At 46.5% G+C, this 71,351-nt stretch overlaps 2 protein-coding genes and 1 long non-coding RNA gene across 27 annotated transcripts; 1 reads left to right on the top strand and 2 right to left on the bottom strand.

The window, feature by feature from the left end:
* The first annotated feature begins 26,864 nt into the window (after positions 1 to 26,864).
* LOC103630339 (uncharacterized) lies at positions 26,865 to 28,284 on the top strand. The gene is made up of 2 exons (XR_002262898.3): positions 26,865 to 27,325; positions 27,431 to 28,284. It is a non-coding gene; the product is annotated as an uncharacterized lncRNA (long non-coding RNA).
* Positions 28,285 to 30,873: 2,589 nt separating this feature from the next.
* Positions 30,874 to 33,648, bottom strand: LOC100273453 (uncharacterized). Its single transcript, NM_001147890.1, has 5 exons — positions 33,467 to 33,648; positions 32,432 to 32,632; positions 32,114 to 32,280; positions 31,621 to 31,891; positions 30,874 to 31,252 (listed from the first exon to the last, which is right to left on the bottom strand). Coding segments are annotated over exons 1-5 (909 nt in total). The 5' UTR covers positions 33,468 to 33,648; the 3' UTR covers positions 30,874 to 30,983.
* A 9,862-nt stretch (positions 33,649 to 43,510) lies between these two features.
* LOC100284229 (uncharacterized) lies at positions 43,511 to 51,924 on the bottom strand. Of its 25 annotated transcripts, none has more exons than XR_004849974.1 (11): positions 51,727 to 51,894; positions 50,160 to 50,211; positions 49,932 to 50,045; positions 49,799 to 49,857; positions 47,879 to 48,086; positions 46,681 to 46,766; positions 45,785 to 45,886; positions 45,236 to 45,394; positions 44,595 to 44,643; positions 43,933 to 44,123; positions 43,511 to 43,849 (listed from the first exon to the last, which is right to left on the bottom strand). XR_004849974.1 is itself a non-coding variant. In XM_008649704.4 (11 exons), the coding sequence occupies exons 1-10, from the start codon at positions 51,874 to 51,876 to the stop codon at positions 43,944 to 43,946; spliced, it is 1,134 nt and encodes a 377-aa protein (XP_008647926.1). In that variant the 5' UTR covers positions 51,877 to 51,892; the 3' UTR covers positions 43,511 to 43,831; positions 43,933 to 43,943. The 25 variants fall into 25 exon arrangements, 20 of the variants coding, with proteins under 20 accessions (XP_008647926.1, XP_035815518.1, XP_035815519.1 ...); XR_004849973.1 differs by having other exon boundaries at positions 43,511 to 43,831; XR_002262624.3 differs by having other exon boundaries at positions 43,511 to 43,708.
* Between the last annotated feature and the right edge of the window lie 19,427 nt (positions 51,925 to 71,351).

Raw genomic sequence — 71,351 nt, 5'->3', positions numbered from 1 at the left:
GACCAGTGTAGTCTACACACATCCGCCATTTCCCCCCTTTCTTCCTCACAAGCACAGGGTTGGCAAGCCATTCGGGATGGAATACCTCTTTGATGAACCCTGCTGCCATTAGCTTGTGGATCTCTTCGCCAATCACTCTGCGCTTTTCCTCGTCGAATCGGCGCAGAGGCTGCCTGACGGGTCGGGCTCCGGCCCGAATATCCAGCGAGTGCTCGGCGACATCCCTCGGTATGCCGGGCATGTCCGAGGGACTCCACGCAAAGACGTCGGCGTTTGCGCGGAGAAAGTCGACGAGCACTGCTTCCTATTTGGGGTCGAGCCCGGAACCGATCCGGACCTGCTTGGTGGTGTCACCACTGGGGTCGAGAGGGACGGCCTTAACCGTCTCCGCTGGCTCGAAGTTGCCGGCATGGCGCTTCACGTCTGGCACCTCCTTGGAGAGGTTCTCCAAGTCGGCGATGAGGGCCTCGGACTCGGCGAGGGTCTCGGCGTACTCCACGCACTCCACGTCGCATTCGAACGCGTGTTTGTACGTGGGGCCGACGGTGATGACCCCGTTGGGGCCCGGCATCTTGAGCTTCAGGTAGGTGTAGTTGGGGATGGCCATGAACTTCGCGTAGCATGGCCTCCCTAGTACGGCGTGGTAGGTTCCTCGGAACCCGACCACCTCGAACGTCAGGGTCTCCCTTCGGAAGTTGGAGGGCGTCCCGAAGCAGACGGGGAGGTCGAGTCGCCCGAGGGGCTGGACGCGCTTCCCAGGGATGATCCCGTGGAAGGGCGCAGCGCCTGCTCGGACGGAGGACAGATCGACGCGCAGGAGCTTGAGGGTCTCGGCGTAGATGATGTTGAGGCAGCTGCCCCCATCCATCAGGACCTTGGTGAGTCTGACATTGCCGACAACGGGGTCGACGACGAGCGGGTATTTCCCCGGGCTCGGCACATGGTCGGGGTGGTCGGCCTGGTCGAAGGTGATGGGCTTGTCGGACCAGTCTAGGTAGACTAGCGCCGCCACCTTCACCGAGCAGACCTCCCGGCGCTCTTGCTTGCGGTGCCGAGCCGAGGCATTCGCCGCTTGCCCTCCATAGATCATGAAGCAGTCGCGGACCTCGGGGAACTCTCCTGCTGGGTGATCTTCATTCTTGTCGTCGTCGCGGGCCCTGCCACCCTCGGCGGGTGGCCCGGCCCTGTGGAAGTGACGTCGAAGCATAACACACTCCTCGAGGGTGTGCTTGACGGGCCCCTGATGATAGGGACACGGCTCCTTGAGCATCTTGTCGAAGAGGTTTGCACCTCCGGGGGGCTTCCGAGGGTTCTTGTACTCGGCGGCGGCGACAAGGTCCGCGTCTGCGGCGTCGCGTTTCGATTGCGACTTCTTCTTGCCTTTCTTCTTGGCGCCGCGCGGAGCAGACGCCTCGGGAGCCTCTTCCGATGGGCGGCCCTGGGGCTGCTTGTCCTTTCGGAAGATAGCCTCAACCGCCTCCTGGCCAGAGGCGAACTTGGTGGCGATGTCCATCAGCTCGCTCGCCCTGGTGGGGGTCTTGCGACCCAACTTGCTCACCAGGTCGCGGCATGTGGTGCCGGCGAGGAACGCGCCGATGACATCCGAGTCGGTGATGTTGGGCAGCTCGGTGCGCTGCTTCGAGAATCGCCGGATGTAGTCCTGGAGCGACTCCCCCGGCAGTTGCCGGCAGCTTCGAAGGTCCGAGGAATTCCCGGGGCGCACGTATGTGCCCTGGAAATTGCCAGCGAAGGCTTGGACCAAGTCGTCCCAGTTGGAGATCTGCCCCGGAGGCAGGTGCTCCAACCAGGCGCGAGCAGTGTCGGAGAGGAACAGGGGGAGGTTACGGATGATGAGGTTGTCGTCGTCCGTCCCACCCAGTTGGCAGGCAAGGCGGTAGTCCGCGAGCCACAGTTCCGGTCTCGTTTCCCCCGAGTACTTCGTGATAGTAGTCGGGGGTCGGAACCGGGTCGGGAATGGCGCCCATCGGATGGCCCGACTGAAGGCCTGCGGACCGGGTGGTTCGGGCGAGGGACTCCGATCCTCCCCGCTGTCGTAGCGCCCCCCACGCCTGGGGTGGTAGCCTCGGCGCACCCTTTCGTCGAGGCGGGCCCGACGGTCGCGCCGATGGTGCTCGTTGCCGAGGTGGCCCGGGGCCGCAGGCGCGGTGTTGCGCGTGCGTCCGGTGTAGACCGAGGCTTCCCGCATGAATCGGGAAGTCGCGGCATGAGGTTCCGAGGGATATCCTTGCCTTCGGGAGGCAGTGCTCTCGGCCCGTCGGGCCGCAGCGCCTTCCAGGAGATTCTTGAGCTCTCCCTGGATTCGCCGACCCTCGGTGGTTGATGGCTCCGGCATCGCGCGGAGGAGCATCGCTGCGGCTGCCAGGTTCTGACCAACCCCGCTGGATGCGGGCGGCGGCCTGACCCTGACATCGTTGGCGACGCGGTGCTGGAGACCTTGGGGCAGGTGACGTATTTCTCCGGCCAAGGGTTGGCCCGCCCATGCCTGCCCGACGTCCCGACGGATCGGCTCAAGCGCTCCTGTTCCCTCGTTGAGCCTGGCCTGCGCCTCGCGGACTTGCTCGAGTTGTGGGTCGTAACCCCCCGCCGGAGCGGGGACCACAGCTAGCTCCCGTGGGATGTCGGCGCGAGGCACCGGCCTAGGAAGATCATCGTCCTCCGGCATGCCGAGATGGTTGCCTTCGGAGGGATCCCCTAGCTCGATGTGGAAACATTTGCGGCTTGGGCCGCAGCTCTCGTCGCCAAGGCTGCGGCTTCCGTCGGAACAGTCGGATAGGCAGTAGTCACATGCGGTCATGAAGTCCCGCATGGCACTTGGGTTGCCAAGTCCGGAGAAATCCCAACAGATGCTGGGATCGTCATCTTCCTCGGACCCAGAGGGCCCGTAGGTCGAGACGTCCGTCAGCCGGTCCCAAGGCGACCGCATACGAAACCCCAGTGGGGTTGCACTCGCCTCAATGAGAGCGCCCGCCAAAACGAGGTCGTTTGGCGGGTTGAGGCCGAGTAGAAATGACGCAAGATGGGAGTTAGTCGGTACCTTTTGGTCGATGAGGAGCGACGTAGTCACATCGGGGACTGGTTGCACCGTCGTCTCAGGTATAAGGGCGACGTCCTGCAGGCTTTTCGCGAGCGCGCCGGCGTCGTCTTCTTGTTCGGGGTCAGCGTGTCGCGGGGGGACGGCGCTTGCCTCCGTCTTGAACGCGAGGTCGACGTCCGGCGTGCCTTCCGTCGGGGCGTCGGGGGCGTCGATTCGCTCGACGGCCAACGAAGCGCGGCCTCCCGCCTGGCCTTGATGGCCCCGCCTCCTCCTCCGTTGGCGGGGGAGAGGACGGAGCGAGCCCGAATGTTGCTCTTCCACCACGCGGGGAAGATGTCGTCGATTCCACCGCCGGCGGGCGGGTTGTCGGCCGCCATTGTCGTCGTCGCGCGGCGGTGGAAGAAGTATCATGTCGTAGCTGCCGTCGAAGGACATGAACTCAAGAGTCCCGAAACGAAGCATCGTCCCGGGCCGGAGAGGTTGCTGGAGACTGCCCATCTGGAGCTTGACGGGGAGCTGTTCGTCAGCACGCAGCAGGCCCCTACCTGGCGCGCCAACTGTCGGCGTTTCGAGACAGGGGGGTCCCTAAGCCGACGAGTGAGTGTGCTGCGTGCCCCAGCCCAGATGGGTCGAGCGCGTGGACGAGCGCGAAGGGGGGAGAGGCGAGGTGGCCGGAGTCGAGCGTGAGAGAGGTGGAAGTCCCGCGGCCTTCGTGTTCGTCCCGCGCCCAGGTCAGGTGCGCTTGCAGTAGGGGGGTTACAAGCGTCCACGCGGGTGAGGGAAGCGAGCGGCCCCAAGAGAGCGCCTGTCCCGTCCTCGGTCCCGCGCGGCCAACCTTCTCTAAGAAGGCCCTGGTCCTCCCTTTTATAGTCGTAAGGAGAGGATCCAGGTGTACAATGGGGGGTGTAGCAGAGTGCTACGTGTCTAGCGGAGAGAGAGCTAGCGCCCTAGGTACATGCCAATGTGGCAGCCGGAGAGATCTTGGCACCTTGCTGGCGTGATGTCGTGGCTGTCGGAGGTGCGACGGAGCCTGGCGGAGGGACAGCTGTTGGAGCGGTCGAGTCCCTGCTGACGTCGTCCTGCTTCCATAAGAGAGCTGGGGGCCGCCACCGTCACAGAGCTGGTGGAGCGCCATCATTGCCCATCCGGCGGAGCTGGCCGGATGGGATGCCGGTCTTGTTCTCCGTGACCCGAGTCGATCCGGGGTAGGATGATGATGGCGCTCCCTGTTGACGTGGCGAGTCTGTGCCCTGGGCAGGGTGACGTGGGGGCTCCTCCGAAGCCGAGGTTGAGTCTGTCTTCTGTTGCCGAGGCCGAGCCCGAACCATGGGGTCGGGCGAGGCGGAAGTCGTTCGGCCGAGGTCAGGGCAGAGTCCGAGCCCTGGGGTCGGGCGAGGCGGAGTTTCGTCGTCTTCCGGGTCTTAGCCAGAGTCTGAGCCCTGGGGTCGGGCGGAGCGGAGTTCGCCGTCTTCCGGGTCTTAGCCCGAGTCCGAGCCCTGGGGTCGGGCGGAGCGGAGTTCGCCGTCTTCCGGGTCTTAGCCCTAGTCCGAGCCCTGGGGTCGGGCGGAGCGGAGTTCGCCGTCTTCCGGGTCTTAGCCCGAGTCCGAGCCCTGGGGTCGGGCGGAGCGGAGTTCGCCGTCTTCCGGGTCTTAGCCCGAGTCCGGGCCCTGGGGTCGGGCGGAGCGGAGTTCGCCATCTTCCGGGTCTTAGCCCGAGTCCGAGCCCTGGGTCGGGCGGAGCGGAGTTCGCCGTGGCGCCTTTGGCAAGGCCTGACTGCCTGTCAGACTCACTCTGTCGAGTGGCACCGCAGTCGGAGTGGCGCAGGCGGCGCTGTCCTTCTGTCAGACTGGTCAGAGGAGCGGTGGAGTGACGGCGGTCACTTCGGCTCTGCCGGGGGGGCGCGTGTCAGGATAAAGGTGTCAGGCCACCTTTGCGTTAAATGCCCCTGCAATTTGGTCAGTCGGTGTGGTGATTTAGTCAAGGTTGCTTTTGAGCGAAGCCAAGGCCTCGGGCGAGCCGGTGATGTGTCCGCCGTAAAAAGGGGGGCCTCGGGCGAGACGGAAGTCTCTCGAGGTCGGCTGCCCTCGGCCGAGGCTAGGCTCGGGTGAAGCGTGATCGAGTCACTCGTGTGGACTGATCCCTGACTTAATCGTACCCATCAGGCCTTTGCAGCTTTATGCTGATGGGGGTTACCAGCTGAGAATTAGGCGTCTTGAGGGTACCCCTAATTATGGTCCCCGACAGTATTGCTGCAGTTTTGTGTGTGTTGCTTCCCTCCCTTACTCTAGTGCTTTCACTTTGATCCTTTTGTAAGGGCGAGAGACTCCAAGTTATGGAGATTCCTCGCAAACGGGAAAGAGTAAAGAAAAAAGAACACCGTGGTATTCAAGTTGATCATTGGATCACTTGAGAGGAGTTGAGTGCAACTCTCGTCCATTGGGACGCCACAACGTGGAGTAGGCAAGTGTTATACTTGGCCGAACTACGGGATAAATCATCGTGTCTCTTGTGCTTGTTCTCACTATGACTATTGTGTTTCACAAGAGCTTGGTCCTTAGCCACTTGATTTCATTGTGCTAACACTTAACCAAGTTTTGTGGCTATAAGTTTTAGGTTTTTACAGGATCACTTATTCACCCCCCTCTAGGTGCTCTCAATTGGTATCGGAGCCGTTCTCTTCACGAAAGGGACTAATCGCCCGAAGGGATGGATCCTAAGGGAAAGGGGATGGTGATCAACGACAAGGAGAAGGAGTCCTTCATCAATGAGCCAAAAGACGACAAGCCCATTGACTCGGGCTCAAGTCATAAGAAGAAGGATGGGAAGAAGAAGAGGCGCGTCAAGAAGATAGTCTACTACGACAGCGACAAGTCCTCTTCTTCCCAACAACGACGACGAGAAAAAGAAAATGGTCAACTCAAACTTTTATTTTGATTATTCTCGTATTCCACAAAATTCCAATGCTCATTTGCTTTCCATTCCTCTTGGTAAACCTCCACACTTTGATGGAGAGGACTACGGATTTTGGAGTCACAAAATGTGTGGCCACTTGTTCTCTCTTCATCCAAGTATATGGGAGATAGTAGAAAATGGAATGCAATTTGATAGTATAGATAATCCCATGTTTATCAATGAACAAATTCACAAAAATGCACAAGCTACCACTGTTCTTTTAGTATCCTTGTGCAGGGAAGAGTATCATAAGGTGGGCGGCTTGGATAATGCTAAGAAAATTTGGGACACCCTCAAGATCTCACATGAGGGGAACGACACCACCATGATCACCAAGATGGAGTTGGTGGAAGGCGAACTAGGAAGGTTCGCAATGATCAGGGGGGAGGAGCCAACTCAAACGTACAACATGCTCAAGACCCTGGTCAACAAAATCAGGAGCTATGGAAGCACGAGATGGACGGACCACGACGTCGTCCGGCTTATGCTAAGGTCCTTCACTGTCCTTGATCCTCATCTTGTAAACTCTATTCGTGAAAATCCTAGGTACACCAAGATGACGCCCGAGGAAATACTCGAAAAGTTTGTAAGCGGGCGAATGATGATCAAGGAGGCAAGATATGTTGATGAGGCGTTGAATGGCCCAATGCCGATCCACGAGCCTCAAATCGTTGCTCTGAAAGCAACAAGCAGCAGGGAGGGGCTACCTAGCAAGGTGGCGCAAGTTGAGGCGGCCGGGCTAAATGAGGATGAAATGGCCCTCATCATCAAGCGCTTCAAGACGGCGCTCAAAGGTCGCAAGGAGCATCCCAACAAGAGCAAGACGAAGGGCAAACGCTTCTGCTTCAAGTGTGGTAAGATTGGTCACTTTATTGCTAACTATCCCGATAATGATAGTGACCAGGAACAAGGAAAGAATGGGAAGAGAGAGAACAAGAAGGTTTACAAGAAGGCTAAGGGCGAGGCACACCTCGGAAAAGAATGGGACTCGAATTGTTCTTCGTCCGACTCCGACGACGAAGGACTCGCCGCCACGGCCTTCAACAAATCGTCTCTATTCCCCAACGAGCATCACACCTGCCTCATGGCAAAGGAGAAGAAGGTAAGCACTCGAAATACTATTGCATATGCTTCTTCAAGTGATGATGAATCTAGTGATGATGAAGTAGACTACGCAATTTTATTCAAAGGCTTAGATAGAACTAAAATTGATAAGATCAATGAATTAAATGATGCGTTGAATAAGAAGAATAGATTGCTAGAAAAGCAAGAGGATCTTTTATATGAAGAGCATGATAAATTTATAAGTGTGCAAAAGTCTCTTGCTTTAGAAGTTAAAAGAAATGAAATGCTTTCATGTGAATTATCTACTTGTCATGAGTCTATTTCTAGTCTAAAGAGTGTAAATGATGACTTAAATGCTAAGTTAGGAGTAGCAAATAAATCTAGCTTATGTATTGAACATGTAGTAATTTGTAATAGGTGTAAGGATTTTAATGTTGATGCATGTGTTGAGCACCTTACTTCTATTGCAAAATTAAATGGTGAAGTGGCTAGTCTTAATGCCCAACTTAAGACTAGCAAGAATGACTTTGATAAACTAAAATTTGCAAGGGATACCTACACTATTGGTAGACACCCCTCAATTAAGGATGGGCTTGGCTTTAAGAGGGAAGCCAAGAACTTAACAAGTCAAGGGGCTCCCATTTTCAACAAGGAAAAAGGAAAGGCTCCTATGACCAGTAATAGTCAAAATAACCATGCTTTCATGTACCATGATAGGAAATATTCTAGAAATGCTCATTATAATAGGAGTTATAATGCTTTTGACTCACATGCCATGATTGCATCAAGTTCCAAGTTTAATGGTAGGCCTAGGAGAACTTTTGTGTCTCATGCTCCTAGGAAAGTGTGTAATGGATCTACCACTGTCTTTCATGCTTGCAATGCTAAATTTGTTCTCTCATGCAAAAATGAAAAAGTGATTGCTAAAAAGGTGGGGGCCAAATGCAAGGGAGACAAGACTTGCATTTGGGTCCCTAAGGCTATTGTAACTAACCTTGTAGGACCCAACAAGAGTTGGGTACCTAAAACCCAAGCCTAATTTGCCTTGCAGGTTTATGCATCTGGGGGGTCAAGCTGGATTATCGACAGCGGATGCACAAACCACATGACGGGGGAGAAGAAGATGTTCACCTCCTACGTCAAGAACAAAGATTCCCAAGATTCAATCATATTCGATGACAGGAATCAAGGCAAGGTTAAAGGACTAGGAAAGATAGCTATTTCACCCGAGCATTCCATATCTAATGTGTTTTTAGTTGAATCGCTCGGGTATAACCTGTTGTCCGTTAGTCAATTATGTAATATGGGTTATAATTGCTTATTTACAAATGTAGATGTGTCTGTCTTTAGAAAGAGAGATGGTTCATTAGCTTTTAAGGGTCTACTAGACGGCAAACTCTATTTAGTTGATTTTGCAAAGGAAGATGCCGGTCTAGATGCATGCATAATTGCTAAGACTAGCATGGGCTGGTTGTGGCATCGCCGTCTAGCACATGTGAGGATGAAGAACCTTCACAAACTTCTAAAGGGATAACATGTGTTAGGTCTAACAAATGTAACTTTCGAAAAAGATAGACCTTGTGCAGCTTGTCAAGCAGGTAAACAGGTGGGAAGTACTCATCATAGCAAAAATGTGATGACCACATCAAGACCTTTGGAGCTACTTCATATGGACCTCTTCGGACCTGTCGCCTACCTAAGCATCGGGGAAAGTAAGTATGGTCTTGTTATTGTTGATGATTTTTCCCGCTTCACTTGAGTATTCTTTTTGCAGGATAAAACAGAAACCCAAGGGACCCTAAAGCGCTTCCTAAGAAGAGCTCAAAACGAATTTGAGCTCAAAGTGAAAAAGATAAGAAGCGACAATGGGTCCGAATTCAAGAACCTTCAAGTGGAGGAGTACCTTGAGGAGGAAGGAATCAAGCACGAGTTCTCCGCTCCCTACACACCACAGCAAAACGGTGTGGTAGAGATGAAGAACAGGACGCTCATAGACATGGCAAGGACGATGCTTGGAGAATTCAAGACACCCGAACGATTTTGGTCGGAAGCTGTGAACACGGCTTGCCATGCCATAAACCGGGTCTACCTTCATCGCCTCCTCAAGAAGACGTCGTACGAACTTCTAACCGGTAACAAACCCAACGTTTCATATTTTCGTGTATTTGGGAGTAAATGCTACATTCTAGTGAAGAAAGGTAGGAATTCCAAATTTGCTCCCAAAGCTGTAGAAGGGTTTTTGTTAGGTTATGACTCAAATACAAAGGCGTATAGAGTCTTCAACAAATCATCGGGTTTGGTTGAAGTCTCTAGTGACGTTGTATTTGATGAGACTAATGGCTCTCCAAGAGAGCAAGTTGATCTTGATGATGTAGATGAAGAAGATGTTCCAACGGCCGCAATACGCACCATGGCAATTGGAGATGTGCGACCACAGGAACACAAAGAGCAAGATCAACCTTCTTCCTCAACAATGGTGCACCCCTCAACTCAAGATGATGAACAGGTTCATCTAGAGGAGGCGTGTGATCAAGGGGGAGCACAAGATGATCATGTTATGGAGGAAGAAGCACCACAGGCCCCTCCAACTCAAGTCCGAGCGACGATTCAAAGGAATCATCCTATCGACCAGATATTGGGTGATATAAGCAAGAGAGTAACTACTCGCTCTAAATTAGCTAATTTTTGTGAGCATTACTCTTTTGTCTCTTCTATTGAGCCTTTCAGGGTAGAAGAGGCCTTGCTAGATCCGGACTGGGTGTTGGCCATGCAGGAAGAGCTTAATAACTTCAAGCAAAATGAAGTTTGGACACCGGTGCCACGTCCCAAGCAAAACATTGTGGGAACCAAGTGGGTGTTCCGCAACAAACAGGACGAGCACGGGGTGGTGACAAGGAACAAGGCTAGACTTGTGGCAAAAGGTTATGCCCAAGTCGCAGGTTTGGACTTTGAGGAGACTTTTGCTCCTGTGGCTAGGCTAGAGTCTATTCGTATTTTGTTAGCCTATGCCGCTCACCATTCTTTCAGGTTGTTCCAAATGGATGTGAAGAGCGCTTTCCTCAACGGGCCAATCAAGGAGGAGGTGTACATAGAGCAACCCCCTGGCTTTGAAGATGAACGGTACCCTGACCACGTGTGTAAGCTCTCTAAGGCGCTCTATGGACTTAAGCAAGCCCCAAGAGCATGGTATGAATGCCTTAGAGACTTTCTAATTGCTAATGCTTTCAAGGTTGGGAAAGCCGATCCAACTTTATTCACTAATACTTGTGATGGTGACTTATTTGTATGCCAAATTTATGTCGATGACATAATATTTGGTTCTACTAACCAAAAGTCTTGTGAAGAGTTTAGCAGGGTGATGGCTCAAAAATTTGAGATGTCGATGATGGGCGAGTTGAACTACTTCCTAGGGTTCCAAGTGAAGCAACTCAAGGACGGCACCTTCATCTCCCAAACGAAGTACACGCAAGATATGATCAAGCGGTTTGGGATGAAGGACGCCAAGCCCGCAAAGACTCCAATGGGAACCGACGGACATGTCGACCTCAACAAAGGAGGTAAGTCCGTTGATCAAAAGGCATACCGGTCTATGATAGGTTCTTTGCTTTATTTATGTGCGAGTAGACCGGATATTATGCTAAGCGTATGCATGTGTGCTAGATTTCAATCCGACCTAAGGGAGTGTCACCTTGTGGCCGTTAAGCGAATACTTAGATATTTAGTTGCTATGCCTTGCTTCGGGATCTGGTATCCAAAGGGGTCTACCTTTGACTTGATTGGATATTCAGACTCCGATTATGCTGGATGCAAGGTTGGTAGGAAGAGTACATCAGGGACGTGCCAATTCCTAGGAAGGTCCCTGGTGTCTTGGAGTTCAAAGAAACAAACTTCTGTTGCCCTATCCACCGCTGAGGCTGAGTATGTTGCCGCAGGACAGTGTTGCGTGCAACTACTTTGGATGAGGCAAACCCTCCGGGACTTTGGCTACAATCTGAGCAAAGTCCCACTCCTATGTGATAATGAGAGTGCAATCCGCATGGCGGATAATCCTATTGAACACAGCCGCACGAAGCACATAGACATCTGGCATCACTTTTTGAGAGACCACTAGCAAAAGGGAGATATCGAAGTGTTTTATGTTAGCACCGAGAACCAGCTAGCCGATATCTTTACCAAGCCTTTAGATGAGAAGACCTTTTGCAGGCTGCGTAGTGAGCTAAATGTCTTAGATTCGCGTAACTTGGATTGATCTATAGCATACATGTGTTTATGCCTTTGATCATGTTCCTTTATGCATATTGTTGCTTATTTATGGTGCTCAAGTTGTACACATGATTCCCGGACCTCACAAGTCCACTTGCAAGTGATGCACTTATTTAGGGGGAGGCATGCTACAACTTGACACTTTGAGACTAACCTTGTGTGTGAGTTTACTTGTTTTTAGTCTCAAAAGTGTATTGAAAGGGAAAGGTGGACTTGGACCATGAAAGACTTCCACTGCACTCCGATGAGAGGGTAAATTACTCCAAGTTCATCTCCATGCTCTTATTGCCTTTTTACTCCTAATTGACAATTTTAGTGAGGCAATGAGGTTAAAGGGCCAACAATGATTCTGTTTTGGTGCTTGATGCCAAAGGGGGAGAAATTAAGGCTAAACCAAATGGATCAGCTACCACTTGAGAATTTTGAAAATAGTAGAGTTAGAACTTTTGATTTGTCAAAATACTCTAAGTGTCTCTTTGTGTCAAAAGTTGGTCTCTCGTGGGGAGAATATTTGATTATGGGAAAAAGGGGGAGTTTTTGAATCTTTGATCAATTTCTCTTGGAATACCTCTCTTTATGCCTCAACAAGTGTGTTTTACTTAGAGATAGGAAATTGAAGTTGATTTGCAAAAACAAACCAAGTGGTGGCAAAGGATGATCCAAATATGCCAAATTTGAATCAAAAACAATTCTTGTTCAGAATTGCATTGATGTTGCACTTCTTTTTGTCGCTTTTTGTTGTGTTGGCATAAATCACCAAAAAGGGGGAGATTGAAAGGGAAATGTGCCCTTCGGCCATTTCTATGTATTTTGGTGATTAAGTGCCCAACACAAATGGTTTAAGTGTAAGTTGTGCAAAATTGTGGATGAAGTGCAAACCATCAAGAAGGTATGATTCTAGACTTAGTACATTGTTTTTTGTGTACTAACATATTTGTCTAAGTGCTAGAATCAGAGAAAACAGAAAAAGAAAAGGACTTGACTGAAGCAGCCAAGACACAGCGCAGTCTGGGTGTACCGGTCTGTCTGGCGGTGCACCGGACAGTGTCCGGTGCGCCAGGCTGGCTTCTGGCCAACTGACCGCTCTCGGGAATTCGTCGGCGATGTACGGCTAAAAATCACCGGACTGTCTGGTGGTGCACCGGACTGTCCGGTGAGCCAACGGTCGGCCGCGCCAACGGTCGGCCACGCAATCCGCGCGTGACGCGTGGCCGAGCCAACGGTCTAATGGGGGCACCGGACCGTCCGGTGTGCACCGGACAGTGTTCGATGCGCCAACGGCTCCAAATCTTCAACGGTCGGCTGCGCCAATTCTGGAAGGCGATCTGCACTGGACAGTGAACAGGGGATGTCTGGTGGTGCACCGGACTGTTCGGTGTGCCACCCGACTGAAGGCAAGAATTGCCTTCCAAGAATGCCTCCAACGGCTCCTAGCTGCCTTGGGGCTATAAAAAGGACCCCTAGGCGCATGGAGGAGTCACCCAAGCATACTTTGAGCATTCTTAATCATTCACACTCCGTCTTCGCGCACTCGATTGACTTTCTTAGTGATTTGAGCTCCGTTCTAGTGGTGAACTTTGTGCTATTCATTTGAGCTCAAGTCTTGGCTGTGTGTGTGCGTATTGCTGCGGTTTTGTGTGTGTTGCTTCCCTCCCTTACTCTAGTGTTTTCACTTTGATCCTTATTGTAAGGGCGAGAGACTCCAAGTTGTGGAGATTCCTCGCAAACGGGAAAGAGTAAAGAAAAAAGAACACCGTGGTATTCAAGTTGATCATTGGATCACTTGAGAGGAGTTGAGTGCAACTCTCGTCCATTGGGACGCCACAACGTGGAGTAGGCAAGTGTTATACTTGGCCGAACCACAGGATAAATCATCGTGTCTCTTGTGCTTGTTCTCACTGTGACTATTGTGTTTCACAAGAGCTTGGTCCTTAGCCACTTGATTTCATTGTGCTAACACTTAACCAAGTTTTGTGGCTATAAGTTTTAGGTTTTTACAGGATCACCTATTCACCCCCTCTAGGTGCTCTCAAATAGGCCTGCAGGCTTCTGGTGCTCGGCTTTAGTTCGTTGGCAAGTGTCACACCGGGCCACATACTGTGCTATCTCTTTCTTCATCCCTCTCCACTAATATCTGGTTTTGAGGTCTAGGTACATCTTGGTGGTTCCTAGGTGGATGGAGTAGGCTGAGTTGTGAGCTTCATCGAGCAGGACTTCTCGTGCCTCTCCTTTTGGTACACATAGACGGTTTTTGAACCAAAGGACTCCTTATTCATCCGTCCTGAGATCCGGAAGTTGTTCTTTACGAGCTTTCTCCATAAAACTTGTTGTCTCCGTGTCCGGGCGTTGAGCCTAGCATATGAGGTCTTCTAGCATTGGCTTGACTTCTAGGCTGTCGTTGTTTCCCAGACATGCATTCAGCTGAGCTGATTCCTTCTTCCAATCTTCTAAAAAGTTGGTCCCCTTTATCTCGAAAGGTTTTCGGCTGAGGGCGTCTGCTACCATGTTGGCCTTTCCGGGGTGGTAATGGATCTCAAGGTCATAATCTTTGATTAGTTCCAACCATCTTCTCTGACGGAGGTTGAGGTCTGGCTGAGTGAAGATATACTTCATACTCTTGTGATCGGTGAAGATGTGACATTTGTTCCCAATTAGGTAGTGCCTCCATATTTTCAGGGCATGCACTATGGCTGCCAATTCCAAATCGTGGGTGGGATAATTCTGCTCATGCGGCTTGAGTAAGCGTGATGCATAAGCAATGACTTTCTCATTTTGCATCAGAACACACCCTAAGCCTTGCCTTGAAGCGTCACAGAAGACGACGAAATCCTGATGTATATCTGGTAGTGTCAAAACGGGTGCGGTCGTGAGCTTCTTCTTTATGATCTGGAAACTTTCCTCACACTTTGGGGTCCACACAAACTTATTGTCTTTCTTGAGGAGCTCGGTCATAGGTCTTGCTATGCTAGAGAATCCCTTGATAAAGCGGCGGTAATATCCTGCCATTCCCAGAAAGCTTCGAACTTCACTGACATTGGATGGCTGCTTCCATTTTGATACTGCTTCTACCTTGGACGGGTCTACTTCTATTCCTTCTGCAGTCCAGATATGCCCAAAGAAGGCTATCTTTTCTAACTAGAATTCATATTTGCTGAGCTTAGCATAGAGTTGATGTGCTCTGAGTCTTCCGGGGATGATCCGGAGGTGACACTCATGATCTTCGCGATTCTTGGAGTAGATAAGGATGTCGTCAATGAAGACTACGACAAACTTATCCAGTTATTCTATAAATACCTTATTCATGAGGTTCATGAAAAAGGCGGGTGTGTTCGTTAGTCCGAAAGGCATTACTGTGAACTCATACTGTCCGTACCGGGTGACAAATGCAGTCTTCTGAATATCTGCTTCCTTGATTCTCAGTTGGTGATAACCAGACCTCAGGTCTATCTTGGAGAAATATTTGGCCCCTTGAAGCTGGTTGAAGAGGTCATCGATCCGAGGGAGTGGATACTTGTTTTTGATTGTAACTTCATTTAAAGATCGGTAATCAATACACATCCTCATACTTCCATCCTTTTTGGTGACGAAAAGGACTGGTGCTCCCCAAGGAGATGAGCTGGGACGAATGTACCCTTTTTGTTGAAGCTCTGCGATTTGGAGCTTTAATTCTGCTAACTCGGTAGGAGCCATGCGGTATGGTCTCTTTGCGATGGGCGCCGTGCCAGAGATCAGATCTATGTAGAACTCCACTTCTCTTTCTGGCGGCATTCCTGGCAACTCTTCTAGGAATACATCCATGAATTCTTCTACCACTAATATGCTTTCTGTTGCTAGATTAAACACCATTGGATCATTGGCGGGTGGCTGAGCTTGACAAGAAACTGACTTTCCTTGGTGGTCCGTGAGAAGGACGGTCTTGTTTGCGCAACTTATGATGCCTTTGTGCTTGGTTAACCAATCCATTCCTAAGATCACATCAATCCCTTGCGATGGCAAGACGGTTAAGTCTGCCAAGAACACTACCCCACTTAAAAGAATTCTGACTTGGGAGCATTTGAGCTGGCATAGAAGGTCTGACCCTGGGGTTCGGGTGACCAAGGGAATTTCTAGGTGGGTAGAGGGGATGCCATGCTTTTCCACAAAACTAGTGGCTATAAAAGAATGGGATGCTCCTGAATCAAAAAGTACAGTAGCAGGAGTAAATTCAACAAGGAACCACCGAGCACTACTCCCGGAGCTTGTTGAGCCTCCTGAGCATCGACGTGGTTTACTCGTGCCCTTCCCTGATACTGGGTCTTGTTCTGCTGGCTGATGGAGGAGGGTGCCTTGGGGGCGGGTGCTGAGATATTCTTGGGGCCATTCACCGAGTTGGAGTAAGCAGGTCCTGATGCCTTCAACTGGGGGCAGTTGTTCTTGAAGTGACTGGGGTCTCCGCAGTGCCAACAGGCATTTGCTGGCGGTTGGTTGCTTGCAACCGAGGGGGCCTGAAAGGAGCTCTGACTCTGCTGACTAAAACATGACGGAGTGGGTCCAGCTGGTCTATTGAAGCTTGGTCCCTTGGGTGGAAACCCAAAGGATCGAGTTCTCTGGTGCCGGTCTTGCTGCTGAGCTCGGAGGACTTGGAATTTCCTCTTGAGTGACCTTTTTCTTCTTCCCTTGCCCTTTCCACTTGTATGGCTTTGTTTGAGAGGTGCGAGAAGCTGATGAAATCTTGGCTGGCTAGAATGGTCTTGAGTTCTGGTCTGAGCCCTTTCAAAAAGCGGGTCATCTTCTTGGCTTCTGTGCTGACATCAACAGGCGCGTATCGAGCCAATTCTGTGAATTTGTGCACGTACTCACTGACAGATCTTCCACCTTGAGTTAGTTCCCGAAATTCATCTTCCTTGAGCTGAACGATCCCTTGGGGCACATGGTGCTCTCAGAAAGCAGTTTCAAACTCTGTCCAGGTAGCATCTCTGATGGCAGCGCTGAAGGTATCCCACCATGCTAGGGCCATCCCGGAAAGTTGATGAGCAGCCATTTGAACAAGCTGATTCTCTGGTCATCCGATGGCTTCTAACTTCCTTTTTATCGTGCACAGCCAGTCATCAGCATCGAGGGGATTGCTGGATCCAACGAATGTGGGAGGCTTGAGCCTCAGAAAATCTCCCATCCTGTCATGTGGTCTTCCACCATTCAGGCGCTGATTCTCCAGACTTCTAGTGAGGACCTCAATGAGTCGGGTTTGGTTGGCTAGAACTTGGGCTAAATCTAATAGCAGCTCCGTATGTGTGGGGAGGTGGGTCTCACTCCCTTCTCCACCGGCTTCTCCTTCAGCTCCTAGGGGAAACCCTGCTCCAATCCCGGAGGCGGTAGGCGTGGTTTTATCCGAAGCCATCTGCCAGGGGGAGAGAGTTACTACTATGCTTATGCCAAAAAAAATTTCAACCAAGTTATTTTATTCATTACACATGTTCATTACAAGCATACAGTTACCACAAGTCACACTACACGCGAGCGCTTTCTAAGGTACTTCCAAACTCCCTTTCTAAAGTGTCCCCAAATTCCTTGAGAAGGTCATCAAGGCTAGCTAGGGACATATCCTCGATGTCGGACAAATTCTCTATCCTGGAGGGAGGTAGTGCTGGAGGGGCTTTCTTGTTCTGCTCAGTCTGGCATCCTTGGCTCTTGGTCTTCTTTCGGATTTTCTTCATGGGGGCGAGCTTCTTTAGCTTCTTATCGTAATCCATCTTCAGGGTTCGGTAGGCTTCACGAGTGTTGGCATCTTCGCCTTCTGCTATTTCGAGACTCTCTTGGAGGGACGTCTTCTCCTTTTTAAGTTCCTTGACCTGCTGCTCTAATCTTTCCACCCGGGAGTTTAGGTGGTTGCAGTGGGAGGAAAAGTCATCGTAGTGGTTATCGAGAGTGTGGAGATATCCAGCCATGTAGACGATGGTGGGGTAATCCTCAGTAGGATCTCTTCCTGATAGGGCCTGAAGTCTTTTCCTCCAGGTAGGGGTATTTTTGTTGCTAGGTGGGAAGTAACGAAGGGGGGTTTCAAAAACCTCTCTGTTGTAGTTTTGGCATAGCTGTCGGAGGGCTTTTCGAGCAACATTTTGGCAAGTGTCTGGGAAGTGATGTCCGGTGAAGGTGACTTGGAAAGGAGGGTGGTTTGGGTAACTTTGGCTTTCTCCCAGGTAGACTGCCATAGAGCACTTCTCAATTCCGTTCTCGCGGTATTCTTTCCAGACATACTCCGGCTTCTTGCGGATCCCCATGCGAACCGCGCAACTCTGCAAGAGATGAGGGAATCCTTCCTCCTCTGAGCAGTAGTATGTCCTAATGACTAAAGAGCCTTCCATCTGGTAGAAGAAAAGAAGGGTCTGTTAATATCGGGGGAAGGGAGAGAAGATTTTTCTTAGGGGTAAGAGGTGTTTTCTTGTTAAGGCAAACTTTTAAGGTCGGGGCTACGATCTACGGCCAGTCCTATGGCTCTGATACCACCTGAAGCGTCTTGATCCTTTGGGACTCAAATGTGATACAATTACTAGTCCCAGGAGGCTAGTAACCACATTCCTTACTTCAAATAATACAGAGTTCGAATAAAAGTTATTACAATACCGGAGTACAAGCTCGAGAGAGAGCTAGAAATACAAAGCGCAGTAGAAGATAAACTAGCCCAAGCCACATGCAGAACTAGGTGCAGACACAACCCCCTCAATCAAGCATAGCAGAAAAGAAGTCTTCAGCTGCTGAAAAACATAAATAAATCTGGGTGAATACACTAGGTATTCTGCAAGCCCATCCCACTCCCGTAAAGAGAAGGGGACCTATATAATACATGCTTTATATGGTGGAGTTGAAGTCACTCTTCTTTTTCTCAGAGAAAGGCAGTACTTTGAGGGTTTTTCCCAAAGAAGGAAAAATAACACATTACTCAACCACCACTGAGCTTCCCGCTCCCGTGGCATCGTTTTCATTTCTAAAAACACACTCACACACACATTTCCCTGTCCACGAAGGTTGTAAAACACTAATTGTCATACCACACCAGACTCGTCCATTCCAGTGGACACGGACTATTCGAATAGGTTTGAACTCTGCGCAGAGGGGTACACTTTACCCACTAGTCCGGCTCTGCGATCTCATGGCCAATGAGACCCAAATCTGAATCTCTTTCTTTCCTCACACGTCCTTACCTTAACGGTTATACCGAAAGGAGTCAGGCCACCGCCATGTCCAAACCGGACAAAACATTCCCCCTCCTTATCCTCCCGGTGCTCCCCAGCCTTCATAACCCTGGGTTTGGATCGTACGAGTTCAGATTGAGTAACTGCCCATACAGTCTCGAGTGGTTGTACTTATCATGAGTACATGTAGTGAAGGATGCCAAACCGGTCCTTATATGAGGGGATGATCCTTCTGCCCACGTCTAAACCAGCTGAGCCATCACCTTAGGCCATCCCCTAAACCAGGGAGTCCCTGATCATCCCACTCACAAGGTGATGAGGGTGAATACCCTTCATCATACACTTTTTGAAAACATCGCTTAGTAAAAACATTGCCCCTTTTTCCCATCCCACATTTTATACTCAAAAGGTGTTTGTTAATGCGGGCTATCTCTCTGCTCACAATGCAATGATCCATCCCTTAATCCCGGCTTAGGTAGTGGTAGAAAGAATAGGTAAATTATGCATCAAGGGAAGAATGGAATTGCCTTCGTCGAAGCTTTCCTGGCACAAAAGATCTATTTCGGAGGGGTCGGGTTCCTGCCCTTTTTCCGGAGCTACAAATTCCGGAGGATCGGATCCCTCTTCCGCTAGCAAACATAGATAAGGAACAATACATCAATCATGGTGACTTGGTGGGGTGTGCCAATTGTTAGACATTATTATTTTTGTGCCCTATAATTTATTTAGACTATTTTTGGTGCATAAAATATCAACATATGCATATATATAAAAATAGGAAAAGAAAAAAAGAAAAAGAAAAAGAAAGGGATTTCTTAGCTAGCTTGGCCGGGGGGATTTCGGCCCAGCCAAGCGCGGGAGCGCGCGGGGGTAGGCGGCCCACTATGCCCGCCAGCGGGGAACGGCGCGGGACGACGTCGTGGGAGCGGGCCCATGTGTCAGAGGAAGGGGGGCTGACAGCGTGGAGCGGGTGACAGGGGGGCGAACCGGCCGAGGCTCGACCACTGGTGAGGCCCCGCGGCGGTTCTCCGCCGGGGTTCCGGTTCTGCGACGGGGGAGTGGTGGCGAGGCACGGGCGGGGGTAGGGGATCATCATGGAGGGGCCAATTTGGCCGGAGGGTGCTTGGGGTGGCCGGTCCACGGTGTGGTGGCAGGCGCTCGCGGCGGTGAGGTCGCCGGTGAGGCCAACTGTGCAATAGGCGAGGGAAAGAGGTGAGTTGTGCTCGCGGTGAAGTGGCGGAGGTCCACAGCTACACTAATTTGACTCGAACTCAACAGAGGGGGCAAAGTGGAGCTCACCGGATAGGGGAGGGACGACGGCGTCGAGCTGGATTGAGTCCGAGGGAGGAAGGTGGAGTGGCTAAGGCCTGGTGCGGTGAAGTCAGGAGCTTGGGGCGGCCCTTTTATAGGCGACCGGGAAGGGGGGTGAGGTGGCGCACACCGGCGACGCTTGCCGCGGCGGTGAAAATGGCGCACAGTTGCGACGGGATGGCTCGGGCAGAGGGGGTGACGGGATAGCTCGGGGCAGGCGCAAGGGACAGGGCCGCAAGGCACCAAGTCTTGCTGGGGAGGAGTAATGGCGAGGCGACAAGGCAGGGCGCCGGCCGGCGGTGATCGCGTCGATTGCAGATCACGGGCGAGGGGAGGGAGCTGACAGGCGGGGCCCGCCTGCCAGAGAGGGGGCGGTCGCGAGGGAGAGGGCAGGCATGGCTGACGGGTGGGTTCGGGATGTCAGTGGCTGGCGCGCGGCGATGGGCCGCTTGGGCCGCGGAAGGGAGGGGGAGTGCGGGCGCGCGCGAGAGAGAGAGGGGAGGTCTGGGCCGGAAGCGGCCCAGCCGAGGGGGGGAGTTTTTCCTTTTCTTTTTTTTCTTCTATTTCCTATTTCCTATTTCTATTTCTTTTATCTCTTTTTCTTTTGAACAAATTATTAGCTAGATAATCTTAGGTGCTAAAAAAATATTCTATGTGAGGTGCTTCTAACAATCATAGTGTATGAAAATGATGAGAAGACCTATGGGGTGGAGTCTAGGGAGAGATAAAAGGGGGGGGGGGGGTTTAGGAGATTAGGGTTCCAAACCTCGGGTTGAAATTTTGGGATGTTACAATGACACTGGTAGATGTGCACAGGCTCGGTGAAGCGGTGCGGCACCAACGTAGAAGGCAGCACGAGCGAAGGAGGTGTCTAAACCCATGGGCGTCGTTGGTTTACGCGTGCAAAGTGAGGAGGATCCTTGGCGGGGCAAGCGGGAACTCCAAGTCCGTGTGCGACACTATGGAGGGCCTTGCAGCCATAGGTGGCACAGTAAGGGAGGCCAAAGCCGCATGTGGCATGACAAACGACGTCAGACTCGTTTAGCAAGTTCCTCCTCTAAAACTCGTGTCCTTAGCCTGAGCTTTCTACTCAACATCTAGATACGCTATCAGATTTTCAACTAATATCTCTTATGTTTCAGAGAAATGGCGAAGTTACTCCATGAGGAAGGTAACTTTGCAATAATGCCACTAGCCACAAATTGGTCAGGAAGAACAATCTTAAGGAGATTGAGTTCCTTGATATTACATTGTATTTCATGAGCTTTCTTTACAATAGAGCAATTATCAGCCATCTTATAATCATGAAAGCTCTCCATGATATACAACTCACTGCTAGCATCCGATGCAGCATACTTAGTAGTAAGTGCAACCTACAATTCCTCATCGTCTATGTGACACATATTCATGTCAACCAATCGACCAACAAGGACACTAAGAATTGCTCTCGTGGTAATAGTATTAGCATCGTCGTATTTTTTCTCCTCTTCAGGAGTCAGTATGCCTTTAGGTTTGCCTTTACTGACATGAAACACATTCATAGCGGTAAGCCAGAGCATGACCTTGACTTGCCACCTTTGAAGTGCACACCAAAGAATTTCTCTAGCCTCAACGTTGTCGATACCCCTAATATGGGGTACCCACTCCTGATGGGTCAAGTCGGGACCCTAGTTCATCTAAAACTCTCAGTAATACAACTCACTGTGGAGTAGGGTATTATGCTCCGGTGGCCCAAACCACTCTAAACCCTTGTGTGTTCTTGTGCTCATCCATCTCATTAGGCAAACCCTAGGTTGCCCCCTGTTCTTAGGATTAGGCAGGTGCACTCCACCACCGACTGGAGTTTTCTCTCCGACAAGCGCCTCGACAAAATCAGTCATAATTAAACCTATAAATTTGCCTACATTAAGGTTTTTGGATTGTTGAGTAATTAGACATTTTTCAAATTAAAATCCGAATATAAATTATGAATAACAGTAAAGAAACTAGCATGTTGTTCCTAACAGGCTAATAAGTAGTATGCTGAACACATCCATAACAATAGATAAACTAAAGTACGAGATTAGATCAGATGACACGTACTATTTGGACATACTGAATAAAGATGTTGAAGCGACAATGACGATGTTGGTAGAAGTCGTCGAGAAGATCACAAAGACCACAATGGAGGCACAGAAGTGAGCAGAGGAAATGTTTTTTATATCTTTGGCGGTGGATGTTAGGCACTATCTAATTGGATTTTGGCGGACCTAACATGCACACCCTAACTAGGCAAGCGAGTGCGCACATGGTTCTCCATTCTCTCTTCGCTCATTGAAGCGCCCCAATCCTCTAGGACTCAAATGTGATACAATTACTAGTCCCAGGAGGCTAGTAAACACATTTATACATCAGATGATTCCAAATCTGCTTAAACGAGACAAACCTATAAAGGTGGCGATCAACTTTAAGAGTTGGTCCATAACTCGGGACATAACATCAGAGTGGGGCTGAAGCAGCCTAATATACGCAGCGAAGCAAATCAGCGGTCCAACAGCAACAGGCAAGGTTGGGAACAGACGTAACTCTTACCCGATCAGCGATCTTCTTTTCTGAAAAACAACAAATAAGCAAGGGTGAGTACTTACGTACTTAGCAGCCCACCTTCACCCGCGGAATGGGGAAATCAGATATAATGCATGGAATATGTGGAGCTCAGGATATTTTGTAGAAATAACAATATTTGATGCATGGTTATTTTGTAAAACATTTTGTATTTTTGAAAGCGCATCCTCTCCCAAAGGAGCAGGAAGTTTTTCAATATAGAACAAAATCCCCTGGACTAAACCATCCAGGTATCTCAACAGTTTCCCACTGGTTTTCATTTTCAAAAACAGCTACTGGACTTCCCGTCCACCATAGCTCACGGCTCAACCGCCGGACCTTTTAATATCACTTTTCAAAAGCATTTTTGGACTCGTCCATTCCAGTGGACACGGACTATTCGAATAGGTTTGAAATCTACGCAGAGGGGTACACTTTCCCACTAATCTGGCTCTACGGTCTCATGGCCAATGAGACCCGAATCCGAATCTATTTCTTTCCTCGCATGTCCTTACCTTAGCGGTTATACCGGAAGGAGTCAGGCCACTGCCATGTCCAAACCGGACAAAACATTCCCCCTCCTTATCCTCCTGGTGCTCCCCAGCCATCATAACCCTGGGGTTTGGACCGTACGAGTTCAGATTGAGTGACTGCTCATACAGTCTCGAGTGGTTGTACTCATCATGAGTACAGGTAGTGAAGGATGACAAACCGGTCCTTATATGAGGGGACATCCTTCTGCTCACACCTAACCCGGGTGAGCCAACACCTGAGGCCCTACCCTAAACCAGGGAGTCCCTGATCATCCCATTCAAATGGTGATAAGGGTGACAACCCTTCATTATACCCATTTTGGAAAACATTTTATTTTGAAAACTCACACCTTTTCTCAAATCATTTGTAACAAATATGTCAAGGAGTATAAAGATTGATTGCATCAAGCGGCTGGGCGGCCATAATAACTTGTCTCAAAATCATACCATGCATAAAATAACAGGCTGAGGGTTGTGGTTGAAAAATCATAGGTAATTTATGCATCAAAGGGATCCAGTGAGCTTGTCGTTGCTTATCCGGCGAAAGGGGGAGAGTTCGCGGAACTGGCTTCTGGCTCCACCGCCTGGTGTAGACATGCAGATCTGGCCTCCACGAGACGGCACGAACGCTCTGATAACTATGCAACATGAATAAGCAAACATACAAACCAGCAAGTATATCAACAAATATTTAGTATAGTGGTCAGAATAGCGATATAAGGATGGGTAGAGTCTTGAGCAGAATCTTGTGTCATGTGGTGTTGAGATACTACTGGTGGTGGAGCGGAGGTGCTTACCAGGAGGGTGGATTGGAGGCGAAGTGACACTATGCGCGTAGCCGGCAGAGCGGAGTAACTGAGTGGATGGGAGTTTGCCTTGGCTGAGAGTGTTGAGTGTGTGGAGAGGGAGAGGGTAGCTGGGTCTATTTATAGCTGGGTGTATGTGGTGTAGTACAGTAGAGTTCATTGTTGGTGAGAATAGTGACAAGTGAATCGTCTGACTTAGCCTGAATAGGGAAATTATAGGTAGAATATGGGACAATAGTATTTTGGGAGTTTTCTAGGATATGAACCATGCTAATGGTTGGATAGGTAATATTTTGATAAGAAATTAGAAACAAGAATTATTGGAATCTGAGTTTAGAAGCCTGGTTCGAAGGAGTCTCAAAGTTAAGCGTGCTCAACTTGGAGAAACCTGGGATGGGTGACCAGATAGGAAGTTTCTACTGGAAGGAAAATCACAGTCACCGGAGTTCGTATGACTGGAATATTGGTCTGGCAGGTCTTAGGTGGACTGGACAGCATGATGGATGATTAGTTGAAATTTAGGGTGATCGGATGATCGATGAATAGTAACGATGAATAGTGACGACGAAAAAGTAATTATAGATATCATCGAAGAATAGTAACGATGGTGAATAGTGTCGGAGAGTGATGTTGAATAGTCGTATGAACGAAGGATGAATAGTGACTATGAACGAACGATGAACGATGAATAGGAACTATGAACGATCGGTCTAACGAACGATCGGAATTTCGGCAGCATAACAGCTGGACAAAGATTATTTGGACGAACGATGAATATGAATGAACGATGAACGATGAATAGGAACTATGAACGAAGGATGAACGATCGAATGATCGAACGAACGAACGATCAGAATTTCGGCAGCATAACGGCTGAACAAAGATTATTTGGACAAACGAACGATCGGACAAACGGACGAACGAATCATGAACGATCGGACGAACGAACGAACAAACTAAGAATAGGTGGACGAACGATCGAAGAACGACCGAACGATCCTTGTGTTAGTGTGTGCTTGTGTGGGAAGTGGAGTGGGCGTGTGGGGGGGAGGGAGAGAGTTGCCATGAAATGGCTTGGGGTGGCTTGAGAGGAGGCCCTTGCCGCTCTATTTATAGGCTCGATGGGGGGTTAGGGGGAGGATGAGAGGATTAGTGGGAGGATGCGAGGATTAGTGGGAGATAAGCATGGATTTGTCTTGTATAAGTGTAATTAGCTTGTAGGGCTCACCGTATGACACCGGAGGCATACGTATACGTATGAGCATGAGGAAAGTTATGAAAAAAATATTTGTGGGGACTTTAAAAATGATTCTGAAGGTTTTTCTCAGGAGGAAAATATTTGGAGAATTATCGGTGGAATATCTGGGCAGTATTTCTGGAAAGAATCAGAGGGGATCACTGGGGATAATATCTGTAGGATATTTTGAGGAGGATTTTGGAGATAATATAGACCACTATATTTTATTTGTTGATATCAACTCGCAAACAAACATTTTGAAATGAAATTGGCCAAATTTAATTTGAATTTAGAGCGAGTTTGTGAAATTTTCAAGATTTGAATTTTTGGGATGCTACACTCATCCATTACTTAGTGAAAGAGGGAGACCTCCACATATAAAGTAGTCTAACTCCAGTTAAGCTAACAGACTAGGAGGCTCGTTTGCACGCTTGATTTTCTAGCTAAGCCCACAAATCCAACATCACCAGCTAGAAGGAGGGCGCCGTCACTGGGGTCCCACCTTCATCCAGGCCATCGATGACCAGATTCTCGATGCCACTGTGTCTGAGAACCTCCCGGATTGTATATATGTAGCTAAGCTAAGGCCACCCTCGATCGCCGTCGCGGGTCGAGCATGCTATATGTCGCTTGGGCCTTCGATCGAAGTACAACGAGGTGATCTTCAGTAGGGTGAAGCGGCTGGCGGCGGCGTGAAAGAGAAATAGGGTTTAACCTTTTCCTACAAATAATTTTGGTGGTTGAATGCCCAATACAAATAATTAGACTAACTAGTTTGCTCTAGATTATATATTCTATAGGTGCTAAAGATTCAACACAAACCAATAAAAAGATCAAGTTAGGGTTCAACGGTGCACCAGCGGAGCAACGGCTAGGCATCGCAACGGTCGGCTGGTCGCCTGCAGAAGCTACAGTGCGCGGACAGTTCGCGCAGAGTTAGAGCAGCCGCCAGAAGGCGCACCGGACAGTGCACATGAAGACAAAGCTCCAACGGTCGAAACCATCAGAACCCTAACGGTTGGGTGACGTGGCTGGCGCACCGGACACTGTCCGATGGCGCACCAGACTGTCCAGTGCGCCCATCGACAGTACCATGCCCCAACGGTTGAATTGGTGGTTGGGGCTATAAATACCGCACAACCACCTCCACTCCAACCATCCAAGCATTCACAACAGTGCATTCAATACAAGAGCAATACACTACACTCCAAGACACAAATCAAAGCCTCCAATCAAATCAAAGTCCATAATTCAACTCTAGTATTTTAGGACTTGTGAGGAGATCGTCTTGTGTTCTTTGTTGCTCTTGTTGCTTGGTTGGCTCTCTTCTTTCTCTCATTTTTACTCTCAAAGCCTTGTAAGCGAAGCAAGAGACACCGATTGTGTGGTGGTCTTTGCGGGGTCTAAGTGACCCAGAAAATCAAGGAAGAAAGCTCACTCGGTCTAAGTGACCATTTGAGAGAGGGAAAGGGTTGGAAGAGACCCGGTCTTTGTGACCACCTCAATGAGAACTAGGTTCTTTAGAACCGAACCTCGGTAAAACAAATCACTGTGTCATCCGCTTTATATTCTTGGTTGATTTGTTTTCCCTCTCTCTCGGACTCGGATTTTATTCTAACGCTAACCCCGGCTTATAGTGTGTTTAAAGTTGTAAATTTCAGTTTTTGCCTATCCACCCCCCTCTAGGCGTCTGCGTGAGTCCAACTTCAAAACCAAGGAGGGAACGGAGAAGTGCGTGCAGTTCACACTCGTCATGGGTGGCCTGCTAGTCACAAGGTCGGGCTCACAGTGAAACAAGGGTATTCAGTTGAATACTCATTATTTTTGGCAAAAAATATATATACATGTATATGCTATATATATAGTCTGAAGTATTGAAAAATACATGAATGTTGAGTATATGGACCCAAATTCGCTTTACGCTTTTCCTCCCATAACGTGCTCGACCCATCTCGCCCATTAGACCGAGCCGTACACGTTTGTTTTGCTGGGAGCCTAGGTCTGCCTGACTGCCCCCTACTAGTGCTGTGCGAATAGCCGCTTGTCGACTATCGTCGTCCCGACTGCCGTCGCCCTTCGGCCATCGCCTAGGGCCCAGGCACCCAGCTGCGAGCCACTGGCCGCCCGGCGCGGCGATGCCCCGTTCCGGGGCCCCGCCGATCGCCGTGGGCCCTTGGCGGCTTGGCGCCCTCTGCTGCTCCATCGTGTGGCTTGTGCAGCACTGTAGTAGAGCCACGCTGGCGGTTGCCGCCGTGCAGTTAGCGCCTGTCGCGGTGTCACCCCGTCCGCCATCAAGGTCGAGGCTCATCCCAGGAGGCAGCCGTCCGCCGATTTGTGAAGTTGAAGTTGAGGTCCTGGTTTGACTGTTTGAGTGGTTTCACTAATTTGTGATTTGAGTGTGTCTTAATTTGTTTTAGACTAGGCATTGAATTGAGTGTATTGTGATTTATTTGCAGATTTGAAAATGAAGAGGAAGATCAATGCTACCACTGATTTGAGAGCTTTTTTAGCAAGAGCTGCTGCAAAAAAGAAAGATAGTGCTGCTCCATCTTCTAATGAAAGAGAGATGCAATTGGTGATATTCCAAGGACAGACTGAAACTAATAATGCAACGCCCGCAGAACGAGAGAGTTGAGCCTGAACCTCCAATAATAGAAGATGTTGAAGACAATGATGATTTTGAATCAGTGCACTTGAATGGGACAACATCGAGTGAGGATAATGATAGTGATGATAATGATATTTATGGCATTGAGCATGATCCTGGATTCAGGACTCCATTCTCAAGCTATTTTATTAATAACCAAGATGCGGTTAGAAGGGCTTATATTGCATTGGGGCCATGTCAACCAAATATAAAGAAGGATGATTTTCCCCAACATGAATGTGGAGGCATAAGTCGCTTCCTACCAAAGTGGTTTTCCGAGTTTAATTGGCTTGAGTATAGTATGGATAAAGATGTTGTATTGTTTTGTTTGCTATCTGTTCAAAGATAACAACAAATTCTCTGGTGGAGATGCTTTCGTTAATGAAGGTTTAGAAATTGGAATGTTAAAGCTAGATTGCTTAAGCATGTTGGTGTTGTTGATAGTGCTCATTGTGAAGCTGAGGAGAAATATAATTTATTTTTGACACCTAAAGCATCAATTTGTGAGTCAGTTGCCTCAAATACTTCATTGTATAAGGATCAATACCTAGCTCGTTTGACAGGCAATTCTTCTTGCAAGTCAAGGATGAGGACATTATCACTCAATTTCAAAGCTTAAAGGATCGAAAGGTTGTCTTGCAATATGTAAGCTTCCTTATACTATTTAATGTTCTCGTGACCTATTATTTTTTACCTGAGTTATGATTTAGTTTACTACTTCTGTAATGTGTATGGTCTATTATATGCTATAACTACCTATACGTGAATCAATTATATATGTCTAAAGTAGGGCTGGAAACGAGCCGAGCTCGGCTCGGCTCGGTGCCTGAACGAGCTCGGTTCGGCTCGGCTCGGCTCGGCTCGTCCATTCAACGAGCTCGTGAAAGAGGCTCGGCTCGGCTCGATCTTGGCTCGCGAGCCGGCTCGGCTCGGCTGGCGAGCCATATTCTGGTACTTATCGTTGCATTATTTGGTGAATTAACATTATATAAATTTGTAATATAGAATCATCATTCTACATTATGAGTAAATTAAATTATAACTTGTAATATATTCATCATCAAAGACTAAAAAATGAGCTAGTATCCATAAAACTATCTAATATTCATTATTATTCCATAAATTGATCATTTTTGCAAGGCTCGCGAGCTGGAACGAGCCGGCTCGGCTCGCTGCAAAAACGAGCTCGAAGAAGGGGCTCGGCTCGGCTCGTTCGAGGCTCGCGAGCCGCTCCGAGCTGCTCCGAGCTCGAGCCGGCTCGCGAGCCTCGAGCTAATTTTCCAGCCCTAGTCTAAAGGCTATTAGGATAGGCTTTAGGCCATCCATTTTTTTCTCTAATACAATTTCGAATACCATTCTCTAAATCCTGGGCCCGCCCCTGGCTAGTCATTGCCTTCGTCATGCCCATGGCACATTGCTACGCCTACGTGTTCAAGAAGTGAGTAAACCATAGCGTGCTCAGTGTTGTACATTAAATGTAAACGGTTATAGTCAAGAGATTTTTAATCTCCCAGGTTGAGGTTCTTCCGTTGGAACTCTTAGAAGTTTTTTTCTAGAAGACGTATGTTGTGCATCTTTATATTAAGAAGAGAAGAAAAGGACAGAGAACCCAGTATAAAAGCATAATAAAAGCTCTCTTCCATGGTTCGGTTCAGTTTGAACCAGCAGAGCGGGTGTGGAAATTTTGTGCTCCTAGTAAGTGCAAGTTCTTTATTTGGCTTGTGGAGCATGATAGGTGTTGGATAGCTGACGGACTCAGAAAAAGAGGGCTAGACCAACCAGAGCTTTGTCCCTTGTGCGATCAGGAGGATGAATCCATGAACCACTTGTTGGTCAAGTGTGTGTTTGTCAAGAAGTTATGGTTCGGTTTCCTTAAGATAGGGGGGATACATAAGCTGTGTCCCACTCAAGAGGACTCCTTCGAGTCATGGTGGAGGACTAGTAGTTCTTGGTCAACTGATCAAATGAGAAAGTGCTTCAATTCCTTAGTTATTCTAGATGCTTGAACCATATGAAAACATAAGAATAGATGTATCTTTGATGGATGTAATCCTAGCTTGGTCACAACCCTTAGGGTGGCTAAAGAAGAGGTGATGCTTTGGTCCTTGAATTCTTAGAAGTGAACAGAAAAAACAATTAATACAAGTGCACAACCCGTGGCGGTCAATTTTTCTTATGGTAGAAAATTATTATGCTTTTTACTAGTTCATTATGCCAAAATCGACAACTTAACCATTCATTGGTCGCGGTTAAGGCCATGTTTGGTTTCTTTAGTCTAGGGACTAAAGTTTAGTTAGGGGACTAAAGTTTAGTCCCTAACATGTTTGGTTTTAGGGGCTAAAAATAGTAAGAATATACTAAATGACTTATAAAAACTAAAATGGCCTTTAACATTCTCCTACTATTAGTACAATTGAACTAAATGAGGGGTAAATGTGGAATTAATATGGTTTAGTCCCTTTTAGCACATATGTGAAGGACTAAAGACTAAATTATTTTAGTCCATATTTTAGTCCTAGTGTTTGGCAAAAAAGGGACTAAGTGGGACTAAAAACTAGAGACTAATCTTTAGTCACTCTAACCAAACACCCCCTAAGTTATTGGAGGTGTTTGTTTAAGCTTAATCAATGTTTTGGTCGGTAGAATCGGCTTCTGGCAGCCAAATGTTTTGTTTCTGAGTCCACTTCTATGGAAGTTGCTTTGATGAAAGTCGTCTAAATTAATATGAACATAAAATCCGTCGAGTCGTCGTGATGAGAGTAATATGTCATTTTCTAGATCCTAAACTATATGAACTCATTCATTTTCTTTCTCACTTAAACCCCACGATATTTAACATATACTCACAGCCAGATTCCGCTGGAATCTAGATTTTTATAAAAGCACATCAGAAAAAAGTGAACCAAACAAGGATAATGCGATATAATCATCAAATCGAGCACAAGAAGCTATAGGCTATGTTTGTTTCATCTTTTTTTTACTGATTTTAGCCACCATAAGCTACCACAGGCTGTCAAACGTCCAACTTTTCAGCCATTTTATATAAAAATCGATTTGGTGAAAATGTTTAAAATCAATGTGAACCCACAACCAATTGAGTTGCCGCAATAAGAGAAATCCACACTTTACTTTCAGATTCTAAATCCTATATACTCACTTACAACCAAATTCTCTACATAATCAGATTCTTAGAAAAGACCGTTAGAAAAAAAAAAGCTGAACCTTTTGGACAACTGAAACCAAGCCGTATATATGATTTTTTTACTCAAGCTATATATGGTTATTGGCAAGTAATAAGTATACATCGTATCTGCAACCGGTGCTGTAAAGTGGGTGAGTAAAGAGGGAAAATTGTATGCCAATCAGAATCTAGGTTTTATGACGAACGGCATCTTATCCACGAACGGAGGATCAGAATACTTCCCGGTCAGGATCTGCGAGGCGATATGGAAATTCGCAGCTTCCGTGTAATGTATCCCATCCCAGTTGACGAATTCAGTAGTGTCGCTGCACCCTTTTGCGGTGACCATCTTACCATCCAGAGACACCGTGTGTCCACATGGTACGTTACCATCGTAGTTCAGGGGTGGGCCTCCGTATCCACAGCACGCCTGAGTGGCGTGCTCGAACCCTGTTGAAAAACAGAAGTGGATGTCAGAGTTGCTTCTTCGGTTATTGGTCACACGACAGAAATAATTTCCTGATGTGCTAGCAACAGGCCTAAAACACTAGCATTCGAGTGAGATGTCACAATACATGTAAGCAGAGTGATACAGAATGCCCACAAAAGTAAAGCAGATTTATTTCTCCACCTGAATCTGCATTAGTGGGGGTTCATGTTTATTATTGCAAGCACTTGTTCTGGATTGATAGTGCTGCTTCATTATAATGCGCTTCAAAGCAAATCATATAACACTCGTGAGTCAAGATACAAATCTTGAACGATCCGGGTGCATGATAATAATCACGCACACGAAATGGAAATCGTATGCTACATACCGTATCGAGAGTAGTTGGCGATCAGGCTGTATTTGATCGTGTGGATGTCCACGTAAGTGATGCTGGCTCCATCGAATTCTGCCCTCAGCTTCGTGCAAAGTGCGTGCAGCTGTAAGTTGAAAAGCTTTGCGGCACGGTTGTGCTTCGCCACACAGTGGAGCTCGTCCAGTTGGGATGGGTCTTTGCCGAAGAGGGCAATGTTTTGAGGCAAGCAACCGAGGGGGCCCGTGTTGTGAATCCAGAACTTCCTAGCACCTTGGTCATACAGTTTCTGAAGTCAAGGAACAGAGAAAATGGGTCAGGTGTGAAGCACCTCCTTACACCAAGACAGCATATAGAAGGAAGAGTATGGAAAGAATGAAATTTCTGAACTTGGAGACCTAAGTGAATTACATTTACATCAGAGTAGGATCCCTGTACACCAATTAGTCAGCTTTGGGGAAAGAGGCATAGGAAGCTCTGCAAGGATAGAAGTGCTATATCTTTTACAAACCTTGAGACCATTCTCAAATTCCAGCAAAATAGTTGGAATGGATGCGATGACCTGGTCCTCTGTTCTTGAATAGAACTCACCAGCAAGGTCATTCTGCCCAATATCGAACGTGTAGAGTCCCTCTGAGAAGTAATCTTGCTGAGGAATGTATCGGCTGTGCATATCTCCTGCACGAGTAAAAAAACAAAGTTACTTCACCAGCATACCTCTCTAGTCTCAAGTTGTTCAATCTAGAAGGCTTTGGTTGGCTATCAGCTGGAGACGATATTCCTACATTGCTTGGTAACCCACACAACTTTACAAAGTGAGAGGCCGTACCTTCAGACAGGAGCTTAGTGACTTTGTTCTTGAAGGCGAAGAACTGCTTGATCTGGAGACCAAATGAGAATGGGCTGACTGATGTCGGCTTTGCTGGTGTGATCGAACATCCAGCTTGAGCAAAATTAACGCCGGTCCGAAAGCTTGGCGTGCCTAGAGAATCCAGGTACGCGTTGAGGAGTGGCATATCCATTGCCTCCACTGCACGAACGAATTTATGAGATAAGAATTCTATGTTACGAAGAGGAGAGGTATATCCTTTTGATTTTCTGTCTAAAGTTTTTTTAAAAAAAAACACTTTGTGTGTCATTTCTGTTATTCAGTGCAATAAATCTGCACAGTCAAGTTATTTGCTTCGTAATTACTCCTTCGGACCCCCTCACCTTTTCATTGATTGTCAAGTTGCTTAATGGCAAGCACATGGGACTGGGAGGGCTCAATCAGTAGACCCAGGAAAAGAAGGCGGCCTATGGCAAACCAAATCTCACTGATTGCTAAAGAACTCCATTGAAAAGCAGCACTCACTTTCTTGCAGATCTACCAAATCCCACGAAGATGCCGCGACGAACAACAACCACGCTAATTGCAGGAACTGGACCACACACACCAAGCGCAGTTCCTCAACGGATGTTGGAACAGAGCATACAACCACCAGGGAGACAAGGACCATTTGCGAGGTCGCAATGATGCGTCAATCTCCGCTGCCTAACCACCGCACGGGTGTATTTGTCCTGTCCGGCTGCGCACCAGCCTAACTAAACCGTCCATTTTTTTTTCCCAACAACCGCGCGGACGAACTGAACACGGTAGCCAATACCATTCGTATAGGGACCGGTTTCTTGTTGTCTTGTTGATGCACTCGGTGGGCGCCAAGAGCTATCAACAAGGCAGATTCAAGAATACAATCATCCGCCGGCGCACGGTGCACCGATTATCACAGGGCGCAGCGCGGGTGGTAGCGGTCGGTGTAGTAACGAGTGAAATTCAAGGAGATGGAGTCGAGGAGGTAGAGAGGGAGCGAGAGAGCGGGCGTACTGAGGAAGTCGATGACGAGGCGGCCGTCGCAGAAGCGGCCGGCGGGCCCGCCGAAGAAGCTGGAGCCGTAGGGCGGGAAGATGGACTCGAAGCCGGCGGCCACGCGCCCGCCGGTGTCGGAGTTGGAGTCCCCGAAGTTGAACACCGCCGGGAAGTTGAATTCGGTGGACGCCGTCACGCGGCCGCCACCGCCGCCGCCGAGGCAGAGCAGCGCCACGATGAGGAGCAGCGCAGAGAAACGCATGGCCGCGGCAGGACAGGCCGTTGGGGCTCTCCTGCCCAGCTCCCTGCTTCACCCCACTCTCTGCTCTGCTGTGATATGATGTGGTGCTGCTTGCTACAACTCCAGGTGAGGACCGAGGAGGAAGAGGTGGTGGAGGGGGTTGCTGATGCTTGAAGCTTTGGAGCAGAGTTGGGGCTGGGGCAGCAGAGACAAGGCAGATTTGATTTGAGTCTGGGGTGTCGGAGGGGGAGGCCATTAATGATTAAAATGGGTGCCTCCTTTTGTTGGTAACTTTTGAGCTTTGGACCTTATGGTGTTAAGATATTCTGAGTATGGGTTGGTAAATGGCTCGGAGGTAACTACAGAGATCGATCGGCAGGGGTACGTAGGGAAACTGTTATAGAAGTTGAAAGAAAAAACAATTTTTATAGTACAGGCGTATGAAACCAATCTCGATTTTAGACATTGTTGTTTCCTTACAACGGCAAGTACGGAGGTAAATGCTATGGAACTCGATCCGTATAGAAGGATTGAGATCCAATTCGTTTCAAAAGCCTGGTTACTCGATATTCGATTTAAAATATCAATATCTATTTAAATTTTATTCGACACTTGATAATATTTATATCCGATTCTAATCCGAAAGGAAAATATAAAAATAAATATAGAAGAAGCAATATCCGTCTGTATCTAATCCGATTACACCTAAATGGCAAGTGCTTCTTTGGATTTGAGGAGAGGCTACCTAGACATGTGTGTAACGCGTGGCTCAGGATTTATCCGCATTGTATACATGGTATGTACCTGGTGAACGCCGCCAAACCAATATTGTAGTGGCCTGTTGTCGAATGACTTTTCACCTCATATCACAGTGGTGCTACGTGTTGGTAAAAAAGCTACCCATGAAGCACATAGGACATTTAATTGGTGTCAGGTTTCAATAAAAGAGATTTATGGCTCTATTTATGTTAGTGTTGTATTAGTTCTCGTTCTATTTCGCACTGCAAACTGTAGTCTTAACCCATAGCAATATTAGTACCATATCAGCTATTTTCTAGATTTAATTGTTATTTGTTTCGTACTCTTTATTTTGGGTACATAATTTAGTTTGTATAGCTTTGCTGTCTAAGTAGTGCTAATGCGCTTAAGCTTTATGCGGGTTGCTCACTAGTATGTATAAGATCTCTGTTTAGTACTAATTGTTTAGAAGACCTTGCTTGCTAGAATTATTTAAGATAGTTCTATCTAGCTCGATATCTTAATTGTTTAACTAATATATTTATAAAGTGCTAGTAAAAATAGCGACGACATAATTTTAGCTAGACTAGTTAGTTTAATTCCATTTTATTTTGGTTAGTCGTTATGTTTAAGTTTTAGAAAAGACTGGGCACACACTGTGCTTCCACTTCTTTGTTCAGAAACTAAAAAGGATAGTTCGCTTACCCTTTAGGTCCTTTTTCCATTGTCTGATATCAGCTAAGGAGCAGAGAAGTAGCATAATTCTAAAGGAAACTGACAGATACAGCCACAAGCATAAGCTTTGTACCATGGACCACCTCATTTCTTAAAAGCCAAGTTCTCCACGGCAACATAGCAGTTAGAGATGTCTAAACGGGTCGGACCATCCGATAAGCCCGTAACCCGATACCGTTTTAGCCCGGCATAAATACAACCTGGCATGTTGGCTATCGAGCCCTGCCAGCCCTGAGCCTAAGGCCACGGCGGGCTCGATCTGGCACGACCCGATTTTTTTCCTTTTTCTCATACACTACCGGAATCCGAGGCTTTGCCGAGTGTTGCATTCTTTGCCGAGTGCCTTTTGTCGGGCACTCGGCAAAGAAGGCTTTGCCGAGTGCCGCACTCGGTAAAGTTAGGCTCTCGGCAAAGAGCCCCTTTACCGAGTGCTAAACACTCGGCACAGGTAGTCACTCGGCAAAGACAAGTTTGCCGAGTGTAACGCACTCGGCAAACGGGGCTCTCGGCAAAGGGCCGTCAGCGGCCGTCCCAGAGCTGACGGCCGTCAGTCTTTGCCGAGAGCCAACGGCTGGCACTCGGCAAAGAGGCTTCTTTGCCGAGTGCTACGTAATAGACACTCGGCAAAGCCCTCTTTGCCGAGTGTCATACCTAGACACTCGGCAAAGTGTATTTTCATTTTTTTTATTTTGTCTCCCAAACTTTTTGTGGTATGTTCCTACACTATGTAGACCTACATGTATCATTTGTGGACAATTATAACATAGTTTACATAGTTAGTAGATTTAGTTCGTTTATTTGAATTTCTTCGGAAAATTCAAATTTGAACTGCAGGTCACTCGAAACTTGGAAAACCGTGCATGAAAAAATGATATTCATGTTACTTAGCATAAGTTACGACCGATTGCAGAAGCGTATCGGAAACTTCGAGCAACATGCTCACTAAACATGGCCGTGAACTTGGCATCCACATGTTTAAAAATTGTATAAAACACAAACAAAGTCAGAACATCATGAAACTTGTCCACGTGTCATGATATCATATGTATAGGCTGTGATAAAAATTTTAGAATGTTTGGAGAAAGTTGTGAGACACTATGTGTAGAAACCTAAGAGATCCACATGAAATAACTAGATTTCGCACAACAATGGATACCGTTTTCGCACAACACACTACGACCAAAGTCGGCCCAATCGGAAAACAACGTGTTCTGGAGTCTTTACGCCGGGGCTTGACAATGTCGATTATTTTGGACGAATTGAAGAAATATATGAGCTCAATTTTTATGGTTCCAAACCTCTTACTCCAGTGATATTCAAATGTCATTGGTTTGACCCTCAAGTGACGAGACGGACACATTCTAATCTTGGGATAGTCGAAATTCGACAAGATTCCACCTTAGCAGGAGACGATGTCTATATCGTGGCCCAATAGGCCACACAAGTGTATTATCTCCCATATGCGTGTCAAACGAAAGAACATCTTAAGGGTTGGGATGTTGTGTATAAGGTATCGCCGCATGGGAGGTTACCTGTTCCTAACGATGAAGATTACAACTTAGACCCGGACACATATGATGGAGAGTTCTTCCAAGAAGATGGGCTAGAAGGGCGATTTGAGATAGACTTAACAGAAGCTATCGGAATGGACGTAGATATTGAAATGGTTGTTGATAAGGAGGATGATGAGGTGCAAAATGATAATGACTTAGTAATCCTTGAAGGCAATGATGAGGTTGCGTCTTCCGATGGTGTTGAGATTGAAATGCTTGATAGTGATGATGAGAGTTTTGATCCGGCTAACCCCGACACATATGAAGATTATTTTTAATCGATGTAATGCTATATGACTTTTTATTTCGCACCTGTTTTTAAATACATCTTTTTATATGTGCTTATTTGTTTACTCTTAATTGCAGGTTGTTGGACAAATATGGTGGGCGGTTTCCTGAGGAGGAGGAGGGGGAGGAGGAGTAGGACGGCGGACGATGCAGAGCAGGCAGCGCAGCAGCAGGAGGCAGAGCAGGCAGCGCAGCAGCAGCCGGCGCCTCAGGACGACGACGACCAGCAGGACGACGACGACCAGCAGCAGGACGCCTCAGGTTCAGGCGGCTCTAGTTCGAGGAGCATCTACCTGCGAGGCCCCGCGAGTCTCCCGCCGCGTCCCATACTTCGGGACAGACGGCCGTTGATTCGGCCGGAAGGGGAGAGGTATGTAACTTTATGTTCTTCATTCTTGTTCATATTATGTGTTCAAAATCATAATATAAACTAATACTTTTTATTTATCACTTGGACATGTCTTGGACGATTTTGGATTATGCTGGGGGTCATCGTCGCCCCCCCAACAACATCCTCGGCCTGCTGTGCAGGGAACACTTCCCTGGACTTGTGGAGTACGCCGGAGTGACGGGCCCAGCCTTCACCTTCGACCACTACGCCGTCGCCCCCGATGCAGTAGACCGGGACGGCAGGGAATTCAATAACAAGGCGGAGCGGGTGAAGCAAGAGCTGTGGGTAAGTCTTAGTATAATATAAAATATGTCGCATTCGTTGCAAATTCTTGAAATAATGTATGGATACATCGTTTTTGTATGCAGGATTTCTTCAGATGCGATGCTGGATACGAGGCTAGGGCGGATGTGGTGGCCACCACGTGCTGTAAGAAGCTCGTCGTGGACATGCACTATGAGGCCCGCATCCAGGCCATCATCACCTACCACGGCTCCGTCCTTGGGGAGAAGGTGACCAAACCTCAAGCCCGAACCATGTCGTTGACCAGGGAGCAGTACATGCAGGTAAAGTCATGCATGTTTGGTACCAGTACTCCATGCATGAATTTTATTTTATCTTCTGATATGCACTTTATGTGTTTACTTTGCAGGTGATTCCACATTGGTGCGCCGCACATCCTCTCTGCTGGGAGCAGATGGTGGATAGGTGGTGTTCGGCTGAGTGGGACGAGGTGCACACAGCTAGCCGGGAACGGCGTTTGCAGATGCAAGGGCCCTCGCACCACCAAGGCAGCCGGAGCCTGGGCCAATATGCCGAAGCATGGGTACGCCACATTTTTATTTCGATATATAGCACTAAGTTAGATATTATTTCTAACTATCTCGTTGGTTTTCGTTGCAGTCGGCGTCACATGGTGGCAGGCCTTGTTCCACCTTCTCGGCCTATGCTATGGCCCATAAGGGTAAGGCGACGTCCGACGTCACCTACAACCCGGATGACGGGCCCGAGGCCTACACCAACCCCGCCGTCTACAGCCGCCTCCATGACTACACCGCCATGGCGCAGGAGGTCCATGGCCCAGACTATGATCCGAGCACCGAGCCTATCGACCCCGATGTGCTCATGAGGGTCGGAGGAGGCAAGAGACATGGGCGGTACTGGATTGCCGACGGGGCAATCGACTCGTCCTCCACTCCCACTCTGTCTCAGGTGAGAGCAAGGAGCACTGGCTCGAGCCCAGCCATTCGACCTCGGCACGACAGCTCACAGCATCGCATTTCACAACTCGAGGTTAGTGCTTCTGTAACTCGTCCTTCCTTTAGTTATATACCTAGTCTTTGAGTTACTATAACGTTGGCTTGTAATATTACAGACCCAACTAGAAGAGATGGAGGCGAGGATAATGGCGGAGCGGGCGGCGGCTGATCAGAGGATGGCGGAGATGTTCCAGTACATGCAGAGCCTTGGCGCCGCACAGGGCATCGCTCCGCCACCTCCATTGTTCCCCCCAGTTGACCCTACTCTCTTCCACACTCCTGTGAGTACCAAAATTGTAGTTAGATGTTTGTAATGCATCTGGTATAACACATGCTATCTCTTCTTTGTGCAGGGCCAATCTGGGGCGGCATCCAACAACCCTCCGGAAGGGTTCAGCCCAACGCAACCCCGGCCAAACCGCCCACCTCCATGAGTCGTTGTTTTAGACTTCACAACTTATGTATAATACTTATGTTTCTGTTTGATACTTATGTGAGAGCTTGCGACGTTTGAGACTTATGTTTGTGTTGAACACTTATGTTTGTGATGGATATTTATGTTTGTGGTCACGGTTTTATGTTTGTGTTGGCTATTTATGTCTGTGATGATATCTGTGATGTATATATGTGATATATATGTGATATCTTCTGTTTGTGTGGATGGAAAACAAAAAACAAATAAAAAAGGTACATACTGGTCACTTTGCCGAGTGTAACACTCGGCAAAGAGGCTCTTTGCCGAGTATCTGGGTCAAAACACTCGGCAAAGAGCACAGACCTGGGCACCGGCTTAGGTTCTTTGCCGAGTGTTGTGTCGCTGGCACTCGGCAAAGAGGTCGGCTTTGCCGAGTGCCAGTTGGGACACTCGGCAAAGAGCCTGACATGGGGACCCTCCCTGGCGGGCTCTTTGCCGAGTGTCCCAAGTGGCACTCGGCAAAGAAGGCGGCTTTGCCGAGTGCTGCCAGGAGGACACTCGGCAAAGATATCTTCGTTGCCGAGTGTCACCGTTGACACTCGGCAAAACCGCCGTCTCCGTCAACCGGCGCCGTAACGGTCGCTTTTCTTTGCCGAGTGCACCCTGACACTCGGCAAAGATCTTTGCCGAGTGCCCGAAAAAAAGTACTCGGCAAAGAAGTCTTTGCCGATGTACTGTTTGCCGAGCCTTCTTTGCCGAGTGTTACACTCGGCAATGCCTTTGCCGAGTGTTTTTAAGGCTTCGCCGAGTGCTTCCGGCACTCGGCGAAGAGGTTGATTCCGGTAGTGATAGAAATATCTATATTACATATGATTATAACTTATATAAAATATAAAACATAAAAAATGTGTTTTGCTGGTGAAGTGGCTATAGATGGGTTTTTAAAGCCAACAAGCGTAGTTGAAATCTCTAATTTTTATATTTTAGCCTCTTTTACTATTTAAACGTAATGGATTATCATTGGTCTGTTAGGTCTGTCAGGCCACAGGTGGGTCTGACACGATAAAACAGCCTAACAGATTGTGGCTGGGTCTCGTCCGTGACCCATAGCCGACACGACACGGCCCGTAGACCAAACCAGGTCGAGCTATGCCTGTCCCAATTCGTGCTAGGCTTCACCGGGTTCAGCTCGGTCTAGGTCGGGTGACCCGTTTGGACATATATATATAATAGCATTCAACTAGGTCATTTGCTTGCTAATATGGCTAAGCAGCTGGCCTGATCCGGTACGTAGAACTTGCTCCTCATTTGGCAAGGCCCAATACTACCTCGTAGCAGAGCCAAGGTAATTTCATGCGTGATCACACGCAACCACTGAACCTCCAGCTCACACATATCATCCTTCTCTGACCTCCAGCTCACAGTCATCTGATGACTATAGCCTAACGAGACGAAAATAATTTAGCTGTCACGAGATGGAAATTTTAACGAACAAAGTTGAGTGGCCGGGCCACAAATTCTACGGTGGTTGGCGTTGTGACCCGCGGTGCGGACGGACGGACGGCGACATGCGTGTCAGGGGACAACGATAAAAAAAAATTGTTCCAGTGCCTTGAGATTTGCGTTGTGGTCATTACCTCACGCTTGTTTTGTTTATTCCCGCGTCGCCTTGCGCGCCAAACCACATGCGTGGCCGGGAGACATTCTTCCTTTGCTTTCTGCCATGCTCCACGGCACGCAGTCGCAGCGCGGGAGATCGGGACCGACCAGCTGTTGGTAGAGATAACTGTGTGGTGTGGAGCACTCCCAAAAGAAACAGCGGATTTATAATCCTTAGCTAGTCATGATTAGCAAGGAATTTATCCTATACTGGATCTTGCCGTCGCTCGCTGATTGCCTAATTCTCCGTCATTTCATTCTCGGTGACTCTTGAGACAGAACTTGAAGCGGTGTTACATGACTGAGTGAGAGATAGCCAGATAGGGTAGCGGATGCTTGCGATGAGGACATCAGTCTAGTGCCTGTCCATCAGAACTTGCTTGCACCCGTTTGGCAAGGACGTACGCATCATCGGGTAGTCGTGTCGCATTGGTGTTCAGTGTTCGTGCTATCACTGACCGCACCTTCCATCCACTCCTCCCTATCATAGCGCACCGGCCATTTGCTCGCTAGCCTATACTATCGCTATAGCAATCCTAGACGATAACAAGATAAGATACTGGCGATCTGATCCCTTCATCCGTGCAAGTGCAAGTTTACGTTCAGTCAGTCTCACTACCCAGAAAAGTGACTTGTTACAAAAAAAAATAATATATGACAACACTGCATTGCCTAGTTAGTCTGATAGGAAAAAGAATAGAGTGAAATAGAAGAAACACGGGTATTTTATAGACCAAACATTTTTTATGGTTATATATGGACACATGTTGTGCCTCCGTAAAATTTCATGATTTTTTAGTTATTTGTGTATTATTAATTTCTTATTTTACAAAATCATCAACATACAATTAAATTCATAAAATGTTGTAGCGTCGACCGAAAATTGCAAATAAGTTACCAATACTAATAAATAGTCTATAAAAAGATAACCTTAAGTTCCCACATGGAGATAACATTAAGTTCCCCACATGAAAATGATAGAGTTGGACATTGTTTCAATGATTTTGGTCTAAAGATTTGTTTAAACAAAAATACGATGTACTACAAAGTTATAAATCTCTTCGATCTCTATAATTTTTATATAAACTTTATCTTCATCTGATTTCATATGTAAATGGTATGATTTTCTAACTATATTATGCAGGAAAAAGAAAAAATGGTTACCCGAATTCCGGGTAACCATATCCGACCCAAAATCCGGGTATTTATCGGGTAGTCATTGCTCCGAATCAGAAGCTGCACTATGCCGGTATTACTCGTATCCGTCCCGAATATAAAAATACCTAAATCCGTATCAAAAAAACGAGTATTTGCACTATCCGTGTTGTTTCACCCCTATATGTTATTGTGTGTGTCGGATAAAAAATGTACAATTCGAATTCCGGTAACTATTGATATAGAGGATATGACGGAACTTAGAGAACGTTGCTGGAAATAGAAAAAAATATAGAGAATGTGATGTTTTAGAGAATGTCGTAAAGGACGAATAATATTTATTTATAACTAATTTGGCAACTTTATTTTTCTAAAGTATTCCCTTAAAATGATGTTACCAAACTAGTCCTTAAAAAATGAAATTTAGAATATGTTGGTAGAGACAACCTAATTCCGACATACCAAGCAACCACGTGCGATGTAAATTATAATGTTCTGTGTGTAACTCGTCTGTGCACGAGCTTGCAAAGAGAAGGATGTGGGACCCGGATCAGTCCTGTGTTCGGATTAGGGATGACAACGAGAATTTTCCGTTGGGGAATGGCTCTCCGTCCTCGTGGTGAGAAAAATTCCCGGATCCTTCACATGGAACTTTTTCTCCCATCTCCGTCAAAGAATTTATCCCGTGAAAAACCCCGAGGAATCTGTCCTGCTAGGGACTAGTTTGAGAACGAGAAAACCAGAGGGGCTAGATTCCACTCATTATTCAATTTTGAATAAGAAGGAGAATTTAACCCCTCTAATCTCCTACGTTTTTATAACTTCCAAACTAGCCCTAGAAGTACAATATTTATAGATAAATTTAAATTGATTGTATCAAATTAATACACATTTAACAAAGAAGATTAAAAATTATAAGAGACATCTACTTAGAGTTTAGTTTGCTATTTTATAATAGACTTTAGTTTGCTATTTTATAATATGCTATGTGTAATATCCTGGCCCCTGGGATGAGATATTCTGGCTCAAGGATTAATAGAATCAATAGAATATTTATACCAACAAGGTGCATCTTATTTTTCGGAAGCCTGTCTTGAAAGAACCTACAAGTTAAGTGTGCTTGACTTGGAGCAATTTGGGATCGGTGACCGACCGGGAAGTTTTCTCGGGTGCGCATGAGTGAGGACAAAATGCGCACAAAAGACTCGTGTTGGTCTGTGGGGACAATATATGATCCTAGCGAGTTGTCAGGAGTAAGTACCGCTGGTCCAGGGATTGGACAGGGTGTTACACTATGTAATGAGTTTTTACTATAATTTTATTAAATAAATTGACAATTTTTTTAAAAAAAAAAAAGTTTCGCGGGACAGGTACACGAGGAACCGGATGGTTTCCTATCCCGTCCCCGCGAACCCGGAGATTAAATTTTCTCCATTTAGATCCTCGCGGGGACTAAATTACTCTCATACTCAATTCCCCACGGAGAATAGGGATCGAGTCCTCGTTGTCATCTCTAGTCCGGACGGACCGACTACCAGAATTGTACGGTTTGGCTGCTCGCGATTAAGCTGAGTTTGAGTTTGAAAATATATAAGGCCCAAGAGTAGAGTTGAGTATCAAAAAAATAGTAGAGCCAAAATTTGCATCAATATTATTATTTTCTCAAACGAGGAACTTAAAAATCAGAATGTCAGTGTTGTAGCAGGCAAAATGTATCTATCAGCATCAATTCAGCCTATTCAGTTACAATAGACAAATCGAGGTCAGAAACTGTCAAGAACAGTACATTACTCACAAATTGACCACCTTTTGAGTTAGCGCCAACCCTGGTGTCCAAACCCAAACAAGTCATGCTCCTCAGATTTGAATTACATCACTGAAGACTGTCTCCAGTGTAGTGTAAAATAGGGGACGCAAAATAGTTTGAAATAGGAGATGAGATAGAGGATCTGTTGGAGATAGCCTAACTGAATTATTTGAACAAAAATGTTCAGAAAATATACTTTGTGCAGAAGCTTGAATCAAATGAACTGGTAATACTGATCAATACCTTGTGTTTCTTCACACTTGACCAACCATACTTTGCTTCCTGTGCCAAAGGACAACATCTTTGTAAGGCAAATCTCCTCCAAATATATCTAGAGCACTCCCAATTGTTACATCTACCCGACTTTTGCCTGCTTTCTTTATCCTCTCTAGGTCGTCCATTGTTGACACACCCCCAGCATAAGTGACTGGGATCTACAGAGTCAGAACCAACTGTGAGCTCAGAAACAGGAACAAGGACACTAAAACATAAACATATCTGCATAGGAATATATTAAAATTTCATTTGTTGGTAATCTTTTATGAGTTATCACGCATGATAGCTTTGAGCCCAATAGAAATAAGCATGGAAAGATGGCTATCAACTAGTCCTTGATTCAATGAAACATGTAGAAAGACCAAAGAGACTTTTGAACTATGACCACAGTCAAGTTAGTTTATTTATTTTGAAATAATAATCGCCAAAAAAAATATTTGCTATAAAAAATACTACAGGAGTATTCTTTGCTTCTTGTTTTGGTATAGTTTGATGACAGCATAGCAAAGCTGTAGAATTAGTGAAGATTACAGTATGCAGTAAACACTATACAGGAGAAAAAATATATAAAGAACGAAAAGGAGATCCAGAAAGAAAAATGGAAGTTCAAATTTAAAGTCTGTACGCACTGGTGAATAGTGCCCCAATAGTTCCACAAGTTCCTCATCAATTCCTAACCTGCAATTCACATACTAGCTAAATTAGAATCAGGGTAACTGGATGATAGCAAATTTCACACTACAAGAGCAGGATTACCAACAAGATTTCAGCAGATAAGAAATCAAGTTTTGGTGAGTTAGAAGTATTTAACATGGACAAATATGGAAACTAATTAGATAATGCAAAGCTATAATCAATCCAAATAGAGAAAATATCAAACTCTTGAACTACATTAAACTCCAAAGAGCTGGATTTTCAATCCCTTTGGACTATCATACAATTATTAATGTCTTTTATTTCTACTTCCCTTTGTTGCTAGTTTATGCACCCCCATCTTGCTTGGGATAAAAGGCTTTTTTGTTATTGTTTACACTTACAAAAGCCAGAGCACATCTAAAGTTCAAATCGATATATAAAGACTGGCCCATCATATATATGTCAGAATATTGGTTGTGACAACTTGCAAAGCAAATTTGTCCCATATGACATGTCAACATCGATACGAATTTCTAATGATAAAAGAAATAATCCCTCCATTCTTTTTTATTTGTCGCGGTTTAGTTTGAAAATGAACTAGCGGGCGGCAAATATTCGAGAACAGATGTAGTACTTGATAACAAGGAACATAGCTGCACCTTTTGCCCTCCACATCAACACCATGAACCAAAAACTCATCTGCAAAGGCAGCGAGATATTCTAATGTTGGTTCATCCACAAACACATCACTGAACTTTTGCCACCTGTCAGTTACAATGGTATATCGGCCATCCTAATCAGGAACGATATGGTTAGAAGAAAATCAAAGATTGAAATAGTGGAAAGATAAAAAAAAAAAGTGCCTGTAAAAGGAATATGCTTGCTTTTCTCAGGCTACAGCAAAGAAAATGCAATGAAGAGTAGCGTTTGCGACCACAAAAGAGTGCACACATAAGAATGCATCTACCACAGTCCAAATAAGATAATTGGAAATTTGAAATACTTACTTCATTCTATCTATTTCATTGCGCTTCCCATATATTATTAACATAATTCAGCAAATCAACAACCCAACAATGTTCACTTGATAATTGGTAATTTCAGTTCCACGGATGAAAAGAACCAAAACACAAATATAGCATCATAAATGAAAATTAACATAATTGTCCTATGTACTTGGTACCTTTTTTCGACAACTGAGGTCCAGCACGAGCCTCTGTTTCCCAACCAGCTCGACAAGTTTTCTTAACCTTTCAGTGTTCATCTTGCCATCACTAAACACATACTACATAAAAGACTTAAATACATGAGTTACAGATACTCAAATAAAAGACAATATGCAGTAAAAGTGATTTTCAGTTATGTTCGTGCAAAGAATAATATCCAAAAATGATAACTATCAGACAAAGCAACAGGTGCAATAAGGAGAAAAAAACTTTCGCCTCCACAATAGAACAAGCTAGCTCAGGACTGACATCAAAGGTTGCTTAAGCAGAAGATATAGGTCTTATTAGCAGAGAATCATCGATACTAGCAGCTGAAAAGCGATAACATCATCTACTTGCACCAATGTTCTAAGTGGCATCCAAAGATGACGCTTACAGCGAGGCTGGGCAACTAAGAGTATTGACCAAGCCATGGTGAGAATATTGACAAATGCCAAGACCAATCTGGAATAGGGGCACCAAAGTATTCCTTGATGGCAGCGATGTGACTACAAACTTGCATGTCCATCGAGATGAAATCAAGGCAGCCAAGATGCAAATCACATTGGCATGAAGAAAGAAACAAAAATGTGGTGGTAGAAACTTGAACAAGAGTGATAAGGAAGATGGAATGCATCAGCAATGGGATATAGGATTTCTATAAACCTTCTCCTGGCAAGAGATAGCAAGTTTTGAGGAAGCACTAGTATCTTTAGACCAATGAAAGCAAATAGAAATATGAATATAATGGAGATAAGCCCTAAATATATCTTCATACAGAAGTACAGAGTAGCAAAAAATGTTTATACAATACGCCACATATCGAAGAAAAAAAATAGTAAAGTTTACACAGATTTAGAGCATGAGCACGTACAGAGGTCACTATCACATGACTGGCCCCTTCATTAAGGTAAGACATTGCATTCTCCAAATTTATCCCACCTCCAACTTGCAAACCACCTAGTATGATAGCCCACGTTTATTGCAGTTTATCATTGATGACATCTTATGGCTTACAGCAGAAACAAACAGTACTAACAGAAGAATGACTAGAAGATGTAAAATTCTCCATCACATGAAGGCGGATGGGTGTGACCGTAGAGAATTAAACGAGCAAACGACAGCAATAATACCTTACCTTGTAATCTCACAGAAATTAGGGTTTCAATGAAGATTAAGTGTAGCTGAAGCACATTGAGTATCACCTAATACTACTAGATAGCCTTCAAACAACCTTTGAATAAAGCCTGCCATCTCAGGGTGAGAGGCTAATATGTTGATGTGTTAATCATCACCAGCCTAGCTTTATATCTACTTTTTATAGTGGAGGCCTATCTCTCTCTTAATGAAATGGCACGCAGTTCTCCAGCGCGGTTCGATAAAAAATAGTGGAGGCCTATCAGAATGGCACTTAAATCAATGAACTTTATTGTTGTACAAAAAATACCACCTTTCTGTTCTGTAAATTTCATAATGCTGTACAAAGGTCATATATTTGACAAAATAAGTTCAACTGTACATAATACAGTTTCTTGGATACAATAAACTGGTTTATGCATATGCAGAATCATCTTGTATCTAACTCTAACAAGACAAAAAATAGTCACCATAATTATTTACGATATACATGTGGTTAACAATTGAAAGGCTATGTACTCAACTTATTGTGTTGAATACAGACGATGAAAATGAAATAAATAATAATTTTTCATCCATCAGCAGCAGTATTTGATCATGTATTACCATGGCTACAAGAAATTATGATTAAAAGGGACGAGTAATGCAGCTTATAGTGCTTTGTTAAAAGCAAATTTACTTCTAGGTTTCATCAACAGGATAATTTCTGTAATTCTCAAAATTCTACCTGGTATTTCGAACTGTTATTTTTTTAAATAGATATTTTATGAATTTTAGCATTTGCAACATCTAGAACACACAATGAGAGACAAGGGGCAAATAATAAGAGATACTACAAATAAGACTTAAGAGCAAACAGCCAAACAAAAACAACGCAAGAGGCTAACACAATGAGAAATCATAGTTCTTGTCGCAACTAGATAATAAATTCTCACCAGGATATGCACGTAGTGCCTCCAGTGCAGCAGCCTGGCTTGAAGGATTTGCGCCAAGCATTATAACATGTCCTCCTAGAAGTTCATCTGCTTTATAAAATTTAGCAAATTCTGCAGGAGATTTGTCTGATTCAAAGTTTGTCACAAGTTCCATGCTATCATTTGCTAAATCCCGAAGAGTAGAGCCAACAATCTGTTTAACTTTTCCCTGAAAATTTAAACACATATCTCATAAGATAAATGGTACTTTTACTGCCACAGGTGTCTGAACTCAACTTAGATGACTACTGGTGGGCATGGCTGGGAGGAGACAGGCGACAAGGAACCACTGGAGCCGCTTGTGTCGGACAGGGCAGCAAGAGCGGCAGCCAGTGCGGCCTTTGCCATCGTGAGTTCCTCGAGCGCCAGGTCATTGCGAACCTGTAGGAAATTGGGGAGTGGGTGGGTGCGGTGAAGGAGAAGTCCGAGAGCCTGGAAGCGCTCGTTGAGAACTCTGACAATGTTGAGGACCAAATTCCGGTCAGAGACGGGTTCGCCGAGATCATGTAGATCTTCGGCGAGTTTCTTGTAGCGGTGACAATATTCGGCGATAGGGAGATCGCCTTGGGAGAAGGAGCGGAATTCTTGGTCGGCGTAAAGGGCACGCGTGGTGCGATTGCCAAGGAACTGGAAGTCTGGAACTCTATGGAGAGCCAGAGAGAGCGGGCAGAGGCGCCGCACTGGGACACAATGTCGGCGAGAGTGTCGGAAAGAGTTTCGAGAAACCAAGTGCGGACGACGGCATTCATGCGGACCCAATCGAGTGATTCATGGAAGATGGAGTCGTAGAGGACATGGCGCTCCAAGGAGAATTTGGTGAGGGTGAGAAGGAAGGATTCACACCATCGGGCTTAGAAGGTGGAGCTGGTGTCAAGGAGGAGTGGAACGAGAGCCCGGATGTTGGTCACGGCGACTGTCTGGGCGTGGAGGTTGAGCAGTGTTGCTGCCTCGTGATGGAGAAGGGCCGCAGGGAGGTTTGCAGGCGGGATGCCGTCAGCGGCGGCGGTGCCAGAGGAATGGGTATCCTCTTGTAGCTGGAGGGGGCAGCGGCCGCGCGCTACTGAGCGGCACGAACACGAGCTTCGGTCGCCTCGCGTTCTTGTTGCACGAGGGCGGGCTTGTGGTCGGCATTAGCCGCGCGGGTGAGGGCGGCCTAGCGAGCGGCCAGAGCCATACGCATGTGGTCGTCCTTGGTGGCGCGAAGAGGATCAGCGCGCTCGAGTGCCACAGCAACAGGGGCATCGGCGGTGTAGACCTGGGAGAGCCCAAGTTGAAGAACCTCGAAGCCAGAGGCAGCGTCAAGGGGTGGCGTAGGGAGGCCAGACAAGGCTGCACCGAAGAACGGGCACGCACATATGCAGAAACGGAAAAAAAGGAGGATCGGGAAACTTAGACTACTGATACCGTGTGTGTGTTGAGTGTGGAGGAATAATTGGTATATTGATTGAGAGGCAGAATGTGTGCATATATTGGAGAGGAGGATGAGAAGCAAAAGGAAAACCCTAAGTCCATGGAAACTAATAATTCATAGGATCCGAACTCCTCTCCCTGATTCCCTCTATCCAGCTATACCCTAGGTCGGTCGGCACAAGATTGCCAAGCTCAGGCCCTTCCATATACAGTAGATTGTCTAACATTTTTTAAACTGACCCACACCCGAACTACCAGATGATTGATCAAGTTTACCCACGCAAATGCAAGGCATATATGCCAAAACTATTGATATATATGTTAACAACAGAATAGCCTAGTAATATGTCTATACTCTATATAATTTTCACCCATAGCACACAACAAATTGTACATCACTGTTGCAAGACACGAACATTTTTGCTAGTAAGTATAATATCATAACAAAGCGAGGGAAGCATTTCTACGCACCTTGTGAATGTCAATGCATGGTCTGAAGCTAACAGCAGCGCACACAACGGCATGTCCTCCTGCCGGAATGCATGGCCAATTTATATCAAGCCACCTATGATGGCAAAGCGAAAAGGAATACAGAGTTACCTACCCGATGTCCTGCATTTCGCTGGGCGTACTGAAACCCACGAACCCACCCAGCCACGTTGTGGCGCCCACCGCAGAGACGGTACCCTTGCCGCACATGTTGATGTCATCCTCGTCACTGAGGAAGCAAATAGGCATGAGCAACGAAGCAAATTAGGAGCGTGAGCAAGTATGAGCCTCCAAGCCACCGATATGCGGACAAAAGGATATACGGATGAGAGACCATGCTTACCACCACAGGTGTCGTTGACGGCTAACAGGATAGGGCAAGAGCGACGGACTGGCTGTGGCGGCAATGGCATGGCGGTGGTGGCAACATTGCTTCAGTTTTTTTTAATAAGAGGGTTTCAATGACTTTCCGGCTCATGTGGTGTGATGTGTGATGTAGTTATGGCCAAAACCTAAGGGGACTCCGAAGTCCGAAGTATGGGGTAAGGTGTTAATATGAACAGTCAAGATGCACCAGAAGATGGATCGGACGACTAAAACATGTTTCACGAGTTTATTATTCATGTGTCGTGGGGAAGAGAAGCAGCACTGGCTCATTCAGAATGGGCCTGATTGGTTGAGTGTGGCTGGGGAGTAGAACCAGGCCAAGCGTGGCCAGCTTGTGTGAATGCAGGCAATCATGTTTGGTTTGCTAGTATTGCTGAGCCAGGCTGCATTGTGCTGGTGATTGGTTGTCTAGGTTGTGGCTTGGACCAGTGGCCGACTCACCGCCCGGCGACCCCGGGCGGCTGCCCAGGCTCCCGTGTTGTAAGTTATAGACATGTATACATAATTTAGGAGTAAAATACGTTTCAGGATACATAACAATTGGGCAAGCCTCAGCTTTTGTAATCTTTGCCCAGGCTTTTGAAACTTTCTGGGTCCGCCACTGGCTTGGACTGCATATGTCAGTGCTGAACTCTGTGTTTGGAAGGCTGCACTCACTTTGGTTTGATCACTATTTCTCATTTTGGTGAAGTTACCACTGCTTTGATCTTTTTATGAATGAAGTGACAACATGAGTTTGAACACAACTAAAACTTTCAGCAAATCACAGGAGTACACGGCAATAACAAATCACTTGAGTATAGCAACATTAGATCACAAGTAGACCTTTTATTTGAAGAGTTAAAGGGGCTAGTCCTAGTCCACAATATTGCATAAAGATGAAGTTAACATGGTTTACAGATCAAGAAGCACCACTGTTCGACAAAAAACAGCAGGAGTCAACTTGTTCAAGGGTACCAAAAATCCCGTACATTCAGCTTACATGCCCAAAGAGCCAAGCTAACAACTGAATAATAGATCACTGATAACGCCTTCCCTTTCCAAAGTCTGCATAATACCCTTTCCACTATCTCCATGCAGGATATTTAAATTTGTTAAACAAAACAGGTCCAGTTGCTGCAACAGATCAAATCCAAGCCTATAATGCATATTTGACAAAGAGAAAGATGACAAATTTACAGTTTGGTGCAAAATAATACACAGTGAAGGAAATGGATTTGGGGGGAATATTTGTTTTTTTTTCCAAACAACGGTTGCAATCCAGCAGCTACTGCAAAAAGACCAATGATTCACTTAAAATTTGCAGTATACCAAATCGAGAGAGATGGAAGGCGATTAGGGAGATCTATTGCCAGTTTCTTACGTTACATACCAAATCGAATACCGATTGCAACAACAAAGAGAGATTTGAAGCCCAGAAAGAGGACCGGATGGGACTGACCATAGAGAGGGAACTGTGTGTGTGATAGAGAGAGGGGAGGGGGGAGCGAGAGAAGAGAGGAGAGGAGAAGCGAAGAACTCACCGAATAAGAGACTCGTGCGACAAGGTTGTGAACGGAGGGACAAAGCGGCGGCGGCGGTCCTATTCTTTCTCGCCCATGGCTGCTTGCATGTGCCGGGCCGAAGAAACGATTGGTTTCACGCATGAAGCAGCCTGCCTCGCATTGTCGCATCCTGGCTGCGTTGGACCAGCCTCGTTCGGAGGAGTTATTTGAGTTTGTAACAATCTCGTCGCGCGGCTTCGCCACTATATTACTCCGCAGCTGTGCATCGCCAATTTGGTATTATGCAGCACATATCTACGCCATATTGGGACTGTTATTCTCCCGAGCTCTGTTACCGTCTATGAACTGTGGTAAAAGTCAAGTTTATCCCTGCTACAGCCCCTCCCCTGCTCCTCCTATCATCTTCCCCAAAGCGAGCTCCACCAGCTGGATCTCCAGGGAGCCCCTGCGACCTTGGCCATGGCCGACCTCCACTTCTCCCTTGGCAGGCGCTGCCCTCCTCTGGTCCGAGCTCGAGCAGGTGAGCTCGCCCCATGGCCTCAGCTCCTAGCTCGGCCCCTTGCTCCCTCAAGCCGGCAAACAGGCGCCCCTTCCCTGCTACAGCCGAGGCCCCTTCTCTTCCTCGTTCCTCCCCATCCGAGCAGCCTCCTCTTTGTGGGTGGAGCACAGCTCCTTCCCCTTCGCCCTTCCTCCCTCTCTCAGGCCTCCCTCGCCCACAAAGTCAGAGCGGAAGCCGCCGAGCTCGGAGCCCAGCACGCTGCACGCCGCCGCCGGCCATGTCGGTGGATACGGAGCGAAGCTCCACCGAGTCGTCCGCGGCCTCCAGGCTCGGCTACGAGGACACCACGCTCGCCCTCACCCTCCGCCTCCCGGGCTCCGACTCCGGCCGTTCCTCCTCGCTCGCCGCGCCCTCCGACGCTGCGACATCACCCAAGGCGCGGGTGGTGGGGTGGCCGCCGGTGAGGTCGTACCGCAAGAACGCGCTCGCCGACTCCAGCAAGGCCAGCCACGCAGCCAATTTCGTGAAGGTGGTCGTCTCCCGCCGCCCCTTGGCCTTCTCCGGCCAATCTCGGCCTTCTCCCGCGCGCCCTTGGCCGCCTGCCGCAGCACTGTTCTGCTCTGCTCGCCGCGCCCTGAACCTTGCTCCAGCTCGCCGGCTGGATCTCCCTGGTGCCGCGCCCCTGCTCATCTTCCTCGCGCGCGCCTCCTCCCCATGGCCGGCAGCAGGCAGGCAGGTCTCGCGCGTTGCCGATATTTCTTCCCAACGTAGCAGTAGCAATTCAAAGGATTCCAAGGCCCGATGACGTCGCGCGCAGAAACCAATCCAAATAAAAATCCCGGAGCCATCGGCCGCCGGCAGCCACAGCAGTTGCTTCCCTGATCTGCCAAGCAATGGAGACGCGTCTCTTCCTCCTCTGTGCTACTACTGTCGCCATCGCTCTCGTCTCCCTTTCGCTGGTCCTCGTCGCCCGCGGCCGCAAGAACCGCAAGCCCAGCGCCGGCGCCGGCCGCCTCCCGCCGGGTCCGCCGGCGCTGCTCTTCCTCGCCAAGTTCCTTGCGCTGCGGCGCTCCATCTTCGACCTGGCTCCGCTGCTCCGCGACCTGCACGCGCGCTACGACCCCGTCATCTCGGTCCGCCTCACCCGCACGCTCGTCTTCGTCGCCGACCGCCGCCTCGCGCACCGCCTCCTCGTCCAGGGCGGCGCCACTTTCGCGGATCGCCCGCCACCCGTTGACCCGAGCAGCCTCTTCACCGCCGGCGGCCGCGATGTCAGCTCCTCGCCCTACGGCGCATACTGGCGCCTTGTGCGCCGCAACCTCGCCTTGTGCGCTCTGTTTTCTTGTCTCACGCGCGGCAAGAGAGTACTCCGGTCAGGGGTAGATTAGTACAAAAGGGTACACAACCTGCATCAAAAGCAATAAAACAGACGTTAATGGAGCTCGGGAGATTAACTGTCCCAATCTGGCGTGACTTTGAACTCCATAATACCAAACTGGCGAAGTACAGCTGCGGAGTAATAAACTGGCGAAGCCTCGCGACGAGAATGTTACAAACTCAAATAACTCCGTTCGGAGTGCTCTGGAGAGAATGTATCTTGTATCTGGCGAGTTTCGGGCTTCTTTAAAATGGAGGAATTTCACGGAAATAGCATAGATTTTACAGGAATTAGTTAAAACACATCAAACACAGGATTTAGGAAATGTTCCAATGTTTCAAAGAGGAGAAATTTATCAAAACGGGTCACTCTATCTTACCGCTCTGCTAAATAGACCATTTCAAGCTTCAGTCGTCAAAAAGGGTCGCTTAAGCCTGCTCGCTCGTTAAAACAGACCAGTGATATTTTTGGCGGACCTGACAGGTGGACCCGCGAAGCGTTATGCCGTTTATGCCCTTACGGTCTCACGCACGCCGTCTCCTTCATTTCCCTTTCTTCTCTGTCCATTTACTTATCTGTCGACGCGGCGGCCGTCGGAGGCCAACTGGTCGGCGACGGTGACGACAACCTCCTCCCTTTTTCAGGTGAACTTCTCCATACCCTCTGTAACCTTTCCCCTACCTTCCCCCAACCCTCCCTCTGTGACCTTTTCCTACCCAGGTAGATGAGCTCGCAGATGCTGAAGTCTTGATTTCACTCAGTTCCAACTTCCAAAACGTTGGCTGTAATACCTTGTGGAAGGGTCGAGAGATACTGAATTTCAGAAGACAACATCATGGTAACAAACGAAATGTCCTATCGTCGACGTCGCACAGCCAAAGCAGTGGATAGGCAAGTGATGGTCTACTACTTCGGTCAGATACATCAAAAGAATCAGAAAGTACACATCTCACCAAGTATATTTGATATAGCAGACATGATTTACCGCCATGATGATCTCAGCAATTTAACATTACAATGGTCAGCTCACGATGAGTCTATGGCTCCAGCAGTCCTTTCTTAAGCGTTCACATAGCAGCTAATATGTTCCAGCAAGTTAACATTACAGTAGGGCTAATGAAATTGTAATTTACTTAGATACTGACTCGTCTCCAGTCTGCATTGCAGGGACAACCTCGTAGTTGATGCTGCTGTCACCTTGGAGAGATGGTGAATCAAGTGGCAGGTTCGGAAGAGATCGGCTTGATGCTAGCTGGTTTGACGCCTCTGCCTACAACCCCAAGGTCAGTCACAGTGCTTCCAGAGCTTCCAGTTGTCGCTGCCGTAGACATAATCGAGGAGTCGAATCCATTGCTTGAGGTTGCCATCCGGGAAGAAGTAAAAGATGCAACTTTTGGCATCACTTCAGTTACCCTGGACGCAATTGCCTTTACCATCTCATCCATGTCAGCGCTTGGGTAGGGGGGAGTTCACCTCAAAAGGGGAGGAGGTCGTCGTCACCGTCGCCGGCCAGTTCGCCCACGACGGCCGCAGCGTCGACAGATAAGTAAATGACGCTGCGAAGACAGAGAAGAAAGGGAAATGGAGGAGACGGTGTACGTGAGACCGTAAGGGTATAAACGGCACAACGCTTCGCGGGCCCACCTGCCAGGTCCGCCAAAAGTATCTCTGACCTGTTTTGACGAGCGAGTAGGCTTAAACGACCCTTTTTGACGACTGGAGCTTGAAACGGTCTATTTAGCAGAGCGGCAAGATAGAGTGACCCGTTTTGAAAAAATTCTCTTCAAAGAAAGTCTTCATGAGTACCTTTACGTCCTCTAAGAGTGTGTTTGGTTGCAATGACAGGACGAGATGGGACAGGACGATCCCTCGAATATAGTTGTTTGGTTCAGGGTCAGGGGTTGGGACAGGGCTATCCCAGTGTTGTCCCCAGTTATCCCTCAAAATTGGAGGGACGAGAGAGGACGACAGAGGACGTCCCTGTCCTAGCTGTCCCGCAACCAAACGCACCCTAAGACAGGCTGAGCTAGAGGTGCAGGCTTCTAATCAAGTACAGCCTGCACCACACGAGTCAGCCTGGCTGAACAACCAATCACGCGCCTGGCTGAACAGCCAATCACGCGACCATATAAAATGAAGATGTTGCATCTCTGGATCCTGGTTCAGCTATAAGTGTACATTCGGGCCGTCTGGCCCGGCCCGGTCCAAGCCCGAAAAGGCCCGTATTGTTTGAATTTCGGGCCGGCCCGGCCCGTTTGAATTTCGAGCCGGGTCGACCCATGGGCCTAGCCCTCGGCCCACGGCCCGGCCCGTAATTGCTTAAACGTGCCGGGCTCATTTCGGGCGGCCCGAAATTATAAAAGCCCGAAATTCACATTACGGCCCGAAATTCAATTTTTGGCCCAAAATTCACATTAGAGCCCTAAATTCAAAAAAATAATAAAACAAATAAAAGATAAGACAAATAAATTTGAACAAAATCAAACTTAATATTTGTATTAAAGTTATCACAGCTATGCAATGACTACCTCATTTATAAATCATTTTGTTAGAAGAAAAAAGAGTATAATCAGCTCTATACAAAGTTCGTAAGTTCAGTTTATTGTCCAATGTTCATAACAAAAGCAAAATTACATCACACACTCTAATTCAAAGCTACAAAAAACATCTAACTAGCATTATCTCTATCTTTGTGTTCTTTATCAAGTATATGAAAGTGTGGAATGAAGTGTGGTTTTAATAAATATATGGGCCTTTTCGTGCCTCTATATGGGCCATTTCGTGCCTGCCTTAAACGGGCAGTGCTCGTGCCCGCCCATGGGCCGTGACCTCGGCCCAAACCCGGCCCGATATAACGGGTCGTGCCGGCCCGACACTAAATTATTTCAGGTCGTGTCGTGCCTAGGCCGTGCTTTTTTTTGATTCAGGCCGGCCCACCAGGCCCGGCCCAAATGTACACCTATAGGTTCAGCCTTGTGTGGGTAACCAATCAGGCCCAGCAGCGATCAGGCCCAGGCCCGCGACCGCGAGAAACAAAGGGGAGCGTTTGGCTGGGCTAAGAACAACTCCAAAAGGACGTATAAATTAACCTCAAAACAGATATTAGTTAATAATAGTGGTTTTTTACTTCAACAGCTCTCTCATTCTTCCCAAAAAAAATAGTGTCCCGCATCCACAGCCTCCTCTCCCTCATATTTTAGTGTGTTCCATCCTTCCCGGTCCACTCAACGTATCAGTCATCCACGGCCTTCGACAACTGTACAGATTGCGCCACATGTCACATTTAAATGAATTGTAGGAGTATCCATCATAATTCAATCTTAAAATTTTTTAGCCTGGTATTAATAATCAATTTTTGGGGTAAAATTTTTAACATCCTTTTGGAGTTGCTCTAATACATTAGAGCAACCTCAGGAGGCTCTTTATATCCTTCTTAAACTATATAAATAGATTTTTTTTACAAAAATATCTTCCAACGGTTTGTCTAAATGGCTATCCAGATATAGAGATCTTCTACTCCGGATTTCTCACTAGCAAATTATAGAAAACATGAATGACTCTTTATGGTGCAAACAAGACATAGAAAGACTGATAGAGATTGAAAAAATATATAAAATGTTTTAATGCAAATGACTCTACAAATGATAATTTAGAGAGTAAAATTTAGAAAGACATTTGGAGATGCTCTTAGAGCTAATAGTTAGGGGTTCTTTTGGTTCCCGCCTTTTAAACTTAAGTGACTAAAGTTTAGTTATTTTTAGTCCCTAAAATATCAAACTAAAATATCAAACAGGGTCTTTCAAATAGAATTTCTAGGCGCTAAAGTTTAGTCCCTAAGTTTAGTAGGATGTTTCAATACACTAGAACTAACATTTCAACTATCAAACTAGCTAATTTCACTAGCATTTTGTAGCCAACTTACTATTAACTCTAGTGCATTCAAACACCACCTAAAACCAAACACCCCTTAACTGTTAAAAATAGTCAAAGACATCTAAAGAATCTACCTAATAGTTCAACTATCACATATTTTTAGCAAACTAGCTAATAGTTAAGGCAACTCTAAAAGACTCTTTATATTCTTCCTAGTTGATATGAGTAGAGTTTTGCAAAATGTCATCCAACAACTTATTTAAATGCATATCTAAGTATAGTCATATTCTATTACGGATTTCTCGTTATCCAAAGATATAAAACGTGAATGACTCTCTAGAGTGCAAACAAGATATAGAAAAACTGTTGGGATTGGAAAGATATAGAAAGTGGGTTTTATGCAAATGACTCCCCAATGATAATTTAGAGAATGAAATTTAGAAAGACTCTCGGATGCTCTTATCTAGCTATTTGTTAGTTAGCTAATTTCACCAACAACTTTTTAGCCAACTAACTATTTAGCTCTAGTGCATTCAAAGACTCCTTTAACTAGATTCATGCTCAAGTTGGCATGTCTTAGGTATGTTTGAACGCACTATAGCTAATAATTATCTACTAAAATTAGTTAAAAGACATCCAAACAGTCTAGCTAATAATTCAGTTATTAGTTATTTTTAGCCAATTAGCTAATAGTTAGATAGCTAGCTAATTCTATTAGCAATTTTTAGCTAACTAACTTTTAGTTCTAGTGCATTCAAACACCCTTACGACTCGAAATTGAGCAATAGTACTAAACTAGACATGTGATTGGTTGCGAGACATGCCAACTAGAAATAGGATGAACTCTTTAAGAGATGAAATGATCTTTAGTCATGTTTGATTGGTGGGATAGAACTATCACTGCTTTTTGTTTGGTTTGAAAGATATGTAGGAATGGATTGATCAGAGCATCTCCAACAATGCCTTAAACTGGTGCCTCAAATTGAAATATGAGGCTCTATGCAGGAAAAACTACTCCAACGATGCCTCATTTTATAAAATTTGGTCAAAACATTACAGGGCACCCTCTCAAGTGACTCAAATATACTACACCGTAGTGGGCTGCCCTATAATCTAGATTTGAGGCTTTACTGTTGGAGCGAAATATTTTGTTGGTGCCCTAAATTCTATAAAATATACTCATTTTTAAATTATAGGGTATTTTTATAGGTCACATTGTTGGAGATGCTCTCATATCCTTGGTTGGAGTGATGAAAGAGGGGTGTGAGGAATAAATGTGCACATGTGAGGAGCCTCTTCCCCAAATCATAAAAGATAGCTGGAGACGGCATCAAATGTAAATATTTTAACGGGGATGGTCCTAACCTAACTCTGACTCTAAACCAAACAATCTTACCTGATGTGTCGTCTTGTCTCATCTCATCCAGTCATTGTGACCGACCACACCATAAGGGTATCTGAAAGTCGCCTAGAGGGGGGTGAATAGGGCGAATCTGAAATTTATAAACTTAAGCACAACTACAAGCCGGGTTAGCGTTAGAAATATAAACGAGTCCGAGAGAGAGGGCGCAAAACAAATCGTGAGCGAATAAAGAGTGTGACACAAGGATTTGTTTTACCGAGGTTCAGTTCTTGCAAACCTACTCCCCGTTGAGGTGGTCACAAAGACTGGGTCTCTTTCAAGCCTTTCCCTCTCTCAAACGGTCCCTCGGACCGAGTGAGCTTCTCTTCTCAATCAAATGGGAACCAAACTTCCCGCAAGGACCACCACACAATTGGTGTCTCTTGCCTTGATTACAATTGAGATGATCGCAAGAAAGAATGAGAAAAAGAAGCAATCCAAGCGCAAGAGCTCAAATGAACACAACAAATCTATCTCACTAATCACTAAAGTTTTGTGTGGAATTGGGAGAGGATTTGATCTCTTTGGTGTGTCTTGTATTGAATGCTAGCTCTTGTAAGGTGTAGAAGTGGGAAAACTTGAATGCCATTGAATGTGGGGTGGTTGGGGTATTTATAGCCCCAACCACCAAAAATGGCCGTTGAAAGGCTGCAGTCGCATGGCGCACCGGACAGTCCGGTGCGCCAGCCACGTCAGCAGACCGTTGGGGTTCGACCGTTGGAGCTCTGTCTTGTGGGCCCGCCTAGTTGTCCGGTGGTGCACCGGACAAGTCCTGTAGACTGTTCGGTGTGCCACCCGCGCGTGCTCTGTCCTCTGCACGCGCAGGCGCGCATTTAATGCATTGCAGTCGACCGTTGCGCGCAAAGTAGTCGTTGCTCCGCTGGCTCACCGGACAGTCCGGTGTTACACCGGACAGTCCGGTGAATTTTAGCGGAGCGGATTCCCAAAGCTGGCGAGTTCAGAGTCGCTCTCCCTTGGGGCACCGGACACTGTCCGGTGGTGCACCGGACAGTCCGGTGAATTATAGCGGAGCGCCTCTGAGAATTCCCGAAGGTGAGGAGTTTAGCTTGGAGTCCCCTGGTGCACCGAACACTGTCCGGTGGCACACCGGACAGTCCGGTGCGCCAGACCAGGGAGCACTTCGGTTGTCCCTTGCTCTTTTTGTTTGAACCATTTTCTTGGTCTTTTTATTGGCTTATTGTGAACCTTTGGCACCTGTAGAACTTATGGACTAGAGCAAACTAGTTAGTCCAATTATTTGTGTTGGACAATTCAACCACCAAAATCAATTAGGAAATAGGTGTAAGCCTAATTTCCTTTCAATCTCCCCCTTTTTGGTGATTGATGCCAACACAAACCAAAGCAAGTATAAAAGTGCATAATTGAACTAGTTTGCATAATTGTAAGTGCAAAGGTTACTTAGAATTGAGCCAATATACATACTCATAAGATATGCATGGATTGTTTCTTTATTTTCATCATTTTGGACCACGCTTGCACCACATATTTTGTTTTTGCAAATTCTTTTGTAAATTCTTTTCAAAGTTCTTTTGCAAATAGCCGAAGGTAAATGAATAAGATTTTGAGAAGCATTTTCAAGATTTGAAATTTTCTCCCCCTGTTTCAAATGCTTTTCCTTTGACTTAAACAAAACTCCCCCTCAATAAATTCCTCCTCTTAGTGTTCAAGAGGGTTTTAAGATATCAATTTTTGAAGGTGCTATTTTCTCCCCCTTTTGAACACAATAAGATACCAATTTGAAAAACACTTTTTAAAATAAGGGTGGTGGTGCGGTCCTTTTGCTTTGGGCTAATATTTTCTCCCCCTTTGGCATGAATCGCCAAAAACGGATACTTTGAGTGAAGTGTAAGCCCTTGGTAAAACTACTTTCTCCCCTTTGGCAAATAAGAACATGAGTGAGGATTATACCAAAGACAGAGAGTTGCTTGGAGCGACGGCGAAGGATGAGTTATGGAGTGGAGTGGAAGCCTTTGTCTTCGCCGAAGACTCCAATTCCCTTTCAATACACCTATGACTTGGTTTGAAATCCACTTGAAAACACATTAGTCATAGCATATATAAAAGAGACATGATCAAAGGTATACTTATGATCTATGTGTGCAAGACATCAAAAGAAATTCCTAGAACCAAGAATATTTAGCTCATGCCTAAGTTTGTTAAAAGTATGTTCATCTAGTGGCTTGGTAAAGATATCGGTTAATTGTTCCTTAGTGTTAATATATGCAATCTCGATATCTCCCTTTTGTTGGTGATCCCATAAGAAATGATATCGAATGGCTATGTGTTTAGTGCGGCTATGCTCAATTGGATTATCCGCCATGCGGATTACACTCTCATTATCACATAGAAGAGGAACTTTGGTTAATTTGTAACCATAGTCCCTAAGGGTTTGCCTCATCCAAAGTAGTTGCGCGCAACAATGACCTGCGGCAATATACTCGGCTTCGGCGGTAGAAAGAGCTACGAAATTTTGCTTCTTTGAAGCCCAAGACACCAAGGATCTTCCCAAGAACTGGCAAGTCCCCGATGTGCTCTTTCTACTAATCTTACACCATGCCCAATCGGCGTCCGAATAACCAATTAAATCAAATGTGGATCCCCTAGGATACCAAAGCCCAAACTTAGGAGTATAAACTAAATATCTCAAGATTCGTTTTACGGCCGTAAGGTGAGCTTCCTTAGGGTCGGCTTGGAATCTTGCACACATGCATACAGAAAGCATAATATCCGGTCGAGATGCACATAAATAGAGTAAGGAGCCTATCATCGACCGGTATACCTTTTGATCGATGGATTTACCTCCCGTGTCGAGGTCGAGATGCCCATTGGTTCCCATGGGTGTCTTGATGGGCTTGGCATCCTTCATTCCAAATTTGTTTAGAATGTATTGAATATACTTCGTTTGGCTAATGAAGGTGCCCTCTTGGAGTTACTTCACTTGAAATCCCAAGAAGTACTTCAACTCCCCCATCATAGACATCTCGAATTTTTGTGTCATGATCCTACTAAATTCTTCATATGTAGATTCGTTAGTAGACCCAAATATGATATCATCAACATAGATTTGGCATACAAACAAATCATTGTCAAGAGTCTTAGTAAATAAAGTAGGATCGGCCTTTCCGACTTTGAAGCCATTAGTGATAAGAAAATCTCTTAGGCATTCATACCATGCTCTTGGGGCTTGCTTGAGCCCATAAAGCGCTTTAGAGAGTTTATAAACATTGTTAGGGTACTCACTATCTTCAAAGCCGAGAGGTTGCTCAACATAGACCTCTTCCTTGATTGGTCCATTGAGGAAGGCACTTTTCACGTTCATTTGATAAAGCTTAAAGCCATGGTAAGTAGCATAGGCAAGTAGTATGCGAATTGATTCAAGCCTAGCTATGGGTGCATAGGTTTCACCGAAATCCAAACCTTCGACTTGTGAATATCCTTTGGCCACAAGTCGGGCTTTGTTCCTTGTCACCACACCATGCTCATCTTGCTTGTTGCGGAAGACCCACTTGGTTCCTACAACATTTTGATTAGGACGTGGAACCAAATGCCATACCTCGTTCCTAGTGAAGTTGTTGAGCTCCTCTTGCATCGCCACCACCCAATCCGAATCTTGTAGTGCTTCCTCTACCCTGTGTGGCTCAATAGAGGAAACAAAAGAGTAATGTTCACAAAAATGAGCAACACGAGATATAGTGGTTACCCCCTTATGGATGTCGCCGAGGATGGTGTCGACGGGGTGATCTCGTTGGATTGCTTGGTGGACTCTTGGGTGTGGCGGCTTTGGTTCTTCATCCTCCTTGTCTTGATCATTTGCATTTCCCCCTTGATCATTGCCGTCATCTTGAGGTGGCTCATATTTTTGATCTTCTTCTTCATCAACTTGAGCCTCATCCTCATTTTGAGTTGGTGGATATGCTTGCGTGGAGGAGGATGGTTGATCTTGTGCATTTGGAGGCTCTTCGGATTCCTTAGGACACACATCCCCAATGGACATGTTCCTTAGTGCGACGCACGGAGCCTCTTCATCACCTATCTCATCAAGATCAACTTGCTCTACTTGAGAGCCGTTAGTCTCATCAAACACAACGTCACAAGAAACTTTCAACTTGTCCAGAAGACTTGTTAAAGACTCTATATGCCCTTGTGTTAGAATCATATCCTAGTAAAAAGCCTTCTACATGAGAGCACCTAGAGGGGGGGTAAATAGGTGATCCTGAATAACTTGAAAACTTAAGTCACAAAAACTTGATTAAGCGTTAGCACAATAATCGCCAAGTGGCTAGAGAGGAGTCTCAACAAAACACAATAACCACAAGGATATCAATCACAGAGATGGCACAGTGGTTATCCCGTGGTTCGGCCAAGACCAACGCTTGCCTACTCCACGTTGTGGCGTCCCAACGGACGAGGGTTGCAATCAACCCCTCTCAAGCGGTCCAAAGACCCACTTGAATACCACGGTGTTTTGCTTTGCTTTTCTTAATCCCGTTTGCGAGGAATCTCCACAACTTGGAGTCTCTCGCCCTTACAAAGATGTTCACAAAGAAGCACGGAGTAAGGGAGGGATTAGCAACTCACACAAGACACAAAGATCATAGCAAATACGCACACACAAGACCCAGACTTAAGCTCAAGAGACTAGCACACTAGAACGGAGCTCAAATCACTAGAATGTCGAACAAGTGCGCAAGAATGGAGTGTGAGTGATCAAGAGTGCTCAAGGAATGCTTGGTCTTCTCCTCCATGCGCCTAGGGGTCCCTTTTATAGCCCCAAGACAGCTAGGAGCCGTTGAGAGCAATCAGGGAAGGCAATTCTTGCCTTCTGTCGCCTGGCGCACCGGACAGTCCGGTGCACCACCGGACACTGTCCGGTGCGGATTTCCTTCCTTATTTGGCGAAGCCGACCATTGGCAGCCTTGGAGCCGTTGGCGCACCGGACACTGTCCGGTGCACACCGGACAGTCCGGTGCCCCCTCCCGACCGTTGGCTCGGCCACGTGTCCCGCGCGGATCGCGCAGCCGACCGTTGGCTCGGTCGACCTTTGGCTCACCGGACAGTCCGGTGAATTATAGTCGTACGCCGTTAATTCCTTCCCGAGAGCAGCAAGTTTGCCAGAGCCAGTCTAGCACACCGGACACTGTCCAGTGCACCACCGGACAGTCCGGTGCACCCAGACAGCGCTGGCTTTGGCTGAAACAAAGCTATCTCTCTCCAATTTGTTTTCTCATGTTTCCAGCACTTAGACACAATACATTAGTCTTTAAAACAATGTACTAAGTCTGAGAAACATACCTTTTGACTTGATTTGCACTTTGTCCACCACCTTGCATATATTAACACTTAAGCACTTGTGTTGGACACTAAATCACCAAAACACTTAGAAATGGCCCAAGGGCACATTTCCCTTTCAATCTCCCCCTTTTTGGTGATTAATGCCAACACAACATAAAGCAAGTAGAACAAGTACAAAATTAATTCAAATAAGAACTCAAATTTGTTTTGAATCAAATTTGGCATATATGGATCATTCTTTGCCACCACTTGGTTTGTTTTTGCAAATCAAACTCAATTTCCTATCTCTAAGTCAAACACACATGTTGAAACATAAAGAGAGATATTTCACGAGAAATTGATCAAGTATTCAAAAACTCCCCCTTTTGCCATAATTAAACCTTCTCCCCTCAAGAGACCCACTTTTGACAATGAGAGCAAATAAGAGTATTTTGACAAACAAAAACTCTAACTCTATTATTTTCAAAATTCACAAGTGGTGGTAGCTGATCCATTTATTGCTTTGGCCTTATTTTCTCCCCCTTTGGCATCAAGCACCAAAACGGGATCAATTTTGGCCCTTTAACCCCATTGCCTCACCAAAAATCTTCAACCAAGAGTAAAAGGCAATAAGAATACAAAGATGAACTTGGAAAAAGTTACTCTTTCATCGGAGTGCAGTGGAAGTCTTGCATGGTCCAAGTTCACCTTTTCCCTTTCAATCCTCCTTTGAGACTAAATCAGGCAAACTCAAGCACACAGTTAGTCTCAAAGGGTCAAGTTGTAACACATCTCCCCCTAAATATGTGCATCACTTTGCAACGGACTTGTGAGGTCCGGGGAGTGCTTGTACAACTTGAACACCATAAATAAGCAACACAATGCAAAAGGAACATGATCACAGGCATAAACACATGTATGTTATAAATCAATCCAAGTTCCGCGAATCTAAGACATTTAGCTCACTACGCAAATTGCAAAAGGTCTGCTCATCTAAAGGCTTGGTAAAGATATCGGCTAGCTGGTTCTCGGAGCTAACATGAAACACTTCGATATCTCCCTTTTGCTGGTGGTCTCTCAAAAAGTGATGCCGGATGTCTATGTGCTTTGTGCGGCTGTGTTCAACTGGATTATCCGCCATGCGGATAGCACTCTCATTATCACATAGGAGTGGGACTTTGCTCAAATTGTAGCCAAAATCCCTGAGGGTTTTCCTCATCCAAAGTAGTTGTGCGCAACACTGTCCTGCGGCAACGTACTCGGCCTCAGCGGTGGATAGGGCAACGGAGGTTTGTTTCTTAGAACTCCATGACACCAGGGACCTTCCTAAGAATTGGCACGTCCCTGATGTACTCTTCCTATCGACCTTACACCCAGCATAGTCGGAGTCTGAATATCCAATCAAGTCAAAGGTAGACCCCTTTGGATACCAGATCCCGAAACAAGGCGTAGCGATTAAATATCTAAGAATTCGCTTCACAGCCACTAAGTGACACTCCTTAGGATCAGATTGAAATCTAGCACACATGCATACGCTAAGCATAATATCTGGTCTACTAGCACATAAATAAAGTAAAGACCCTATCATAGACCGGTATGCTTTTTGATCAACAGACTTACCTCCTCTGTTGAGGTCGGTGTGTCCGTCGGTTCCCATCGGAGTCTTTGCGGGCTTGGTGTCCTTCATCCCAAACCTCTTGATCAAATCTTGTGTATACTTCGTTTGGGAGATGAAGGTTCCATCCTTGAGTTGCCTCACTTGGAACCCAAGGAAGTAGCTTAACTCGCCCATCATCGACATCTCGAATTTCTGAGTCATCACCCTGCTAAACTCTTCACAAGACTTTTGGTTAGTAGAACCAAATATTATGTCATCAACATAAATTTGGCACACAAAAAGATCACCATCACAAGTCTTAGTAAAAAGAGTTGGATCGACTTTCCCAACCTTGAAATCATTAGCAATTAAAAAGTCTCTAAGGCATTCATACCATGCTCTTGGGGCTTGCTTAAGTCCATAGAGCGCCTTAGAGAGCTTACACACGTGGTCGGGGTACCGTTCATCCTCGAAGCCAGGGGGTTGCTCCACGTACACCTCCTCCTTGATTGGCCCGTTGAGGAAAGCGCTCTTCACATCCATTTGGAACAACCTGAACAAATGGTGAGCGGCATATGCTAGCAAAATACGAATGGACTCTAGCCTAGCCACAGGAGCAAAAGTCTCCTCAAAGTCCAAACCTGCGACTTGGGCATAACCTTTTGCCACAAGTCGAGCCTTGTTCCTCGTCACCACTCTGTGCTCGTCTTGTTTGTTGCAGAACACCCACTTGGTTCCTATAACATTTTGCTTAGGACGAGGCACCAGTGTCCAAACTTCATTTCTTTTGAAGTTGTTGAGCTCCTCCTGCATGGCCAACACCCAGTCCAGATCTAGCAAGGCCTCTTCTACCCTGAAAGGCTCAATAGAAGAGACAAAGGAGTAATGCTCACAAAAATTAACTAATCGAGATCGAGTAGTTACTCCCTTGCTAATATCACCTAAAATTTGGTCGACGGGATGATCCCTTTGAATCATTGCTCGAACTTGGGTTGGTGGTGCCGGTTGTGCTTCTTCCTCCATTACATGATCATCTTGTGCTCCCCCTTGATCACACGCCTCCTGTTCATCATCTTGAGTTGGGGGTTGCACCATTGAAGAAGGTTGATCTTGCTCATCTTGTTCCTGTGGCCGCACATCTTCAATCGCCATGGTGCGTATTGTGGTCGTTGGAACTTCTTCTTCATCTACATCATCAAAATCAACAACTTGCTCTCTTGGAGAGCCATTAGTCTCATCAAATACAACGTCGCTAGAGACTTCAACCAAACCCGATGATTTGTTGAAGACTCTATACGCCTTTGTATTTGAGTCATAACCTAACAAAAACCCTTCTACGGCTTTGGGAGCAAATTTGGAATTCCTACCCTTCTTCACTAGAATGTAGCATTTACTCCCAAAAACTCGAAAATACGAAACATTAGGTTTATTACCGGTCAGTAGCTCATACGAAGTCTTCTTGAGGAGGCGGTGAAGGTAGACCCGGTTGATGGCGTGGCAAGCCGTGTTCACGGCTTCCGACCAAAAACGCTCGGGGGTCTTGAACTCTCCAAGCATCGTCCTCGCCATGTCTATAAGCGTCCTGTTCTTCCTCTCTACCACACCATTTTGCTGTGGTGTGTAGGGAGCGGAGAACTCGTGCTTGATCCCTTCCTCCTCATGGTACTCCTCCACTTGAAGGTTCTTGAACTCGGACCCATTGTCGCTCCTTATCTTTTTCACCTTGAGCTCAAACTCGTTTTGAGCTCTCCTTAGGAAGCGCTTGAGGGTCCCTTGGGTTTCAGATTTATCCTGCAAAAAGAATACCCAAGTGAAGTGGAAAAAATCATCAACTATAACAAGACCATACTTACTTCCTCCTATACTTAGATAGGCGACGGGTCCGAAGAGGTCCATGTGAAGCATCTCCAAAGGTCTTGATGTGGTCATCACATTTTTGGTGTGATGAGAGCTTCCCACCTGTTTACCTGCTTGACAAGCTGCACAAGGTCTGTCTTTTTCGAATTGCACATTAGTTAAACCTATCACGTGTTCTCCTTTTAGAAGCTTGTGAAGGTGCTTCATCCCCACATGTGCTAAGCGGCGATGCCACAGCCAGCCCATGCTAGTCTTAGCAATTAAGCATGCATCTAGACCGGCCTCCTCTTTTGCAAAATCAACTAAGTAAAGTTTACCGTCTAATACACCCTTAAAAGCTAATGAACCATCACTTCTTCTAAAGACAGACACATCTACATTTGTGAATAGACAATTATATCCCATATTGCATAATTGACTAACAGATAACAAATTATATCCAAGAGATTCAACTAAAAACACATTAGATATAGAGTGCTCGGATGAAATAGCAATTTTACCTAATCCTTTTACCTTGCCTTGATTCCCATCACCGAATATTATTGAATCTTGGGAATCCTTGTTTTTGACGTAGGAGGTGAACATCTTCTTCTCCCCCGTCATATGGTTTGTGCATCCGCTGTCGATAATCCAGCTTGAACCCCCGGATGCATAAACTTGCAAGGCAAATTTAGGCTTGGGTCTTAGGTACCCAACTCTTGTTGGGTCCTACAAGGTTAGTCACAATTGTCTTAGGGACCCAAATGCAAGTTTTGTCTCCCTTGCATTTTGCCCCTAATTTTCTAGCCACTATCTTCCTATCCTTTCTACAAATAGCAAAGGAAGCATTTAAAGCATGATATATTGTAGAAGGTTCATTAACTTTCCTAGGAACATTAACACCATTTCTCCTAGGCATGTGATTAATAGCATTTCTCCTAGCTACATTTCTACCATGCATACTAGAAGCAAACATAGCATATGAATCATAAACATGTGAATCAAAAGCATCATAACTTCTATTTGCATTTCTAGCATGTCTCCTATCATGATACATAAAAGCATGGTTCTTTTTAGCACTACTAGCCATAGGGGCCTTCCCTTTCTCCTTGGTGGGGATGGGAGCCTTATGGCTTGTTAAGTTCTTGGCTTCTCTCTTGAAACCAAGTCCATCCTTAATTGAGGGGTGTCTACCAATCGTGTAGGCATCCCTTGCAAATTTTAACTTATCAAATTCGCTTTTGCTAGTCTTAAGTTGGGCATTAAGACTAGCCAGTTCATCATTCAATTTAGAAATTGAAACTAGATGTTCACTATAAGCATCAACATTAAAATCTTTACACCTAGTGCAAACCACAACATGTTCTACAGAAGATGTTGATTTATTAGCTATTTCTAACTTAGCATTCAAGTCATCGTTTATACTTTTTAAACTAGAAATAGAGTCATGGCATGTAGACAATTCACAAGAAAGCATTTCATTCCTCTATATTTCTAAAGCAAGGGATTTTTGAGCTTCTACAAACTTATCATGTTCATCATATAAGAGATCCTCTTGCTTTTCTAGCAATCTATTCTTATCATTCAAAGCATCAATCAATTCATTTATTTTATCCACTTTGGTTCTATCTAGACCCTTGAATAAACATGAATAATCTATTTCATCATCATCACTAGACTCATCCTCACTTGAAGAAGCATAAGTACTAGTGTTACGAGCGCTTACCTTCTTTTCCCTTGCCATGAGGCAAGTGTGATGCTCGTTGGGGAAGAGGGATGACTTGTTGAAGGCAGTGGCGGTGAGTCCTTCGTTGTCGGAGTCAGATGACGAACAATCCGAGTCCCACTCCTTGCCAAGATGTGCCTCGCCTTTTGCCTTCTTATAGTACTTCTTCTTCTCCCTCTTGTTCCCTTGTTCCTGATCACTATCATTGTCAGGACAGTTAGCAATAAAATGACCAACCTTACCACATTTGAAGCATGAGCGCTTCCCCTTTGTCTTGGTCTTGCTTGGCTGCCCCGTGCGACCCTTTAACGCCGTCTTGAAGCGCTTGATGATGAGGGCCATCTCTTCATCATTGAGCCCGGCCGCCTCAACTTGCGCCACCTTGCTAGGTAGCGTCTCCTTGCTCCTCGTTGCCTTGAGAGCAATGGGTTGAGGCTCATGGATTGGACCGTTCAACGCGTCGTCGACATATCTCGCCTCCTTGATCATCATTCGCCCGCTTACGAATTTCCCAAGAACTTCTTCGGGCGACATCTTGGTGTACCTAGGATTTTCACGAATATTGTTCACCAAATGTGGATCAAGTACAGTAAAGGACCTTAGCATTAGACGAACGACGTCGTGGTCCGTCCATCGCGTGCTTCCGTAGCTCCTTATCTTGTTGATGAGGGTCTTGAGCCGGTTGTATGTTTGGGTTGGCTCCTCTCCCCTGATCATTGCGAATCTTCCAAGCTCGCCCTCCACCAACTCCATTTTGGTGAGTAAGGTGACGTCGTTCCCCTCATGTGAGATCCTGAGGGTGTCCCAGATCTGCTTGGCATTGTCCAAGCCGCTCACCTTATGATACTCGTCCCTGCACAAAGAGGCTAACAACATAGTAGTAGCTTGTGCATTTCTATGAATCTGTTCATTGATAAACATAGGACTATCCGAGCTATCAAATTTCATTCCACTTTCCACAATCTCCCATATGCTCGGATGGAGAGAGAACAGGTGACTACGCATTTTGTGGCTCCAAAATCCGTAGTCCTCTCCATCAAAGTGAGGAGGTTTGCCAAGTGGAATGGAGAGCAAATGAGCATTTGTACTTTGCGGAATACGAGAGTAGTCAAAAGAAAAGTTCGAATTAACCGGTTTCATTCTCTCGTAGTCGTTGTCGTCGTTGTCCTTTTGGGAAGAAGTGGACTCATCGCTGTCGTCGTAGTAGATGATTTCCTTGATGCGTCTTGTCTTCTTCTTCTTCTTCTTCTTCCCATCTTTGCGTTTGTGGCCCGAGCCCGAGTCGGTAGGCTTGTCATCCTTAGGCTCGTTGACGAATGACTCCTTCTCCTTGTCATTGATCACAATCCCCTTGCCCTTAGGATCCATCTCTTCGGGCGGTTAGTCCCTTCCTTGAAGAGAACGGCCCTGATACCAATTGAGAGCACCTAGAGGGGGGGGGTGAATAGGTGATCCTGAATAACTTGAAAACTTAAGTCACAAAAACTTGATTAAGCGTTAGCACAATAATCGCCAAGTGGCTAGAGAGGAGTCTCAACAAAACACAATAACCACAAGGATATCAATCACAGAGATGGCACGGTGGTTATCCCGTGGTTCGGCCAAGACCAACGCTTGCCTACTCCACGTTGTGGCGTCCCAACGGACGAGGGTTGCAATCAACCCCTCTCAAGCGGTCCAAAGACCCACTTGAATACCACGGTGTTTTGCTTTGCTTTTCTTAATCCCGTTTGCGAGGAATCTCCACAACTTGGAGTCTCTCGCCCTTACAAAGATGTTCACAAAGAAGCACGGAGTAAGGGAGGGATTAGCAACTCACACAAGACACAAAGATCACAGCAAATACACACACACAAGACCCAGACTTAAGCTCAAGAGACTAGCACACTAGAACGGAGCTCAAATCACTAGAATGTCGAACAAGTGCGCAAGAATGGAGTGTGAGTGATCAAGAGTGCTCAAGGAATGCTTGGTCTTCTCCTCCATGCGCCTAGGGTCCTTTTTATAGCCCCAAGACAGCTAGGAGCCGTTGAGAGCAAT

This window comes from Zea mays, chromosome 6, assembly GCF_902167145.1.
Source record: "Zea mays cultivar B73 chromosome 6, Zm-B73-REFERENCE-NAM-5.0, whole genome shotgun sequence".
NCBI classification, from domain to species: Eukaryota; Viridiplantae; Streptophyta; class Magnoliopsida; order Poales; family Poaceae; genus Zea; species Zea mays.
This window is presented reverse-complemented; position numbering and strand designations above follow the sequence as displayed.

Excerpts from the sequence above, each read along its gene's own strand:
- LOC100273453 (NM_001147890.1), bottom strand. Across the intron at positions 31,892-32,113 it reads AATTTGAGAATGGTCTCAAG|AAACTGTATGACCAAGGTGC; the intron begins GTTTGTAAAAGA and ends CCTTGACTTCAG. Across the intron at positions 31,253-31,620 it reads CGCCAACTACTCTCGATACG|GGTTCGAGCACGCCACTCAG; the intron begins GTATGTAGCATA and ends GTTTTTCAACAG.
- LOC100284229 (XM_008649702.4), bottom strand. The coding sequence starts at position 51,876 with ATGCGACAATGCGAGGCAGGCTGCTTCATGCGTGAAACCAATCGTTTC. Across the intron at positions 49,858-49,931 it reads AGCGAAATGCAGGACATCGG|GAGGACATGCCGTTGTGTGC; the intron begins GTAGGTAACTCT and ends GCATTCCGGCAG. Across the intron at positions 44,124-44,594 it reads TATTGGGGCACTATTCACCA|ATCCCAGTCACTTATGCTGG; the intron begins GTGCGTACAGAC and ends CTGACTCTGTAG.